This window comes from Triturus cristatus, chromosome 3_1 (genome assembly GCF_964204655.1).
Source record: "Triturus cristatus chromosome 3_1, aTriCri1.1, whole genome shotgun sequence".
NCBI classification, from domain to species: Eukaryota; Metazoa; Chordata; class Amphibia; order Caudata; family Salamandridae; genus Triturus; species Triturus cristatus.
The window spans coordinates 937,538,864-937,610,952 of record NC_140583.1 but is presented as its reverse complement, the minus strand read 5'-3'; positions in this window follow the sequence as shown (position 1 = coordinate 937,610,952).

Below are 72,089 nucleotides of genomic sequence, written 5' to 3'. Positions count from 1 at the left end.
GCCCCTATTCTCCTTCCCCCTGCCCTCCGATGTCTTTGTGCATGCCCCTGCTCCATCCTTTTTGCCCACCATGTTCCATGGACCTGCCACTCCTATCTACTCTGAGTGTTCTGTTGAGCTGCCACTCCCCTCCCACCTGCCTAGCATTGTCAGATGACTGTAACCTGTCCCTGCCACCTCCAACCTGCCTGTCCACATGCCATGCCCCTATCCTCTTCCTCCTGTCCTACATGGTCCATTGTACTGCCACACCCTTCCGCCCTCCCTGGTCTGTTGTGCTGCAACTGCTCCTCCTGCCTGCCCCGTGCGGTCTGTTGTGAGGCCCCTTCCCCTGAACTTTCTTGTCTGTGCACAGGTCCTGACCCTCCCTTCTATCCTCCATCGTCCTTTGTGCATGCCCCTGCACCCTCCTTCTTGCCCATCATAGCCATTGTGCTGCCACTAACCCTCCCACTTGCCATGCATGGTCTTCTGTGCTGCCATGGCCCCTCCCACCTTCCCTGTGTGGTCAGTTAGCTGCCCCTGACCCCCTCCCACCTTCCCTCCATGGTCTTTGTGTATGCCATCACAGTCTCAGTGTTGCTCTTCATGGTGTGTCTTGCTTCTAGTGCCCATCCTGCCTGACCTCCATGGCTATCTTGCTGCTCCTGCCCTGCCCCCTTGCCCCCAGCCCTCTGTTTACATGTGCAGAGCCCTACTCCCTCCCTCCTGGCTTGTCTGTTCCATTGTAATGCCCCTGATCCGTCCCTCCTGCCCTTTATGGTCTGTTATGCTGCAGCTTTCTCTCCTGTCTGTCCATTATGGTCAGCTAGCTACCATTGCCTCTTGCCCCTCTGTTCTCTGTTGTCCATGTGCATGGTCCTGTCCCCTCCCTCTTGCTTTCTATGGATTGTTGTGCTGCACTCCCGTCCCGCATGCACTGTGTGGTGTATTGTGCTGCAGCAAACCCTGATGCCTGCCCTGCAGGATCAGTTTGGTGTACCTCTCCATGTCCCTCCTGTCCTCTGTTATCTAAGTCCATGTCCCTACCCCATTTCCTTCCATGATCCAATGTACCATACTTGCGAACATTTTGAACTTCGTAAGAGGGAGATTTTGAAAAAAAACTGGGGTATTGATTTTCCCCTTTGAGTTACATTGAAAAAGAGGAGATTGTAGACAGGAGACAGATCAAATAAAGCCCATTTGAGCTTAAAAACATTGGACGTTTCCTGGCTGAATCGGGTCTGTTGGCATGTATGGTTGTACTACCATTGCCTCTTCCTTCTGCCCACAATGGTCTATTACATTGCCACAGCCTCTCTTGCAAGTCCTGTATTGTTGGTTTGTTGCCCCTGCCCCCCTTTCCACTGCCCTCCATAGTCTGTTGTGCTGCCACAGCCCTTCCTGCCTGCTCAGTGTGGTTAAATTGTTGCCTTTGCACCCTCCTACCTGCCTTCAATTTTCAGAGTCCGTGCCCCTGGCCTCTGCCTCTCAACAGTATCCTAATGAACAACTAGATTGCTAACATTCTATATTTATTACAAAAGTGTGGAACGCCTGACGTCATCTTGATGTAATCAAAACTGTAATACCTAGAGCATTTCCTTTAGAAATTACATATATGAGAGGGTCTTATTGGCATCAAAATTATGGTTAGTGCTCTAAAAGACTAAAATAAGGACATATTTTCTGAGTTTTCAAATAGCGACAAAGCACTTTTAAATTATTTGTTATCTTTATGTTTTTTTATCCAGTTGACCACTTGATTAAATGTTGCACTTAGGGGAGAGGATGTGGTGTTACTTCCAGAACTGCAGACTTTGCAACTGGGGAACCAGGTTGGAGTTTCTGCTTCAGCTCGACATTCTGTGATTCTGGTCAAATCACTTAGTCTCCCCATGTCTACAACCAAAATGAATTTGTTCTTGTGTGATGTAACCAATGCTCATGTAAAGCACTCCAACACCTGACAAGTCTGCACTATATAACACTGCAAAAACACAAAATAATAAGTGTTTTGCACACTTCTGTCATTGGGCTATATTTGGGCTACATCTGGGTGATTTTGGGCTACATTTGGGCTCTTTTGTCTCCGGTGGCCATCTTGGGAGATTTATTTGTTATGAAGTTTCCTAATTTCCTCATGTACTGCAGTCTCCTCAGTAGGAAATGCTTTCAGTTTTTTACTTTGATTCCATCATGAAGGTATTCAGATATGTCACACATTTGCCATAAATTCTGAATGTTAGCACTCTAGTTGCTCATTAGATCACTGTAGTAAAACTACTGTTCACCATGGAAGTCTGCTCCTGGTATTAAAAGTGCATGTTTCAGTCTGCATGTCAGAATTTTTTAATGAAATAGAAGAGGATTTGAGAAGTCACTTAAAATGTGCCCTCATTTTCTTTCTTCAGCATTAATCATAATTTCTATGGCAAAATGAACCCCCTCATTGTGTTCCTTTTTAAATTAAATGTTTTAAGTGTTACCAGTTTATTCTAATCAAGATGGCTTCAGGTGTGCCATACTTTTGTCATAATGAAGACAGTAAGCGCTCTAGTTGTTTTTAAGAACACTCTGCAACATTCTGTCATTGGGCTATACTTGGGCTATATCTGGGTGATATTTGGGCTACATTTGGGATCTTTTGTCTCTGGTGGCCATCTTGGGAGACTTATTTGTTATGAAGTTTCCTAATTTCCTCATTTACTGCAGTCTCCTGAGTAGGAAATACTTTCAGTTTTTTACTTTTATTCCATCAAGAAGGCATTCAGATGTGTCACACATTTGCCATAAATTCAGAATGTTAGCCCTCTTTTTGATCATTAGATCACTGTAGTAAAGCTACTGTTCACCAGGGAAAACTGCTGCTGGTATTGAAAGTGCATGTTTCAGTCTGCATGTAAGAAATTTTTAATGAAATAGAAGAGGATTTGAGAAGTCACTCAAAATGTGCCCTAATTTTTCTTACTGCAGCACTAATCATACTTTTTATGGAAAAATGAACCCCCTCATTTTGTTCCTTTTTAAATTAAATGTTAAAGAGTTACCACTTTAATCCAAGCAAGATGGCTTCAGGTGTGCCATATGTTTATCATAAGTAGGACTGTTAGCGCTCTAGTTGTTCTTTGGAACACTCTGGGAAGCTGCAGTAGAACACAAAGGAATCAACTGACAGTCTCTGCCCTTGTTGGATGTACATGTTTTACTGAGAATGTCAGACTTCATTCTCACATGACTGAGAAAGATAATGTGAATTTACAGAAAATAAGCTCTCAGTTTGGCTTATAGATCACCTTCCAAACCTCTGTGGGAAAAGCATGAGAAAATATTTTTCTCTCAATCATGATATCCCAGCAGAAGGCTTTTTCACATGGTGAAATCACCTTAGAACATACCACAATTCCTAAAATGAGTATGGTACCATCAACAAATGATTTATAATGTAACTAAAGTCTTAAAACCTTCTATTAACTGCAATGCTTTTTAATGAGGTGCTATCATGTATATTGGTCCCAAGATGGCTGCCAACACTTCTTGGATGAAGTGCTGACAGCCAATCAGATCTCAGGATGAGATGTGTGGTTAGGCTCCGCCCACATATATATATGATTTTACTTTTGATTTTCTGAGGAACTACTGAACAGATTGACACCAGACCTGCAAAAGGCACTTCCCTGACCTGAGGACCTCCTCTCTGCCACATTTCAAGTAATTCCGTTCGGGCTGTACCTTGGACTAAAGGTCCCTATGGAAAATAGCATGGGGAAAACGCGTTTTGGGACCCCCCTTTTTTCTCAGCCCCCGCTTGACGAATCCCCCGAGACTTTCAGGGTCGGAGCGGAGTGGAGCGCCCCACCTATTTTGAAAATTTCGCAAGGATTCGTCAACCGGCGCCAAAGTTATTCCAAATAGAATGTTGCGGATTTCCTATGGAAACACGGTCCTAACTATAACTATCTACTGGTGACCGCCAGTAGATAATATATATATATATATATATATATAATGGCTCCCACTGCACCTAAGACCAGCGCACTCGCGGACGGGTGCTTTATCGCGCCGAGGTGCAACCGCGCTAAAATGTTCGCTCACTCCTTTGTCTCCATCCAGATTAAGGAAAGCACTCGCAGGGGTTGTCTTACGTATTCTTTATTTGGACCGCTTTAAAACATGACGCGTTTCGGCTTGCGCCTTAATCTGATGTTTTTAGATTTCGCGCCGTGAAACGGCCAGCATTTTTAACAAGGTGTCAGAGGTCACATGATACATCGATGTATAGAGAGCAAAAAAGGACCACCATAGATTCATAGGCAGACGCCATATTGGAGTGGATAAACTCCCATTGAGACATCATAAAGCGACAGTTCTGCTGAATAATTAACAGCATACAGTACATATATATGTTTACCACACACGCGTGGGCCGTATTATGTATAAAATAACATCAACTGTAACTTGTTGCTAATTGACACAATCATGCCGTATATCGGCAAAAATCCTCGGTGGTATCTTATTACGCCGTGTATCGGCATTTATCCTGTTCTCTCACATATAATTCTGGACCAACCAACATTTAAAAAAGGGAAGGGAAGTTTACATAAAGGAGTACACAAATCTGAATTCAACATCATCATACAGAAACACAATAGTGCTTAAACAACTTCAAGAGTACGAAAGAATTAATCACCTAGATGCACTGCTAATTCTTCCCCTACATTCATCCCTTGGGGTATCTTTGTCCCTAGGTCTATAATGTATCTCGATTCTAATCTACGAAGCTGTTTAATCCTGTCCCCTCCCCTGATGTTCAAGGGGATTTGATCTAGCCCATAGAAACGCAGCAGTTCCTTGTTACTTTCATGTTTTTCAGTGAAGTGTCTTGCCACAGAATAGGTGGCATCATTTTTTGCTATTGCTCTCATGTGCTCCAGAATTCTTACTTTGACTGGGTGGATAGTGCTGCCAATATAACGCAGACCACATGGGCATTCTAAGCAATACACTACGTAGGAGCTGCTGCATGTCAAAAACTTGGTTATGGTTTTAGGCTTCTTAAGGCCGGTGACCCTGTATGTGAATGTTCTTCTGCTATACACACAGGCTTTGCATTTCCCACAAGGGAAGAAACCCCTAAGTTCCCTTAAGGTCCCCCCCTTTGGAAGTTTCTGACAAAATTGGCTTTGGACAAGACTGTCTTTTAGAGATCTAGCCTTTCTAAAAGTTAGCAGGGGGTTAGGTGGAATATCAGAGCCAATCACACTATCTGTTTTTAAAATGTGCCAATTCTTTCTCATGATTTTTCTTAATTTACTGGCATCACTCGAATAAGTAGTGATCATTCTGAATTTATTCAATCCCAGTCCTTCCTTGTTAACTTTCTCCTTGGTAAAGAGATCATCTCTAGATATATGTCTAACCTTGTTAAGGGTTATATCTAGAAGATCTCTGCTGTAACCTCTAATCAGGAATCTAAAGACACTAGCTTGTGCGGCTTCCTCGAAGTCCGCTTCTCTAGTGCTGTTTCGTTTTAGTCTTAAAAATTCCCCATAGGGGATACTCTTAACTAATCCTGGAGGGTGATTACTTGCTGCATGTAATAGGGAATTCCCAGCCGTGGGTTTGCGGTACAGTGACATGGTTATATTGTTATTGTCAATGCTTACTTTCAAATCCAAGAAATTTACAGTTTTAGAACTGATTTCCCCACTGAACTCCAAATTCACTGTGTTCCTGTTTAGCTCATCAATGAAATCCCTGGCTGACTGCTCTGATCCGTTCCAGATTATACAAAGATCGTCTATGTAACGGTACCAGGAGATCACCCTTTCCATGTTAGTGCCATTGGGTCCTTTGGGCACATGCTCCTCCCACCAGCCCACGAATAGATTCGCGTAGCTGGGAGCGAAGCATGTGCCCATCGCTGTACCTGAGATCTGACGGTAGAAGTCCTCGCCAAAGACAAAGATATTATTTTTTAAACAAAACTCAGCGAATTGGAGGATCATTTCATTATGTGCTGTAAATTTTAATGGCTTCTTTTTCAGAAAGTGGGCTAATGCTTCAAGGCCGTGTTCATGCTGGATCCGAGTATATAAACTAGTTATATCTAATACAATTAATTTGTACTGTGGGTCCCATTGTTGTTTTTCCATGTGCATGAGGAAGTCCCGTGAATCTTTGATATATGCAGGAAGTGTCTTAACCAAAGGAAAAAGGAAAAAATCAATAAAAGTTGACAAGTGTTCCGTGAGACCACCTTGTGAGGAGACGATGGGTCTTCCTGGTGGTTGTGTACTGTTTTTGTGTATCTTCGGAATATGATAGAAGGTAGGTACCACTGGATTTAAGCATCGAAGAAAAAGGTATTCTTCCATGTCGAGCATAGATTTATCCAACCACATCTTGATCATGTCGTGGTATCTTTGTATGCTGTCCAAGTATATTTCTTTGGAGATTTTCTGATAGCAGCTTAGATCAGATAGTTGCCTTACTGCTTCCGTTCGGTAGTTTTCTCTGGTTTGTAGGACTATATTGCCCCCTTTGTCCGAGGGTTTGCAGATGATCGTGCTGTCCTCACTCAGACTCATAATAGCTTCACGTTGTTCCTTGGTTACATTTTGGATGTTTTTCAAACCAGGTTGTTTATTGCGTAACCGTATAAGGTCTTTATTAACTGCCTCTGCGAAGACATCAATTGCATCTGGGGGTAGTTGTGGTAAAAATTGAGAGGCCGGTTTGAAGTCACTAATATCTTTTACTTGGTCAAATCCTAGTTGTAATGTTCTCTGTAATTGATCACCTTTTTCCAGAGTGTTGTCGACTTGATTGTCTTCCCTCAGTGACTCCATAACCTCTAGGGCCGCCAGGTCTTCCCCAGTCAATGCATCAGTTGTACGAATTTTGGTATGATGTCTCCTTTGTTTAAGAAAGTTCGGTTTAGTTTTGAAGTATTTGTGAAGTTTCAACTTGCGAGTTAGTTTGAATAGGTCTATGCGGGTTTGGGCATATTCCCATCTGTTGGTGGGGCAAAAGGTGAGACCCAATTTTAGTACCTGTTGTTCAATGTCCGTCAGGGTTTTGGGAGTCAAGTTGATTATCGTTAAATCCTCTACATCCATTTCTTCCCCCTCCTGTTGCGGGTTGGTCTGGTTGCAGCGTTTGAGCCTCCTGCTCCAGCCGCCCCTCCTTGTTTTTCTTTGTCGGCCTCTGGTGGTCTGCTTTTGCCCCCTCTTAGCCACGTTTGCCTCATAATTCGGAATTCCTCCTGAAAAGGAGTCTTCGCCATCGTAGGATTATTTCCTCCATCATCGGAGGACTCACCTCCAGTAACCTCGGACTCTGAGGTATCAATTCTTGCTGCTGCAGATGTATTGGCATTCGCTCTTAATTCCTTGCGTGGGCCTTCGAATTTCTTCGCAAACGTGAGTACTCTTCCCTGGGCATAATCGCGTTCGTCCCTTTCAAACTTTTCTTGCTTTCTTTGTTTGATTTTTGCTTCGTACTTCACAAGTCTCTTCTTCATCTGTTCTTTTAATTCTTCAATTTTCTTCTTGTCCTCCTCTTTCTCAATTTCGGTCTCCATCTTCTCTATTTCCAGTAGTGTTTTATCTCGATCGCTCCAGGCAAACTTAACTAGTATGAGCAGCATCCCTTTACTTGACTCCGCTGTATGAACCGCCCATTCATCTAAGAGTTTGGGGTCGGGATTTTCGTAGGCTGGGATGGTGTAAATGCGCAAACCTCTTGGTATCCTATTAACATCGATGTAACTTTGTAATGAGGTTGCTTCCCACCACTTTCTTTGTTCTCGCTCATACAGTCTTTCTAGTGCCAGAAATCTGGATGTTAAGTTCGTATTTGCCTGTGTTCCTTTGCTACCTCCTTGTTGTGGGTCAGTCAGTGTACTCCTCCTGAACATGCCTTCCGCCGCCTCGCGGCGCTCCGATACATTAAACATAGTTCAAAAGCAGATCAACATTGAATCTTCATGCAACCCCTTCGTCCTGCCGCAATTGCGTTATGAAACTGCGAGTTAAATATTTTAAACCCGCTTACCAGTCCTCGTTGCTCCGTCTCGGGCGTCCTCCGACACTCCGAATCCGCCGCTACTCCGGATCTGGCGTTTCCACGGGCGGTGTCGCTGGTGATAATGATAATGGCTCCCACTGCACCTAAGACCAGCGCACTCGCGGACGGGTGCTTTATCGCGCCGAGGTGCAACCGCGCTAAAATGTTCGCTCACTCCTTTGTCTCCATCCGGATTAAGGAAAGCACTCGCAGGGGTTGTCTTACGTATTCTTTATTTGGACCGCTTTAAAACATGACGCGTTTCGGCTTGCGCCTTAATCTGATGTTTTTAGATTTCGCGCCGTGAAACGGCCAGCATTTTTAACAAGGTGTCAGAGGTCACATGATACATCGATGTATAGAGAGCAAAAAAGGACCACCATAGATTCATAGGCAGACGCCATATTGGAGTGGATAAACTCCCATTGAGACATCATAAAGCGACAATTCTGCTGAATAATTAACAGCATACAGTACATATATATGTTTACCACACACGCGTGGGCCGTATTATGTATAAAATAACATCAACTGTAACTTGTTGCTAATTGACACAATCATGCCGTATATCGGCAAAAATCCTCGGTGGTATCTTAAAACAGTACACAACCACCAGGAAGACCCATCGTCTCCTCACAAGGTGGTCTCACGGAACACTTGTCAACTTTTATTGATTTTTTCCTTTTTCCTTTGGTTAAGACACTTCCTGCATATATCAAAGATTCACGGGACTTCCTCATGCACATGGAAAAACAACAATGGGACCCACAGTACAAATTAATTGTATTAGATATAACTAGTTTATATACTCGGATCCAGCATGAACACGGCCTTGAAGCATTAGCCCACTTTCTGAAAAAGAAGCCATTAAAATTTACAGCACATAATGAAATGATCCTCCAATTCGCTGAGTTTTGTTTAAAAAATAATATCTTTGTCTTTGGCGAGGACTTCTACCGTCAGATCTCAGGTACAGCGATGGGCACATGCTTCGCTCCCAGCTACGCGAATCTATTCGTGGGCTGGTGGGAGGAGCATGTGCCCAAAGGACCCAATGGCACTAACATGGAAAGGGTGATCTCCTGGTACCGTTACATAGACGATCTTTGTATAATCTGGAACGGATCAGAGCAGTCAGCCAGGGATTTCATTGATGAGCTAAACAGGAACACAGTGAATTTGGAGTTCAGTGGGGAAATCAGTTCTAAAACTGTAAATTTCTTGGATTTGAAAGTAAGCATTGACAATAACAATATAACCATGTCACTGTACCGCAAACCCACGGCTGGGAATTCCCTATTACATGCAGCAAGTAATCACCCTCCAGGATTAGTTAAGAGTATCCCCTATGGGGAATTTTTAAGACTAAAACGAAACAGCACTAGAGAAGCGGACTTCGAGGAAGCCGCACAAGCTAGTGTCTTTAGATTCCTGATTAGAGGTTACAGCAGAGATCTTCTAGATATAACCCTTAACAAGGTTAGACATATATCTAGAGATGATCTCTTTACCAAGGAGAAAGTTAACAAGGAAGGACTGGGATTGAATAAATTCAGAATGATCACTACTTATTCGAGTGATGCCAGTAAATTAAGAAAAATCATGAGAAAGAATTGGCACATTTTAAAAACAGATAGTGTGATTGGCTCTGATATTCCACCTAACCCCCTGCTAACTTTTAGAAAGGCTAGATCTCTAAAAGACAGTCTTGTCCAAAGCCAATTTTGTCAGAAACTTCCAAAGGGGGGGACCTTAAGGGAACTTAGGGGTTTCTTCCCTTGTGGGAAATGCAAAGCCTGTGTGTATAGCAGAAGAACATTCACATACAGGGTCACCGGCCTTAAGAAGCCTAAAACCATAACCAAGTTTTTGACATGCAGCAGCTCCTACGTAGTGTATGGCTTAGAATGCCCATGTGGTCTGCGTTATATTGGCAGCACTATCCACCCAGTCAAAGTAAGAATTCTGGAGCACATGAGAGCAATAGCAAAAAATGATGCCACCTATTCTGTGGCAAGACACTTCACTGAAAAACATGAAAGTAACAGGGAACTGCTGCGTTTCTATGGGCTAGATCAAATCCCCTTGAACATCAGGGGAGGGGACAGGATTAAACAGCTTCGTAGATTAGAATCGAGATACATTATAGACCTAGGGACAAAGATACCCCAAGGGATGAATGTAGGGGAAGAATTAGCAGTGCATCTAGGTGATTAATTCTTTCGTACTCTTGAAGTTGTTTAAGCACTATTGTGTTTCTGTATGATGATGTTGAATTCAGATTTGTGTACTCCTTTATGTAAACTTCCCTTCCCTTTTTTAAATGTTGGTTGGTCCAGAATTATATGTGAGAGAACAGGATAAATGCCGATACACGGCGTAATAAGATACCACCGAGGATTTTTGCCGATATACGGCATGATTGTGTCAATTAGCAACAAGTTACAGTTGATGTTATTTTATTCATAATACGGCCCACGCGTGTGTGGTAAACATATATATGTACTGTATGCTGTTAATTATTCAGCAGAACTGTCGCTTTATGATGTCTCAATGGGAGTTTATCCACTCCAATATGGCGTCTGCCTATGAATCTATGGTGGTCCTTTTTTGCTCTCTATACATCGATGTATCATGTGACCTCTGACACCTTGTTAAAAATGCTGGCCGTTTCACGGCGCGAAATCTAAAAACATCAGATTAAGGCGCAAGCCGAAACGCGTCATGTTTTAAAGCGGTCCAAATAAAGAATACGTAAGACAACCCCTGCGAGTGCTTTCCTTAATCCGGATGGAGACAAAGGAGTGAGCGAACATATATATATATATATATATTACCTATTGGCGGTTGCCAGTAGGTAGTTATAGTTAGGACCTATTTTCCATAGGAAAAGCGTTTTTCGTTTTCCCAATAACTTTGGCCCCGGATGACGAGGCTTCACGAAATTTTCAAAATACGTGGGGCGCTCCGGTCAGCTCCTAGGGTGATTCGGCAAGCGCGGGCTAAGAAAAAAGGGGGTCCCAAAACGTGTTTTCTCCATGTTATTTCCCGTAGGAAACTTTAGACACGACTACAGCCCGAACTGCTGAACGGAATTACACCAAATTTGGCAAAAAGGTAGCCCTTGGTTCAGAAAGAGACCTTTTTTTAAATGGTGTAAATCCATTCAGTAGTTACTGAGAAAATCCAAAAACAAAAGTTTCGATATCAATGGCTGCTGTGGAGCCGCGCATCCTCCTGACCAAGTGACATGTGTGCAAACACACCCTGTGGCGCATTTTAAATTGGGGAATTAAATCCCCTTCAATCCTGAGGGCCCCTGGGTGCCAACTAGCCCACCAGGTATCTCCAGTAAGCACCACAGGCCTGCGTTGCAGAGAGGTAGTCCAAGCCACGCCCCTTTTTACACCTCTCTGCAACGCAGCTCTGTGGCGCTTACTGGAGGTACCTAGTGGGCTAGTTGGACCTCAGGGACCCTCAGGATTCAAGGGGACTTAATCTCCCAACTTAAAACGTGCTACGGGGTGTGTTTGCACAGTGGTGAAGGGAGGGGGCGGGGCCAGAGGTGACATGTGTGCAAACACACCCTGTGGCGCATTTAAAGATGGGGAATTAATTCCCTTTCAATCCTGAGGGCCCCTGGGGACCAACTAGCCCACCAGGTGCTTCCAGTAAGCGCCACTGTGCTGGGTTGCAGAGAGGTGGTCCAGGCCATGCCAATTTTTACACCTCTCTGCAACGCAGCTCTGTGGCGCTTACTGGAGGTACCTGGTGGGGCTAGTTGGACCCCAGGGACCCTCAGGGTTCAAGGGGACTTACTCCCCCAACTTAAAATGTGCAACGGGCGCGTTTGACAGTGGTGAATAGAGGGGGCGGTGCCTGAGGTGACGTGTGCAAACACGCCCTGTGGCGCGTTTTAAGTTGAGAAATTAATTCCCCTTCAATCCTGAGGGCCCCTGGGGGCCAACTAGCCCACCAGGTACCTCCAGTAAGCACCACAGACCTGCGTTGCAGAGAGGTGGTCCAGGCAAAGCCCCTTTTTACACCTCTCTGCAACGCAGCTCTGTGGCGCTTACTGGAGGTACCTGGTGGGCTAGTTGGACCCCAGGGACCCTCAGGATTTGAGGGGACTTAATCACCCAACTTAAAATGTGACATGGGGTATGTTTACACAATGGTGAAGGGAGGAGCGGGGCCTAAGGTGACGTGTGCAAACACGCCCTGTGGCATGTTTTCCGTTGGGGTATTAATTCCCCTTCAATCCTGAGGGCCACGGGGGGCCAACTAGCCCACCAGGTGCTTCCAGTAAGCGCCACTGCGCTGTGTTACAGAGAGGTGGTCCATGCCATGCCCCTTTTTACACCTCTGTGGTGCTTACTGGAGGTACCTGGTGGCCTAGTTGGACCCCAGGGACCCTAAGGATTCAAGGGGACTTTATCACCCATCTTAAAACATGCCATAGGGCGTGTTTGCACACGTCACCTGAGGCCTCCCCCTCCCTTCACCACTGTGCAAACGCGCCCCGTGGTGCGTTTTAAGAGGTAGTTTTAATCCCCCTGCCCTATTATGTACTAGGTAAAGAGGAGGTCATGCTAATCACAGAGGTACCCCAACGCATAGTGTTCCCTAGTGTATGTAGGTGTTTTCACTGCATTCTAAGTGTCTTTTAGCATAGCACTGGCTCTAGGCCTGGTTAGTCAGAGTCAGTTAACACCAGTACCCGTCTGAAAAAGTAGTGGGCACAGGATGATTGTGCAACAAGGCTTCTTTCTGCTAATCTGTTGGTTCTTTCTGCAAGTCTTGCTTCTTCCTGCAATTTTCTACGTCTTTGTGGACTTCTGTTGCCTCTTTCTGCATTTCTTTTGCTTCTTTCTGTGCGTGTGTTCTTCTTTCTTCACATGTCCTTCCTCTGTAGGCATAGTTAGAAACTAGCATTTAAAAAGCTTTGAAATTCACTGAAAAAAACATAGGTTTCAGGCACATTATAGTTAGAAATTAGCATTTAAAAAACCTTTAATGACCATGTCATGAGTGATGTAATATGTGACGTCACCAGCAGTGCATTGCGGGGGCGCGAGTTATAGTTAGCTGAACTAACTATAACGGGGGAGTTTCTACGGTTTTGTATGAGTGAAATGTCCAACTAACTATAACTTTCCCTAAAACCTATGGTTTTTTCAGTGAATTTCTAAGGTTTTTTAAATGCTAATTTCTAACTATAACGTGCCTGAAACCTATGGTTTTTTCAGTGAATATATATATATATATATATATATATATATATATATATATATATATATATATATATATATATTTATATATATCTACTTCAAGGTACATAAATGTGGAGTTGCATATAGTAAAATTTAGCCTAACAATAAAAACTTACCTTCATAATATTTTTGCCCTCAATATTCTGGCCCACAATATTTCTGTTTCCGATATGCTGTATAAATACCATAGGTGTCTGTATGCTTACTTACACCAGAGGGTGTGCTATCCTGGCTTAAGTCTAAGATATCCTTGGTGAGTCTATCGTTCTCACTGTTCTCTGTTTTCTCTTTTCTAATTTATTGCTTCGGAGGTGTAATTTGCGCCATCTCCTTGAAATTAGTGTTTTCAAACTTTATGCATCCGGTGACATATACTCATTGATTACATCAGGTGTGTTATTAATAAGCTTGTTAGTCACTGGGATTGCTGTCTTCGAGGGTATGAGTGATTTTAATGACTTTGCTATATGCTGAAGTAGGTCTGTTAGGGGTATATTCACAAGAACGTGTGATAACTACCGCAAGAGTATCTTAACACAAGTCTCAACATCGCAGTCTATCGCAGGAAAATTACACCGTGCCAACCAAGTATCCACAACATGGTGGTAGCATGCGATAGTCAGCAGATAACGCGTAAAATGTCAGCGTTAAAATCAACGCCACGCTGCAAAAATGCGAACGCAAAAAATCATGTGATGAGGCCAATCGCGGTGCAAAAATTTGCGAAAACCAGCTGCAGGCCTGCTAATCCAACACGCCTGGCTGGAAAATGTACTATAAAAGAAAGAAAAAAAAACACCAAATCCAATTCAAACTGTGTAGCACCATGGATGCACCCGGACCGAGTGCAGAGGACAAGCTGAACTCCACAAGCCCCACAGAGGACCAGCCAAGAACCCTGTGTTCAGGGAAGGGCAAGGAGAAGAGGAAGAGGAAGAGGAAGACGGGGTTCAGTCCACAGGAAGACCGGATCATCGTCACGGAGGTGATAGAACACCATCAACAACTGATTCGCACCTCCACTGTGGCACTGGCAACCCAAACGGAAATATGGCAGGCCATCGTCACCAACGTCAATGCAGTTGGAGTGTCGAGGAGGTCAATGGAGGAGGTCAAGATGCGCTGAGCGTGATTGAAAAGGCATACCAAACAGAAACTCGCCCCCAACAAGAAGGCAGCAACGGCGACTGGAGGTGGGAATCCTGCGACACAGGAGGGGCTGGATGAGCTGGAGGAAATGGTGGCCACAGTCAGCAGTGTGGAGCCGGTGGCAGGATTATGGGGCCTGGACACAGCTCGATACAACCTGACCCAACAGGGTGAGTAACGACCAGGGACTGGGGGACGGGGGAGATGGACACAATGGCACACACGCACAATTATGTGTAGCACACTGCACACCCACAATGATAGTGGAGCATGTCCCTGATAGCCTTGGCACACTGCAGCACATATAGAAACACCAAGTAGGCCCCCGTCCACAATGTGCACAAAGGGGCCCCCCTCCCTATCACCAATATCACAACCTACCCATGCACATGTGCTGAATCCAGCAAAGCAGCTGCTCTGTGAGCCACACTGACTATGCAAGTGACACTGCATGACCGATAGCATGGCAGCAGCCAAAAAACATGACATGGCCCACGAACAGACATGTAGGTGGCCCAGTACGGATCACATCCGTAAAGGAGCAGGTCACACTCTGACATATCCACGTGCACCCACAACCCATGCCGTACAATACACGAAGCAGAAGAACCATGCACCAGGCCACAAAAACCGGTCCGAGAGCACATATGACCCAATTCAAAAACAATTCAGCCCCTGAAAAGCACACAATTCAAAGGCACCCCGCCTCAATGGGAGAAGGGTACACGAAATCAGAGCTGCAGGGGCAACTCTCCTGCAATGCAGCACACACATACCAAACACAGAACATCAGCAATGATGGCAATGTGGTACAAAGTGCAACACCAACATCACAAGACAGGGCTCACAATAGGTTCCGCTCGTGCGTAGTAACTGTCCACTCACATCTGGCATTGCCTGATACTGTGTGATGATAATGTACGGGTGCAACCACACATCCACCATGTAGTCGAAAAACACACTGACTGCCATCAAATAGCCAGCTCCACCAAAACAGTCACAATGTACATTGGCATGCAGTCTGAATGTAAACATCTGCAAATCTTCAGCATACATGTGAAACTCTGTTAACCTGCATCTACCCTTTACATTGCAGAGGGACAAGCAACACCTCCTGCAGAGCACACTGCACTTCTCATCATTGATGATGAAGAGGACAACCTGCACATATTTCAAGACACTCTCCAACGGATAATGGACAGCCTCCACACCCCATCCCCAGGAGCAGGGCAGGCCAGGCCAGCTGCCTCTTGGTGACCCCGCCACCTGCACAGACCACACAGCAGGAAACACACACCACAACAGCTGTCTCCCAGGACCCCCCTGACCAATACATGGAATTCCAACAGCGTGTGTGGGGTTGCCAGGTGGAGTTGGCTGAACAGCTGCGTGTGGGTTTCGAGCTCGTGGCTTCCAAACTCATTGCCATACGTGGGCGTCTGAGTCCCATCAGGGACCACATACAGTCTCTATTGGACACCCCCTCTATGCACCATGCTCCACCACAGACATTGGCTGACCTCTCTGGGGCCATTAATCGGATTCAAGAACTGTCTGGTCAGACAGGCACCAGCGATGACAGCACAGAGTTGGCACAGATGCGGAGACCATGGAGCAGATGCAGGCTGGAAGTATGGCTGCCATGGCTGGACACCAGCGAGGAGTAGCTGGGAACTTCAATGCCCTGCAGTTCATCATCTTGCCATTACTGCCACTGAGCCTGTCCCAGATGACTGCAGCGGGAACATCGACACACACAGCTCCGACCCCTGATGTGTCAGTGGCACACAGTGATGCAGCCATTACCCCGCCACACACACCGGACACAGCGGACACAGAACCCGTATCAGGGGAGTAAGATGGGGCTGGTAATTACTGTGTGAGGAAGGAGACAGTAGCATCCATCACCACCATATAGCCTGTCCCTGCCTGGTTCTGACCTATGCATCATGCCCTGGGACAATACCTCCCACTGACCCCCCGAACACTGCGACATTCCCCCGGACCCCGATACGGACTGCCATATCTTCACTGCTGAACAATTACACAGCAATCCTGCTGTGGACTGCACTCCCCCTCTTCCAAATCACTTTTTAATCCCCAAAGGACTCTGGTTGGCCCACCACTGGGCTTCCATGAAATGTGGGCTTGGATGGCCATGTACCGCTCCAGCTCCATCAATCACCTGAATGTGAATAAAACATTTTAAATCACACAGATGTGTCATGACTATGTTCACTCACGAATGGAAGTATGGCTGGATGTAGGGACAATGATTGCACATGAAGATACACACAGGCAACTGACATCTATGCGCATGTGTATCCCTGAGACACATGGCCAATTGGATGGCTGTGAAGGTGAGTACTAGCTGTGTCCTCATTGCACATCAACAACAATCTCACAATCCCCCAACGTATGCACATGTCCATGAATTGAATAGGGCTGTGTGTAGGAATGACCAAACCGGTAGCAGGCCAGAAGTGGTGTCCTACATCACATGTGGCAACCGAACTTCATGTCGCATACCTACCCACACACATCTGTGTGGACACGTCCTGTTACAATTCATAACATTGCTCCACAAGGTCTGAGTTTGGACACCATACTCACATTGCTGAAGTCATGTAAGTGCACAGGTCGGCCAGCAACTATCCCAAAACAATGTCTGGCTCACAGAGGTGGAGCTTGCAAAAGGGAGCTACCCCCATTGTACATGCATCAGTCAGTTCCTCCCTGTGTAGGGACGATGCTCATTGTGGCACATGAGTGGACAATCTAATCAACACTCATCACAGTTAGACACCAGTGGAGTTGCATAGACTTTATTGGCATGTGCGTGTCAGTACGGACGAGGCAACGGCCACAATAGGCAGGGACATGCTTAAGACACTTACATGCAACATGGGAACATGTCGAGGTTCAGAAAATGGTGAGGCAAAAATGGACAACAATCATCACGGATGGCAACGGTTTCAGCCCACCTTGCCATGCTGGACGAGTCATGTGTTGTTTGGTGTCTACCCATTGCCCTGTGTGAGGGGCATGACTCACTGCTCATGGGATCTGCATAGTGCTCTGCCACCGGAGTGCGCCGATTGTCTGCTCTGCTGACAGTGATCAGGTGAAAGGGTCCGACAGGTTCACATCTCATGCCACATTGCCATGTGTGTACTCTCCCCCTAGCAATGTGTCCGAATTGATAACGTTGTCAAACATCGCTGTGTTGCTCCGACCATGGACCTGCATCACCTTGCACAGGTGTGTGTACACACGCATAGTTCCACGCACACGCATCCAGAGTCCTGATGAAGGGAGACATGTCCTCTGTTGTGGTGGGATATGTGAGTATTCCCCATGATGCAACAAGTTGTTGGGACTCATGCTGTGGGTGACAATCCGATGTGGCTGCAGTCCATGAATGCCCATGCAGCTTCATGTGCAATGTGTTCCAATAGTACGTCGTTGTCGTGTTCAAGGAACACCAGGGTGAGCTAATCCATTAACTGGTCCAGGCAGATGTGCTCAGCCCACGCCGTTTCACCAATCCGCAACACAGCCCAATAGGGAAGCGCCTCAATGTGGTCACTGCACACGAGGAATTGTGCAATCTCCCATGCACAACTGCCAATACATATGCAGTATGTCAAGGCATCCCATGCACGGCTATCTCGGTTACACTCATGTACGTGATCCAACAGGGGGCGCAGACACAAGTCATAGTCCAATTCATCTACGGTTGTGTTGGATAGGCAGACATCCATGGGACACTCAAATGTGCATGTTCGGCAGTGGACCCAGGGCTCGAAGCAGGTGACGTAGGCAAGGTGGAAGCTCAGCCGGTAACTGATCCGCAGCACTACCAGTGGCAGTGCACCTAGTAAATGCAGCATACATGCATGGTACTGTTTCACGTGATGGGGGTTTTGCATGTGCCCCTGATGGCCTGCCATTGCGTTGGTGCGTCTCGTGGAACTGGCACTCTTTTGATCTGCGGCAGTTGTGTGGAGGATATGCCACAGCTCTGAGCAATGATTCAAATGTGTGTGCAATGTTGGGGAGAATGTGTTGCTGTTTCTGTGAGTGTCAAGGGCATCCCATGCGGGGGTACCTCAGGCAGGGGCTTCTGTGTTTGGGGTGTGAATAAGTTGAATAGTTCATTTGTGCAATGTGTGGTGTGGGAGTCGTCCCCATCTGCCATGGCATCTCTCTCAGGGTGTTCCAGCCATGTTCTGGACCAATATCAGAGGTGCAGGTGTCCTCCCACCTTCTGCATTGGAACAAAGGAGCTTTCATCCCTGATGTTTGTCTGACTACTACTTGCGTTTTCGGAATGTGATGTGGCTTTGGCACTGAGATTGGGACAAGGCCTTGGGCTCATGGTGTATGGATGCCGATGCACACACACATGTTGGCATGTGGAGCCAGGTGCCCGAGAGGCCTTGCGCTGCTTGTGCAATCTCACTCCGTCCCTCTTCCTCTCTCTCTCCCTCTCTTTCCTTTGTGGGGTGCATGGCACACCTTCTTCTCTTGGATTTTGTCTTCTAGGCTGTGTACCTGAGGACCCACTAGGACTCATCCGAATGGTTGTTTTGGCTTTTGTTTGAATGGTGTTTTGTGTTGGTGATTGCATTGCTGTATGACTGATTCTCCATTTTCTGCTCACGCATGTATGTTTATTTTCCTGCTTGCGCGACATCAGGCAAAATGTTTAGTTTTCGGATTTGCAGTGTTGGTGTGCAGTTTCTTTGTTTGGGATTGGGGGGTAGCCCAGGGGGGGGTTGCAGGCCTGGGTGTGGTGTCGGTTGGTGTTGTGGCCCTCTTGGGTGTCTGTGCTGCATATACAGTTGCTCGAGGGCATCTGTTGTTCTTCATGTGTGGCTATGGGCTGTTCTCCCTTGTCTGGTGCAGGTTGTGGTCCGACTTTGCACCAGGTCAGAGCAGGTGTTCATTTCCTGGTGCTAACGTGCCTTATCACCTGTTTTGTGTTCTTATCGCAGATCTGGCTGGTCGTTGAGAATGTTGCGGAGTGATGTTGTCGCTACTTTTTGCTCGGGAACGCCTACTCTGCATCTCATTAGCGATAGTTGCCAGGGTTATTCGTGGCGATGTTTGTTGCGTATGCTAACGCCAGAAAAGTGGTGCTGTTGGCTGTTTGCACCGGCTTGTGAATGGGGCGGTAAATTTATCACGACTTTGGCTGTGCTAAAGTGCCGTTAAATCAGAGATAACTCCTTGAAAATATGGCCCTTAGTGTTTTGAGTTTGTCCACAATTGGCTAGCAAGTGCGTTCTCGATTCAAACCTGTAAATGACTGTGAGTTACCATTGTTTTTTTTTTCTACATTAAGAAAGCAGGGACTCACAATTGAAATCCCTTGGTCCAGAGGATTCTGATCAGGTTCCAAGTGAGTTAATAAGTTTAATTTGCTAACAATCATGTTTAGTTTGGTTTCAAGGCCAATATACGCATTGCCATTGATTGCAACAAGTCCACTTGAAATTCCAGCTTAAGTGATTTCCATGTAACAGCTTTGGTGGCTGCCATGCATGTATTTTTACTGAGGATAATACCTTGTCTATAGACATGGTCTATAGAGAGACATTGTCTATAGAGATGGTCATAATTGACCATGGGTTGAACTGTATTGATGTGTTTGGCATGTTTCCAGCATAATTAGTTTGGACAACTTCTTTGACTGCTTCAATCTGTTGCTTTCTGAAGAGGTCCAAATGGAAACTCTCTATCTCTGTTGGTCTGTATTCTCCTCTGAAATTCTGCTCCATATGAAGTCTTCGGGGCCTGCTAAGTGGTGGCTAGTCATCAGAGAGATCAATAATGGAGTGTTGTGACAGACTTTTGCTATAGTGTTGAATTTGAGCTACAGTCTCAAAAGCATGCTGATGTGCTGAATCAAACACGCGCTAACTCAGCTGTTGGTTTCAGTATGGTTGACTGTATCATACTTAATTTACCTTTGGTGATCCCATGTGATTTAGATACGAATATGTGCCGCTTATGCAGCCTGTTCCAGGAATCACTAACTTATATGCCCTGCATATGCCCCATCTTATTAGATGAGCACAGAAGACTGCTTCACCATTTCCTGATTAAACAAGGAACAAAGACAATACCTGCAGCTGTTAACTTTCTCTTGAATGAAGCTCACCCACAAGTATTTGCTAATGTCATAAAATTCCTGGACTGAGCATATAAAACACTCTTAGCCCAGTTACTGCTCCAAGCCTAGAGGGAGCTTCTGCCTCATTTGTAAAAGGCCCGGGCATTAACAATGCAGCCATGCAGCAAGCAGTGGATCGTCAACTCTAGCTAGCTATCACATGGGATTACCAACTGACCAGCTATCACATTCAAAACATCAGTATAAACTATTTGATAGCTTAAAGGGACACACTTGTTAAAGATTCCTTATTGCTTGATTTTTAACCCCAGATCCTTTAAGTAGTGTCAGCAGAGAATGCGGTTGAGGTCTGAGGCCTCTAGAGAGATGAATAGATTCTGTGTAGGTTACCTCCTCTGCCCATGTATAGCTGTTGGCTACAAAACTCCAATAATTTGCGGGAATAAAAGGGAGGCTGCTAGGCAAACGTAGTCACTTTAATATGATTCAAAGGTTGGTCGCACTCTGCTCGTCACACCAGCAAGTTGCCCCAAGGAACTGTGGTAGATGTAGTGTAATATGGTTTACATGTGTTTAGTATTGGATTCGGACGAATCTTCACCTATCCTCCCAAATTAGAAATTCATAGTCTAGAGTCAGCGTGTGACATCATCTTCACAGTATCTCTAGTGAACATTCAGTATCTCAATGTTTGTAGCATCTGGCACTTTAAACGTTTTGCAACTTAGCCACCAACCTTCACTTCAGAAGTTATGCATTTTTGTAAATTGTTGCCTAGATAAAAATGCAAACAGACTAGACCATTTTAGGACATACAAATCTCATGTATCTGTCAAAATTACAGCCTTGTGCATTTGTAGTAAGGACTAAAGCTTGCCCTTAACACTTGTCGTAACCTTTCTGTTAAAGGTCTCTGGCACTAGCTTGTTGCATTTTAAAGATGATATGCTATGAGTTCTTTTGTTTTCTGATGTATATGAATTGACTGTATTGCATAATGAGTTCCAGCTTATTTGCACACATTATCATTTTTTTAAACTATTTATGCTTGCACAATTCTTTGGATCTTGTACTTGGCACTTTAATGGACTTGAGTGTCTAAATAAAGTATTTTAAAAGTCAAAACGTCAGAGTGGGACTCATGCATAGCTGTTTGGAGGCTCAGGTGTTTGCACCTCAATAGAGTCGTTCAAAGTATTCTGTATTATGAAGGCCTGCTTGGGCCTGCTGTGATTTGCCAAATATAGGTGTTAAATCTGAGACTCCAAGTTCTTTGGTTGTTTTGGGTTAGAGAGTGACTGGAGTCGATTTGAGTCCTTTACTTTCGTGGTTCTTGTGTGTAGTTTAACTCGTTAAGCCTCTTTACTAAGTAATGTTGATGGTGTTTTTTGTCATACAAATTAGTTTCTGAGGAATTTTGGGGAGATTGTAGCATCTATATAAAGCTGGAAAAAACACGTTTGTGTTAAGTCTCTACCTCTGTAACATACTGTGTGAAGGACTATATGCTGACCTTTTTTGCTGAACCATGGGTAACACTAAAGTGAGGTGGCAGCAAATTTTGACAAAAACAAATAAAGAGGTCCACTCTTTTACAGCAGTGACTTATGCTGTGCTCACTCCTGAAGAATTGAGCAAGTAGTACTTAACCACTAAAAGAACTTTTATGAGTGATCTTTAACTTCGGTAGTTTGTGGCGCAGTAAAGGATAGCAAAGAGCTGTTAATGCAAGTTTTTAGATATTTATGCTTTGCTTCTAAAGCAACCTTCAACTTGCGGGGTGGGAAGCTTGAGAGATGCACTTGTTAGGCCCCTTCTGTCTAATAGGCTGTTCTACTCTACCTCTGGCTGACTGCAAGACACATTGAAGCTGCCTGCCAAGGCTTGCCAACCACTCCATTCTTGGTGCCCCACCTCAAGCCCCATCAAGTTCTCCAGCTAGACACCAGCTCCCACTCCGCAAGCCGACCTATGCCAAATTCAAAGCCAACTTCATCAGCTGTTTCGAGTGGGTTGTGTGATGAAACAATGCATTCATCAACAACGCATGCCAGAACCATGCGGTCTCAACCAAGAAAGCGTCTTTACTACGCATGCCTTTACCACGCATGCCTTTACCGCACAATTTCAGAGCAAAGACATGATGAGTAAATGGACATGTTTGTAAAGATTACTCCCCTGCCCCTCTGCCCTAAACGTTGGCACTCTTGCTGTGTATTGTCCCCGCCCTAGCCCTATAAGCTACCCCGACCCCCTATTCTAAGCCTTAAAACCGAACCCCCTAGCTCCCAAAAACTTTCTTTGATCCCCAGCCCCCTGCCTTGAGCCCTCAAAACCTCCCCCTAGCCCTGACAACTGCCCCATTTCCACCACCCTGATCCCGAAAAGCAGCCCTCAGGCCTGAAAAACTTCCTTTTTCCTTCACCCTACCCTTAGCCCCTCCCTGAACCCTAGAACGACCCCCACCGCTAAAACCTCCCTTCACCTCCCCCTGCCACAGCCCAACTTACCCAGCCCCATACCGGTCCGTCCTTCCTGCTGCATGCCTTCAGGTTTCTCTCCCACCTGCTGAGACAGCTAGAACGCTGGCTTATGCGTGGTTAAGGCAAGCTTTGTTCAGTTGCGGTGCTGTGGCAGGCATGCCTAAGGCCATTTCCCATTTCAAGTGACATTTGCACAATGCATCTGCACTCACTGCAAATCGAGTAATAGAGTTGTCTGTCCCAAATTCACTCCCCCTCACCCCCCACCAGAGAGATTGTATCTTCAGCCAGGCAAACTAAAGAGTTGCCCCGGTCGACTAGCTCAAGTAGCAAGGGAGAGATTGGGGAGGCCTGGATTACTCCAGTGCCGGCCTGGGGGTAAGGCCCAATGATCTCCAGCAAGCTCGGACCTTGGTGCAGGGTTTGAGCCCCCCCTCCCCTGTTGCTCATTCAGCTCTGTAGCATTGTCAGATTTGCCATTTTTTTGGGCAGTTTGCGGTAATCTGGACATGGGATGCTGGTAGACACTGGTGAGCACTAGTGGGTATTGGCAGGTACTTGAGGATGAGCAGAGAGTTGCACTGGACCATGGGAAGCACGAGTCTTGGCGGGTATGAGCGTTACACTTGCGTTGAGGAGCATCAACCAAACAAAAATACAAATGTTATAATATCTATACATTTAGTTAACGAATTTACATTATTTAATTATTTAGTACACATTTATTGTAAGCCGTCTATGTGCTGTAAAATGTTATTTTTTATTATTTTCAGGTTAATAATAAATATTTTAGATTCATTTTCATTTATATTACACATAAAAATATATTTATTATTTAAATGAACAACATTGAGTTCATTTCTATGAATTTCACACAGGCAGTACTCCAATGGCGGGGTCTCTACCCACCTGGAAGAAATGTGCGCCAACTAGACGGAAGATAAACTATGGTGGTAAATTTCCTTGTATTCACTTTAGGGTCGTAAATGGCAAACTATGCATTGCACATGAATTTTTATGTATCTATAGGTTTAAACAGGGGCCAAAGCCTCCTGTGATTCAAGCATTCTTTTGCAGCTGTATAGGTGGGAACATCCATTTTTGATATTGGGGATACTGGATAACATAGAGTATATATTTTATTTATTACATAAACCACAATAAAGTGTAACACGACATTGTGTCCCACCTGTTGTTCAATAACATGTCATTGAGAGAATTGTGAGTACACACGTTCTGTTTGAATGCAGAAGACCAAGTGTAAAAATTCGTGTTCCCTCCATATGCAAATGCCCTCATTTATTTCTGAGCGCTCCAGCTTGGTTTTGCTGCCACATACATACCTATGATGAAAAGCTGAGGCAGCGGAAGTGGTCTGATGCTTAATGACACTTATTTGAAGGACGTTCACATCTATAAAGTGCGCGGGTCACTTGGCGTGGGATTGAGGAGGCGGGGCGTTTTAAACATGGCAAATAGGGCGGGCAGCATAACAGAAAAGGGTCCTTATTGTCTTTTTTAGCTATCAATCATCAATACCTTAGTTTCAAAGGGCAAGAAGCAAAATTCTGAAAAGCCAAGTGAATCTTAACAGGGTGAATCGTGGCATCAGCAGTGATTTGTATGAAAAAAAAAATGTATGTACCTGGAAACTGAATAACAACATTTTCCATAAATATATTTCTTCTAAGTAACGTGTATTTTAAATGGGAAGTGTTGGAATCGAGGAACGCGGTTATCTCTCGTGTTCACCTTTCCAGATTTACGCTTTAAAATCTAAGGTAAACATAAAACGCTGCAGTTGATAAAGTCTGATTCTGAATTTTGATCGAATTTTTTCAATGTTCTAGCACCTTAATCACATTTTAAAATAAAACACAGTGGTGTTGAGCTCACTTGTAAACTGAAAATTATATAACACACATGTTTTTATGCTTTGTCAATTACATTTGAAATGGGGACTGTTTGTTTCAGCCCTTCTAAAATTGAGACTAGGATGAGAAAACAACCTATTTCCTTATTAGGTTCAGGAGTCAAAGGACTCCGCCAGGAGCCGCAGGCTTCAAGAGCATAGAAGATTAAGACATATATTGGATTCATGATGGAGGGCACAAAGTTCATTTTCAAAATAAAACAGAATATTATTCATATTCCTTTTAAAATTCAGATTGCCAGCTGACCTGTGACATGGCAGCAGTGTATTACATTTCCAATGAGCAGTCTGTCTGCAGCTGCTAGATGAGGAAACTGCTTCCTGTTTTTTTGCGGAGCGGGGGCGGGGAGGGTCTGACAGCAAGATATTGTTGTCAGAATTTTAGATGCTTCATACAGGGCCAGTGCAACATATGTACAGAGAGGTTGTACGAAATATGCATGGGAACAGGAGTACACAAACACAGTCTAAATTAAATTATTTTAAATAACCTACCTAGACGAAAATGTGTGATTTAAGAAAAACACGCAGTCCGCAATGTGTCTGGTTCTTTTGCAAAGAAACATAAAGAAAATGCACATTTTAAACATGCTTTGTTGGAATGTAAGTCATACAAAGGTTTATAATGTCAGGAGTGAGATTCTGCAGGTTCACCAGCTATCAAAATATTATTATGGGAGGTGCATATGCATGGATAAAAGGCTACTGATTTTCATATATATTAAAACTCACACCTACTGAAGGATATTGATCCCTGCAAACTATGAAGGCTGGGGTTCATATTTAAACTGTTCCACCACAGCTATAAATGTGTGCGCCTTTCCACCAATCCTTTAAACAAATTACAATGTGAAACATCAAGTCATTTAAAAATGCAAAGAGTATTCTAAGCATAATAAATAAAAAATAATGCATATTTGTTCAAAGGAATTAGTTTATTTATTTGTATTTGTTTACAGTATTTCTTTGTGTTTCGCAGATAAATGATCTATGAACATTACAAAGCCACGTTACAGCAGAGAAGCATTCTCAAAAGGGGGGCAGCAGCAATGACCAATCTTGGAGCTAGACAAGAGAAGTACTGCTTAGATGTTTAGACTTTTCAGGTTTTAGTAATTTCCAGAACTCGTTGGCTTTTGTCTCTGGTGTTTTGTTGCCCTTTTGTGAACAGGAGTTTGCTTGTATGAATTTTGAAATAAACTCACTCCTTTCAAAGATAGGTATTCTTGCATTTACGAAGCTTAACAAAGTGCAAACCTATCTGTAAAGCACTAGGGTGCTGTCTAGGCGAGAGATAGAAAACAACAGCAACAAGGGCACCAGTGCATTTGCTTCCAAGAGAGTCCTGTTTCTCAGTTGTTTTCGGGGGCGGGGGGGTGGGGGAATGGCAGGACCTGGTGTTATCAATATTGTGCACATTTTTCATGATATACTTTTGTGTAATCATGTAAAATTTTAGAAAAATTAAGTGAAATTACACAGAATTGCGCAACATGGTAATCCATGGATTAATGTCAATTTTTGAAGCAAGGACATATTTTGTGCAAAACAATACCATGATAAACACAGTTGCCATGAACAACAGCTACTCGTGTTCTGGGTGTATACATTGTTCCTGCACAGTCATTTTGCCAGAAATAGCAGCAGAATTATGCAACATGGGGTATTGGTATAATTTCAGGAATTTGGTATAACAAGTGTAACATGAAATTCCGAAAACTATGTGAATTACACTGGCGTATTTTAAATTTTGCCAAGGCCTACTTGTTACACGTGGACAAATCGACTATTAAGAAGTTAAGAGAAAGGAGAGCTCTCTCATGCTTTTCTCAATGTAAAAACATCTAAGATTGTGCTGTTCTGTGAAACCAGCAACAAATAATTAACTGACTGCTTCCATTTATAGTTGGAATACACAATCTGCATTTGCTTGATGGAGAGAAACAAGTCTCCTAATAACCGTGAGGTGTCTTCAATATGGATTTACTTTACTACACAAATACAACCCCTTGTGTTCTGGTTTTTGTTGAATACCATTTATTGAAACAAGTACACATCACAAAATGTTATTGCAGTAGCGGCTCGTGGAGGGAGTTTGGTGGGCAATGAGGCGGGGCGGGGGAGGGGCAGTGAGGCGGGGCGGGGGAGGGGCAGGGTGGGGAAATGTAAACACCGGAATATGGATGAACGGAGGTAAGTACACATTTAAATAAATAAAATGAATTTCGTTGCGTGCGCTGCATCGCAAAATGCGATGCAGCGCGCGGAAAGGAATTCGTTTTATTTATTTAAATGTGTACTGACCTCCGTTCATCCATATTTCGGTGTTTACATTTCCCCACACTGCCCCTCCCCCGCCCCGCCTCACTGCCCTACCAAACTCCCCCCACGAGCCGCTACTCTATCATTGCATAGAACAAATATGCAGATGTGGAAGGGCAGAGAGGGGCCCGTGACTGTTTTGAGCCTTTACCTAAACTCAATAATGGTAATAAGTAGCATATTACACTCTGCATATCTGCATATATACGATAGATAGATATATAAATAGATAGATATTTGTTCAAGAAAGTGAAATTATTAAACCAATATTCACAATTTTCCAAGAACTTCTTACTAGTGTATGCAAACTATTGAAAAGTTTTGCGCATGGAAGAGTTATTTTTCTTTAATTCACAGAGCATTATAAGATCACTAATGAAAACAAATAAGGGAAGAGAACATATTATATAAAAAAACTTAAGACTTTATTTTAAAACCAAACATTTATGAATTCGATTTTGCCTCTGGCTATGCCACAGGAATTTTAAGAAAATGCGTCAAGGCTAAAACTATTCATACTCAAAGCACATTTTCCATGTACATGGTCAAGGCAGCCTGTAGATATTGTTTGATGCTGTTTGAGTAAGGAAGTGAGGGATTCATGCAGCAAAATCCAGGGGGATAGACTTTTGTGCTTTTAAAAGGCTAAGAATCCGTAAAATAGAGATTCTCATTCGTTCTGGTCTAAGCAGGAGATGGTGTTATCTCAAAAAACCTACATTAATCTCCAACCATACTGGCTCGCAATGCAATTACTCAGGGTATATAATAGGCCAAGGTACTCATCCACAGTAAATCATCTTAGATAGTACATTTTACAAGGTATCACGCATTTGAAAAAGTCTTGCCTCAAAAGTGCTCCCAGATATCAAAGAGATAGGTGTACCTTATGCACAGAGGACACTCGTTTTAGCTTGCATAGTAAGGTTTATGGGACTTAAAGCTCGACTCTATATATATTCCACTTGTCTAATGTGTGTGCCTTAATTTTAATGGTCCGAGAACTATTGTGATAAGTGATGACATGGCAGTAAAGAAAATGGCATTGCTGTGTGGTATCAGGTTCCATTTGAGTCCTCTGCGTGGAATGTAAGAGTCACAGGTTGAGCTGACTCAGTATTTCATCCCTTCAGAGTCGATGACATATGCATCATTTAGCTGGGTGTTGATAACACCAATTATTAAAAGTGAGAAGAAACATTTCAATTTCTCTTGTGTGCTATGTATTATAATTGATCAATGTTATTTTTACTAGAGGTACATACTGCAAGCACTTGCATGGATATGATTGATATTTACAAATAAATGTGGACTGCAAATTTGAAAAAAAAAAACAATTTGATGACATTTAGTCAGGTTTGCAAGAGTCCTCAGAAACTGTATTTTTTTTAATTTTGAAAGGTTTACCCCGACAACGTGGTTTTCAAATGAAACTATCCAGAAAAATGCATGATAGTGATGAATATGCAGACGTGAATATAAAGAACAGATATACATATTCTGTTATTTTCTTTTCTTGTAGATGTGCCCTGGCAATGCTACGTGATTTGGGTGCACATTGCATGAGCTAGTGCAAGTGTTGCCTCAGGAAACCTCATTCGAGGTGAGAAATGGTCTAAAAATAGAAATCTAGTTTGTCAGACAGCCAAGGATTGGGACATCAGACGAAATAGTAAAGCAGGCGGTTAATTAAATGAGAGCTGCAGCTTTTTGAAATGTGCATTCCTAAATGGTTGAATATCCACAAATAAAAATCTAAAACAAGAAACAAATAAAAAAAAAAGAAGAAACGCAGAAATACAAAAGAATTCCGTTCACTTCTTCACCAGACTGCTGCCTTCAAAAGACACTGCTCAGTGCATCACTCCATATAAAATACAGAATCCTTAATTGGTCTGTTCTGCTCCAACATGTTTTTAATGAAAATGCAGCACATAACTCTTAGTTTGTTGGCTGGCAGAGCCCAATTTACAAAAGTGGGAGTGCAAGATAAGAAAAGAGTACATCTGCAAGGCAGGCGGTGCAATGAATCACACAGTGCCAGAGTTGAGCAGAATATAATTGAGTCCAACATCTCTGGCACTTTCACCATAATTAATGATAATCTGTAACAGAGGAATCTGAGATTCCAGTTCAGAGAACTGTTTAATTAGGCCAAGTAATGAAAGCAGAAGCAGTACAAGAATATGGCCAGTCTCATGATTAATGATTCATGCTACTGAACACAAACGTGCCGCACCGTTAACTCTGGGGTTGCTGCAACTCTCTGGCATTTGCAAAATAGTGAAATGCATGCATTTTTATATTTTAAAGATCTCACAGACAGTATCTTTTTTTCTATGCTATTTACCCGATACATATAGTTCCTAAGGTAACAGTCTTTTTCACAAACTCATTACTTTCTTTTTTTTTAAAGAAAGGCTTTGCACCTATTCGAAGGAAAGTGGCTTAAAGAGTGAGGCATTATAACATTTTCATTCTTTAATGATGCTCAAGTGTTCAGTGTCTCTGGTATTGACGTGCTTTTTTGCATGTCAGAAATCAAAAACATCATAACTTTTTGACTAAAGCCATGTCCACGGATGTGTGACGATTTCACTAATCTGAAACATCAGACGACTAGACACAAATTGCAAATAAAAAACGGAAGCTTTTGGGTAAAGAACACCACATTAGCAAAGACTCCCCTCCTCCCCCACCGAATACTTTCCACATTGCATTTCTGCCACACAAAAAAACAAAAAACTTTCCATTATTTTGCAAAGACCTGAAAAAATCCTCTTCTGGGAAGTGTTGGCTTCCTAATTCTATAATTACCTGTATTTCTTACCATTCTTCCTTGTACAAATCGTGATGTGTATTTTCTTCTAGTTACATGAGCGCATCACAAAAAAATAACATAAAAATAAATGAATTAGAATGATCGAAAAACATTAGTATAAATATGACGCGAAGAGGAAGTGTGCACCCTAAAGTGTAAGTGCACTAAAGAAATTGTCTTATGTTAAATAAAACTTTTTTTAAAAAAAAGTTTTAAACAGAAGATCTGTGCACACGTTTCCAGAGTCAGCAGTACAAATTACTGTACTAGTACTACCAGTCATTAGACAGAGTAAGTCATGGTGGCATAAATTTCAAACATTAGTTCATTATTGTTTTTCGGTCCACCTTAGTGTAGATAGTTTTTTAACTTTAGGTCCTGACGAATCGCCTCTAGACTTGTAGAATTGCGAAGAAACATGTTGACCAACCACACGGAAGAGCGCCACACCTAAGACATTAACTTAGTATTGCGCCTTTCCTCTTTATTTTAATCAGGGCAAGAGACCCCACAATTAAAATTATTTTTGCTGGTACTCCCAACCCTGTTTTAACTCACATAAACATCACACACCACACATTCATCTACACTCACTAAATCTCCTACCCCCACGGCACCAAACGGCTATTTGGAAAAAGATCTCCGTCAAAGTGCCCCTCATTGGGAGCCCGTCAGGCATTGCAGCGCCAGCCAGACGAAGAGCAGCCCGATGATGAAGCATGACACCCAACTGGGTGAGGGCATTATATTCCAAAGAAATGGATTTCCATCTCTTTGACTCTGTAGCCTACTGTCTTTGGTATATTGCTACATTCTCGATCATTCAGGAACAGCACATCTCTAATTTTCATATAGTTATGGTTAGGACCACGTTTCCATTAGAAAAGCATGTATTGGTTTGCATACAACTTTGGCACCGTTTGACAAATCTTCACAAAACTTTCCTAAAATAAGTTAGGGCTTGATTGCAGCAAAGCAAATAGGAACTACTGATAAACTAGGTAGGCCAGGGCCTGGAAAAATGTAATCCATTGGATAGACCATGGCTAGGAGAGTCTTAGAAAGTCGCTAACTCTCAGGTTGGTGTACCCTACAAAAGCTTGACCCTTAACCAGCATTCCTAAGAACACTGTCTAAACCTGTGTAAGAACAGAAGAGAACTGAATATGCTATCCATAACCTGGGAAAAGCTCTGAAGAACTGAACCTGCTTCTTGTTGTACCCAGGATAAATAAGTGGACTCCAGTGGTCAGAGGGCTCACCTCCTCTGTGGCTTCAGGGACACAACACGTTCAAGAGTTCTTTTTCCCTAAGTGCCCAGCTGACCAGTGGCAACAGACTTGTACACTACTTTTCTGCTGGCCTCTGCCTGATTCCCTGACAGTCTCTAAGTGTCCTTGAGTTCTTAGGGGTATCAGAACTGTATTCCTCTATTGTTTTGGAGCACCAGAACACAGCTTGGAAACTTTGGCAAATGTTTGCTCTAGAGTTTAAGCGTAATTCAGTGCGAAAAATATCAGACTGGCAATTCCCTTGCAGGTGAATAAAGTTTAGCTTTGTCCCTCACGTAGATCTCTTTACTGCCAAAAAAATGACAAAGTCCCTTTTTTGCATTGAAACTTAGAAGATTTTCCAAAGAAAACATGAAAGCTCCATTGTGTCAGCAGGACCAACTTGCTTCCATAGCCGATGTGCAATTTCATGACGGCAATAGAGTTTCATCTTCAATACACACTGAGAACATTTTCAACCCAAAAAAGGTGCAAAGCCCCTTTTTGAATTGGGGCTTGAAAATATTTTGAGTTTTTCTACTTTCAGGCTTCAGCAGGGCCAATCTAATTTGTGTATCCAACCACGGCTCCATCGCGGTCCCCCAGGAATGATGCCTAGCTCCCTGTCTACTATGGCCATCGACTACCATTGGCGCGTTGCACTTTTTCCCACATTTTCCTCTAAAAATCCCATTCTTTTTTGTTGTTTTGGTTATTAATTTTTTCTCTAAGACTTGGTGTGGGATTTTTATTATAATGTGTCCACTACTATGGTACTTCTAAATACACACACACACACACACATACATAAATATATATATATCTATATATATATATATATATATCTATATATATATAGATATATATATATATATATATAGATATATATATATGTGTGTATGTATGTATGTATGTATGTATGTGTATATATATATATATATATATATATATATATATATATATATATATATATATATATATATATATATATATTCACTGAAAAAACCATAGGTTTCACACATGTTATAGTTAGCTGGACATTTTACTGATACAAAACCAATGAAATTCCCCCGTTATAGTTACTGTAGGCAACTATAACTCACGCGACCGTAATCCTCTGCTGATGCTAATACTGTATTTAGACACTTATTTGCCCATGTCTTCTTCCATTAAATTTTAGCTATACATATATTACAAATATTTTTTTTTCATAAAGACACATATGTCATCAGCAGAGGATTACGGTCGCGTGAGTTATAGTTGCGTACAGTAACTATAACGGGGGAATTTCATTGGTTTTTTATCAGTAAAATGTCCAGCTAACTATAACATGTGTGAAACCTATGGTTTTTTCAGTGAATTTGCAAGGTTTTTTAAATGCTAATTCCTAACTATAACGTGTGTGAAACCTATGTTTTTTTCAGTGAATTTGTACGGTTTTTTAAATGCTAAGTTACTTTACACCATTTGTGGCGTGCGCGCCCACTTAACGCAGTTCGTTCCGTGCGCGCGGTGCGCTTCGCGCACCGCGTGCCCACGTTACGCTAGATGGGCCATGAACGCACGATGCGCTTCGCGCACCGTGCGCACATGGAGGACATATGATGAGCATCGTTGTGACAGGTAAAATATATGTTTTGCATTTAATGTACTAAGCCATGCACAAATGGTGCCCTGCGGGTACCATTTGCACACGGGGTGGGGAGAATGTGGATATTTTTTTTTTTTTTTTATATTTATTACCGTACGCGTACGGTAAGCGCAATCGGCGAAATTTTCGAAAAAATTAAAATTGCCTTTTTTCACTTGGGGGATCGTTGGGGACACCCTCGACATGGCTAGGTGCTTGGGAGCTGTCTAAACAGCCCCTTTATATGTTTTTGCACTTTGAATTTCATCCCCCTGTCAGATTGCGAGTGAGAAAATGGCGGCCGCCGCTTCCTGGTTTCGACCGATTCGAATGTTTACTAAGATCTAAGAGCCAATCAGAATGGCGCTCGCGCACGTCACCGTACGCGTACGGTAAGCGCACCGTAAGCTGGCTCAGATATATATATTGATTTAAAGGCTATTTTCTCAGAATCTACTGAACAGATTTACACCAAACCTACAAAAGGCACTTCCTTGACCTGAGGACTACCTCTCTGCCAAATTTTAAGTAATTCTGTTCAGCCGTTCGGGCTGTAGCTGTGTCTAAAGGTCCTATGGAAAAATGCATGGGAAAAACGTGTTTTGGGACCCCCCTTTTATCTCAGCCCCCGCTTGACGAATCCCCCCGAGACTTTCAGGGTAGGAGCGGAGCGTAGCGCCCCACCTATTTTGAAAAATTCGCGAGGATTCGTCAACCGGCGCCAAAGTTATTCAAAATAGAATGTTGCGGATTTCCTATGGAAACGTGGTCCTAACTATAACTACCTACTGGCGACCGCCAGTAGGTAATATATATATATAAGGGAAAGGTGGAAATACACAGCTGCGTGCTAAATACAAATTTATTTCTCCTCCAATTAATGATGTGATAGAGGTCTTCTCAAACCTAATGTCCACAGAACTAAGGAAGATACACTTGAGGTTGAATGCAAAGATGAGAAATACGTATGAACAGAATAACAAATTCAGACAGGTGGTGAAAAAATGGAGCAATGATGAGGAGTGTGTGGTAAGGTCATCAGACAAGAGAGGAAATTTAGCTCTTTAGGACAAAGCCATGTACATGAGAGAAGCATACTCACAACTAAATGACACAGAGTGTTACATAGGAATCACTAAGTGAGAGTATGAAAGAGGGAAAAAGGAGTTTTACAATCAGTTGACAGAGTGGAGAAATGCAGAATTGATTAATTGGAGTGAGTGGAAGTTCTTGACTAAAACAGAACCAAAGTTATCAGTGTTTTACCTTATTCCCAAAATACACAAAAACAAAACAAAATCACCAGGGAGTTTCATAGTAGCAACCATAGACAGTTTATTTGAAAACATGTCAATTTACATAGACGATTTCCTGCAACCTCTTCTGGAAAACCTCCCGTCCTACTTGAAAGATACAAGAGAATTTTTTTAACTCATATTTGATGTTGTGTGGGAGGAAGATATGCTTATGATTTTATTAGATGTGATATCACTCTACATGAGTATAAGACACAGAGATGGTCTTAAAACTACACAGCACTTTCTAAGAGCTAGGGTTGTGAAACTTTACAAACATAATGAAATGATTATACTAATGATAGAATGGTGTCTAAGTCACAATATTTTCCTGTTACCTGAGCTAACGATAACAAATGCCCCTCACATATGACATCACTGATGACATGGTCAGTGACATCACTGATGATATCTCAAATGACCTCTGATGACATCACAGATGACATCATCCAGTGAGTGTAAGTGTTTTCTAAGAGTTTAACATTGTTAAACATATATACTAAGCTACTAAAAAGTACAGTTAGTATGCTCAGTTGACTACTAATGAGTGATACAACTTTTAACATATATTAGGTGAGTGGCTGTGTGTATCCATGTGTGAGTGGGTGTCTGAGTGGTTGTATGGGTGTGTGAGTGACTCTATGGGTGTATAAGTGGGTGTGTGAGTAGGTATGTGGGTGAGGGAGTGGCTGTGTGAGAGGCTGTATTGTTGAATAAGTGGGTGTGTTTGTGGCTGTAGGGGTAAATAAGTGGCTGTGGGAGTGGCTGTATGGGTGGGTGAGTGGGTGTGTAAGTTACTGTATAGGTGAGTGAGTCAGTGTCGGAATGGCTGTATGAGTGAGTGACTGGGTGTGAAAGTGGCTGTATGAGTGAGTGAGTGGCTGTTTGAGTGAGTAATTGGCTAAATGAGTTGGTGTGTGAGTGGCTGTATTGGAGATTATGTGTCTGTGTGAATGGCTGTATGGTTGAGTGAGCGGATGCATGAATGCTTGTATGGATGTGTGAATGGGCATTTAAGTGGTTGTGTGGGTGTGTCAGTGGTTGTATGTGTGAGGGAGTGGCTGTGTTGAGAGGCTGTATGGGTAAGGGAATGAGTGTGTGAGAGGCTGTATAGGTGAATAAGTGGTTGCGTAGTAGTTGTATGGGTGAGTGTGTTGCTGTGTGACAGACTGTATGGGTTTGTGAGTGAGTGGCTCTATGAATGACTGAGTGGGTATGTGAGTGGTTCTATGGGTTTGTGAATGGATGTGTGACTGGTTGCGTGGCTGTATGAGACTTTCTAAAATGGCATGAGCGGGTGTGTGAGTGGTTCTGTGGATGATCTCATCAGTGATATTGGTGATGTAATATGTGGGGTCATAAACAGTGCATTGCAGGACGCAAGTTATAGTTAGCTCAGGTAAGTATAACTGCTAAATTTCTATGGTTTTGCATGAGTGAAATCTAAGCCTGCTATAACTTCATTACTTCCCTGTAACCTTTCTTTTTTCATCGAATTTCTAAGGTTTTTTTTAAAATTCTATTTCCTAACTATAATATCTCTGTAACCTTTGTGTTTTTTCCAGTGAACGTCTATGGGTTTTTAATGTTATTTCCTAACTGTAACCTTTAACCTGTGAGTGGGTCTGTGAGTGGGTGTGTGAATCTCTGAGTAGGTGCTTAAGTCTCTGAGTGGGTCTGTGAGTGGGTGGGTGAGTGTATGTGCGATTTTGTAAGCAGGTGCATGAGTGTCTGACTGGGTCTGTGAGTGGGTGTACATGGCTGCGTTCATCTGTGAGTGAGTGGGTTCATGAGTGGCTGTGAGTTCTCTGAGTGGGTGCATGAGTGCCCAAGTTGGTTCTGCTCATTCTCTACTCTTTTTTGCTTTTGTTTGCTCACTTATTACCTTTATTTTCCTCTTTCTGCTCATTGATGACCTTTCTTTAGCCTCTTCTGCTCATTTCTGATCTCTATTTTGCCCGTTTCTGCTTGTTGCTTGCTTTTATTTGGCCTCTTTCTGCTCAATTCTGACCTTTATTTCGCCTTGTTCTGCTCATTTCTGACCTCTATCTAACTTTCCTCTTTCTGCTAGTTTCTGACCATCATTTTGCCTCTTTCTCCTAATTTCTGACCTCTATATTTACTCTTTCTGCTCATTTATGACTTTTATCTTGCCTCTTTCTGCATATGGCTGACCTCTATTTTGCCTCTTTCCCCTCATTTCGGACCTTAACTTTGCCTCTTTCTGCTCATTTATGATATCTACTTTGCCTCTGTCTTCTCATTGTTCCTTTATTTGTTGTCTTTCTGCTAGTTTCTGACCTTTATTTTCCCTCTTTCTCCTCATTACTGACCTCTATTTTCCTCTTTCTGCTAATTTCTGACCATTATCTTGCCCCTTTCTGCTTGTTGCTGATCTCTACATTGCCTGTGTCCCCTTGTTTTTGACCTTTATTTTTCCTTTTTCTGCTAGTTTCTGACCCTATTTTGCATCTTTCTTCTCACAGCTGGCCTTTATTTTATCTTTCAGCTCGATGCTGACCTAAATTATGCCTCTTTCTGCTCGTTTCTGACCTCTATTTTGCCTCTTTCTGCTTGTTTCTCACCATTATTTTGCCTCTTTCTGCTAATTTCTGACTTTTATTCTGCCTCTTTCTGCTGATTTCAGACCTTTATTTGGCCTTTTTATGCTCTTCCCTCCAAAGATATTGCGTACTCACTGGAAATTCTTCCAATGTATTTTAATCAACCACTTTGCAACAATAACTCAGACACATGCGTTTCGGCTTCAAAGGCTTGCAGATGATTCTGCACTTTTGCATATTTGTAGCCATTGAAAGGGAGAAGAATGGACTCTGCTCTCACCAGGAGAGACCGAGAATGAACACATTCATCATAGTCACTACACATTGGGCTCTGATAGATCAATGAAACATTTGCCACTACCAAAGTTTTCTGATTGTTTTTCAATATTGAATTGTTGAGAAAACACACTTGATTGGCCTTCATGAGGACCATAAAGTTAGGATCATTTGTCTTTTACAGAAGTGCAGCTTTGACTGGGTCACCTGCTATGTTTATATTTGTAAGTGCTTCCCATTGAAATTTAATTTCTGTGAAATGAGCATCAGGGCCAAAAAGGAACATCACCTGCCCGTTTATCCAACAAGAGTCCACAGTTTTGCACAAAATGGTTACCCAGCTGGAGTAGTTTATACTATATACTGGTTAGTGAGTGCTACCTCTTTTAGTAAATGCCAGGTGCGTATTCTACACTATAGCTGAATAATGGATCACAAGCAAATATCTCCAGTGACCTTGTCTGCATTTTTTCAATGTTATATTACCATCTGTGTTTTCATCCAAAAACCTGTGATAATGTGAATACTGTTATAGAGAAGACAACACGACTACAAAGAGGTGATTCTCCACGAAACAAGGGTTCCTTCTCCTAACTATGTGAAGCAGGAGCTTCTTTGTTTGGATAGAGATGTCCTCTTTGTCCTGGGCATCAAGAATGCAGCATCATTTTCTTGGGCATCAAGAAACAGATGTACTCAGAAGGCTTTAATTTTTTTCTTTAATTAATTTTTATATTCGCAAATTAGTCATCAAAAGTTGTGATATGTATATTCTACTACCATGGCTATTCATAAAATTGGCATGATTTTAGGAAGTTATTTTAATTAATGTTTGTGATCAGTAGTTTACTAATATAACATTTAAAGTGAGATTTTTCCAAGTAATTTTATGGGTGAACCCTTTTTTACTCTTTCATGTAATTGCGAATATGTTGGTGGTCATGAATATCACATGACTATGGAAGAAAGGATTTCATTGGACAAGACACATTTGATTTTTCTAGAAAGAAGATCCCCACCCAGTTTTCTTAAATTGAGACATCCAGTGCTGAGATTGGATGTTCACATTTCAGCTCCTCCTCTTTTCATTTTGAATATTGATTTGGCTTATTTTTTTACAATTATTTCCAAACAAAATGGCATCTGGAGGCAGTGAATATCAGCAGCTACATCTTGATGAAGACAGTTCTCTAGAGGAAATCCCCCAGCAAAGCGGCAATCAATGGCTGGGAATTTTTACCATCCACTCTGGGGAGAAGAAATTGGTGGCTAAGCATGTGAAGATCTCAATATGTGAGAACACCCTATTCAGGGGTAACCCCAAGAAGTGTTTGTGCGTCACAACAAGTATGTTGTATCATATGAAGGCGTGCTACTCTAAGGAGTCGACAAGAGCACAGAAGCTGTGGACTACAGGGGATCTGTCTGCCTCAACCGCAACACCAATTCTCCAGTTGACTGTCTATCATCTGAGTTCTAGCAATGGCGCCTGGAGAAATCACCAGAACTCAAAAAAATTGCCACTTGTTGTTTGGACTGCAAGAAAGTTCTAACTGTAGGACAACAATCTGCTGCAGCAAAACTCCAAAACTCCACAAGTGTTATTTTTTATGACACAATACCAAAAAAGTAGAACATGTTTAAAAAACTCAAAAATAGAAAAGTTCTGAAAAATCCTAAAAAAGATTATTGCTAGAACCTCTGCTCTTTGTTCAAAAAAAGATAAACGATATGTGTCTGTATGTATATGAAAGAGTATGAGTAAGTGAGCTCCTGTATTAGTGGGTGAGTGAGTTCATGAGTGAGTAAGTGGATGTTTAAGTAGTTGAGTATGTGGCGCTATGAGTGAGTAACTGAGTGTATGTGGCTATATGGGTAGGCAAGTGCATGTGTTACTAGCTGTATAAGTGGGTGAGTGGGTATGTGAGTAGCTGTCTGAGAGAGTGAGTTGATGTGTGAATTTCTGCTGTATGGGTGAGTGAGTTGCTATGCAAGTGGCTGCATGAGTGAGTTTGTGAGTGGGTGCATGGCTGGATGAGTGGGTGTGTGAATGCCAGTGGGCTCGATTCACAGAACTAACTTAAGGCAAAATCCTAAACTTACTACCATTTTGGTATTCACAGAAGGCACTTACTCATTTTGGCATTCACAGAAGGCACTGACTCATTTCGGTATTCACAGAAGTTAGGAGTCCTAACTTTAGGACTCCTAAATGCCTTCTGTGAATACCGAAAGTCTTAAAGTTAGGATTTTAGTTATGTGAGTGGTTGTATAGATGAATGGCTAGCTGCGTGTGTGGCTCTGTCAGTAGCTGTATGGGTATCAGTGACTCTGTTCATGGTAATATGGCTAAGTGATTGGGTGTGTGAGGGGCTGTATGGCTGAGTGAATGGGTGGAGGGGTGGCTATATGTGGGAGTGACTTGTATTAATGGTTGTATGGTGAGTGAATGTGTATGTGAGTGCCTGTATGGGTGAGTTAGAGGCTGTGTCAGTGACTGTATGGGTGAGTAAGTGACTGTGAGTGCTTGTATGGGTGAGTGAGTGTTTTTGTGTGAGTGGTGGTATGGGTGTGTGACTACCTGTATGAGTGAGTGAGTGACTGTGTCAGTGACTATATGAGAGACTGATTGGGTGTGTGTCAGTAGCTGTATGGGTGCCTGACTGGCTGTGTTATTAGTTGTATTGGTGACTAACTGGGTATATGAGTGACTGTTTGGGTGAGTAAGTGGATGTGTGTGTACCTGCACGGGTGACTGATTAGGTGATTAGGTGTGTCAGTGGTCACATAAGAGAATGACTTGGTGTGTTAGTAATTATATAGGTGTATGTCTGGATGTTTCATTTGTTGTATCAGGCTCTCTATTTGGCATGTACCTTTACAAAGTTAGTTTGATGAATTAAACAGAAAGAAGTAATTAGGAAATTACTTTACTCCAATAGATAGAGTTTTTTATGCAGTAGTGGTATTTCCCATTATAGTAAAGCATTTCCTTTTGCCCTTTTTTTACTGATCTCAGCTTTTGTGATTATACATCATAAATAATGTAATATATAAAGATTCCTCCTTGAACAGTAGGCCAAAACAATCATAACATTTATAGAAAACTCCCTGTTCTCAATTCAGAAACTGCCGTTTCCTTCTTCTAATTTCAAATGTGGTGTTTTTTAAAAATAATTTTGAAATCAAATGGATTCTTGTGGCAGAAAGGATCAACAGCTATACCCTGTTCAAAATAGTTATTTGGAGGAGGAATCCCAACCAAAGCAGCAAACCATTGCATGGGAGGTTTTTTGCCTTCCCCTCGGGGCAAAATAAAGTGGTAACAAAGCATGTGAAGTGCCCGTATGCATCAATATTTGTCTAGCACTATGAATATGTTGGCACATCTAAAGACATTTAACTCCAACCACTGTTGAGAAACAATATAAACATAAATATGTCAGTATTATATTTACAAAATTCCAGAAAAAACAGTACACATTGCTTAAGCTGTACTAGTATATCAAATTTTAATAAAACATTTCATTTTCCCTTTATTCCTGTTCTCAGCTTTCATACATGTACACTATAAATGATATACTGTATAAAGATTCATCCATGATCAGTGGGGAAAACCAATAGCGTTGATTGCAGAAAATAAAAAATAAAACTGCACAGCATATCACTATAAATATGTAACACTATGCATTGCACCTGCTACAATAATTTAATCAATTGTTTTACAAATAGTTACTAAACAAACATATAGTATAAATAACTGTTGTCTTATTATAACGGGTACAATACTACTAATAGAGATAAAGCACTCTTGAATTTTGAAGACCCTTTTGAAAACATCACCTATGATATGCTAGGTGATGTCTTAAACACTGTTGATCCATGTAGAAGAAATACCATATACCACTTTTTGTAAATCAGTAATCCTCCTTAGAACTTTGGTTGAAGAAATAAGAGATAAGAATTTAGAAGTTTGAAGGCAGTTTTTATTTGAATGTAAGTTTGGTGCCATTGCATTCCCTCCATCCAGTTTCACTCTTTCAATAGACAGCAAAGTGTCCAAATGTTACATCAAGTCCTCAGTGAAAGATGATAGCCATAGTAGTGTAGCTTCTTCTAAAGATTTATATTTGTCTTGCTATGAAGTTTGTAAACTTTGTTTCCAATTTAGATCCATCTGCTTTGCATTGTTGTAGCATTAATATAAGGTATTTTCCACTTCTTCGTATATGCAATGTAGACATAACATCGGTTCTACAGTTAGGGTAGGTCATATTTTGGTCAGCCATTTAGATCACTCTGTCAAAAGACACAGTTTTGGAATCCAGTAGTGTTAAGTATAGAAATTGCTTAGAATGTATTTGAGTGGTTGGCATAAAAGACCAATCTTCACACTTATGGTTCCTTGTGTAACTCAGTCCAAAGAAGTCATCATTACTGATTTATTCCTTTTATTAAACTCCAAGGATGATCATTTTAAACTCATGTGCATCTTGTTGAGTGTTCTGAGTAAATAGTACTAATCCACTGCATATATCTACTAGATCTCGAAAGCCTAAAGCACAATGTATTACAATACTACCACTATGTAAACATTGCAGCAAACTACAAAGTGCAGAACATAATCTTTTCTGTGGTTTCTCCTCTGTTGCATTTCTAAGATGTGGTAAATAAAAGAGTACATTGAGAACATTAGCATAGCAGTTGACACCAGAAAGGTTTGATAATTGATAACCTATAATATGTCCTTCATTCTCCAGTTTTTTTTCCTCATAACACCTTCCTGGTTCACCTTTTTTTCCTTCTTTTCCGCAACATCCGTGGATTTTTTTTGTAAGTTTCCACTTTGGACAGAATATATGTTTTTCATAAATGGGATAGTATCCTACATGAGGAGCAGTTACACTTCGTAACCGATTGCCCTCTCTCATATAACTTGCATTGGGACTAACTTTCCTGTCATCAAAGTCAAACAAAAACAAACCGGACAATGTTCTAACTCAAGACGATGCTACATATGACATACCTTCTTTAAATACAGTACTACCAATATCAATAAAAGCTGTGTCTACACTTAAACCATAGTGATTTATGCTAATTGATTGGGATCTGCTTCCGCTGGACATATGTCCTTTACAAACAAAAAATGTATAACACATTGGCCAATCTGCTTCATGCCATCAATCTGTATGGCTAAGTATTCAAACTGAACCCTGTTTGTAAAATAATGAAATCAATAACTTTATCCATTGCTCTATTCACTGATCCTTCCTCAACTTTTAAATTATGCCGCAAACTTACTCTACAGTTTTTGCATATGCAGGAACACTTTTTTAATCCTACAGTCCTTCATACATATTTCTCCAATGATTCTAATTTTGCTTGTAGATTTGCACTTAGCAGTACTATCACCCCTTCTTGTTCCATTTTGTAGATTGCTGTAATTTTTAAAAATTTGCTGTTTCTCCAGTTTAAGTAATTCTTCGGTAAAATTGCAGCACTTCTGAAGTGTAGGCATTAAACAAACTGTGGATCTCCTTCTTCAAGGAAACTGAATATTAGCTGTACTGCTGTGTTGTTTAATCAAAATAGTTTCTTGGTAAGGCAATTTTCTGAAGAACGTTTCCGCTCCGATGTGAGAACTCCTACTCTAATGTCTTCCATTATTCCACGTTAGATGCTTGATGCTTATTTTTAAATAGTTCCTTGTATTGGAAGTTTTGCCAAATGTTTACATTGCCAATACTCCCCAAAGAATGCAGAGCTTCATCATGGAGAATTGTCTTGAAAAGAGGCTGTCCTTTAATGAGGTGATTTTTAGTAGGTCATTGAAGACAATTAAATGCTTTCCTCCAAACAGCACATCATACTCTGTTTTTAAAATCTCAAGTGTACAAAGGCAAGCATGAAGTTTGAGACCATGCTCACCTAATAATTGATTAAAAGCTTAATATTGTTCAGTACTCTGCAGAATTCATAACAAGCTTCACCGAATAACCTCTGGTATTCCAGTTTATTGTCATAGTCAACAGGTAGCAAAGGTAGTCAAAGGTAAAGTAATTCCTTTAATGTTGTGTGCAGCTAATCCAGTTGGTGCTGTTACTACGCATGACAAATTTGATTCTCTAGTCCTCTGTAAGTAAGAAGTGGGAATTTTAATCAAAAAGCTTTTCCCGGTGCCAGCTTGACCACTGAGCATTTGCATTCCTTCTTCACGTGGCAGACTCCATGCTCTATTCTCTCTTTTACCTCCATATACATTTCTTTCAGTCAATCAGTTGTGCAACTAACTGTTGGAAATCAACACTTTCCTGTTTTGCTTGTTCCATTGCACTTTTCACCTCAATTGCGGCTTCATTTGGAATAATTGTTTGTCCAAGAGGATTTTGACTCAGTGGTCCAGAACTTTGGCTGCTTTGAGAATTCTCCTTAGCTAAATCAACAGCTATCATTCTGTCCTGTTGTATCTCATCATTTAACATTTGCAAGTAGTCTGGAACCACTGAATGCTGTCTTCCACAGCATTGAAAGAATCTTTATAGCAGTCATATTCTCTTAGTAAATCCAATTAAGCACATCAAGGCTTGCGAGTTGTAAAAATACCAAAGAAAGATTCTATGCTGTCTTGAGGTTAGCAGCTAAGTTTCCTGTGGTCAATTTGATTTCTTTCTGTATATGTCACAAAATAAATCACATCCAACTACTGCATATTTCTCTTCCTCTATGCTTTCTGTCACATTACTCCTATATCTGTAGTGTTTGTAGTGTTGCAGTACTTCATAAAGGCACATGCTTTCTATATATGGAATCCTTCTTGGATAGTATGTGTCCAACATATTTGATTTCATAATGTCTGTAAATTCCGAATTGAACTCTTCTAAGTACAGCATTTCTGGGAAAGACTTCAAGACTCTGTTTTGCATGCTTGCAAGGCCTAAATGTACCCAAACAATTCCCCTTGACTTTGAGAATAAACTGGCCGAGGACAACCAATCACAGCACTCATAGGAGCCTATCTCTCAATGGGAAACTATTTTCAATCTGAAGCTTTGCAAGTTTTTGGTTACAGTCTTTTCTGCAGAAATCTCCTCCTACATCTCCTTCCTCTCTGTCTACTCTGATTTTGTACCATATGAAGTGATGTAATGAGCAACAGCGATTTTCAAGTCATTGTATGATTGATTGCAGATAAAAAGCTGTTTACTTTTTCTTGGGAAATAACAGGTCGTAAAAAACCAAAACAATATCTTCTGTAAAATGTTTCTTTGAATCTGTATTTTTTATTACAGTACTTCCAAAATCTATGTGTTTGAAAGCACAGGACTTTGTGTCTCGGGTCTTTTTCACCACCATCTTTCAGGATAGTGCGTGTTAAATACTGTTCTATGAAAGGGAGTGCAGACTCATCACTGTCTGTTACAAATTTTGGTGGATCTGTTATCCATAACAGCATATGAATATTAGGAGCACCACCGGCATGGTACTCTTTACGCCAAAGAAATATCAGTTACTTCAACAAGAAGAGGATTTGTTTTCTTGCAAATGAAAGACAGCAAACCTGTGGTCAAAATATTTACAAACATTAGCAGGATCCAAAGAGCAAAGTTCTCATGCTGTCTTCACATTGATGTCCTTAATGTTTGCGTTGGTTTGTCTCAGAAATTCAAGCAGGTCATCCAACACCTAGGTTTCTCAAGATACATTTCAGTTCTCTATGACAACAACACCAATACTCATTGGTGCCAAGTTGGCATGCCATCAAAATAATCAAGTTGTATTCTAACTTTTCATGTACTTTGGCATCAAATTCCTTTGCAGAGAGATTTTGGAGATTAACTCCTTTCTTTAGTATGTGGTTTAAGGCAAAGGATGGTACAGAAAAGTCACTTTCAAATAGACGATGGAAAATGTATTGAATACACTGGCAAAATTTAGGATCCTCTGAATATAATCTTGTTGACCGGTATTCAGCTGCTGGTATTTGTATGGGATGGTCATCATATCGGCCATGTACTCCAGTGGGAAATAGGTGTAGAAAACAGCACGCCTCTAAACTTTTCTGCCACACATTCATGGGAGATATTTTTGCTTGTTTTATTTGAAACAGATCAATAGCATCACCAATAACCTCTTCAGAATGCAGGGGATAGATACTGTAGTGTTCATAAATTTCTTCTAATCTGAATCAATCCACTTTTTTAATCTGTCCACTTGATGGTAAAATTACATTCTCCATACATGATACATCTCAAACAACGTCAACGTGTTTATAATAAATATTATTTCATACCAGGTATAATGTTGATTTCCTTTTACTTTACTAATATCCACTAACTCTTGCCACAATTTTTTGTTCTTGGTAGGCACACCATTTACTAAAAAGCTGTGTTGTTCATCAATATTTCTCTCTACCCTTACAGTTTTAATATTCCATTTAAAATGTAAAGGTAAGTTGACATCTGTTCCTGCAAGGCCTTTATGAAGCTCAGTTTGTGACAGCTTCCCTGTCATTGGCTCTATACAAACTATATCCTGAAATGGGTATGTATATTGTATGAGAATTGATTCATAAACATTTAATTCTTGAATTTCTTCTGGAATTAACACTAATTTTAATTACACTTAGCCATAATTTGCTCTGTGGACAAACCAAAGCATTCCTCTGCAAATAAATATACAGCGAATTCTTGCAACTTATCTCAGTTTCTGAGTAGAAAACAACATTGAGAGTTTGGCTTATGTAGTGAGTGTGTCTACAACAAATACAAACACAGTTTGGTCTCTCTGAAGAAACTGTGTTAAACTTTGCAATCTCGTGAGTAAAGTTATCAATACTAATGCTAGTTAATGTCCCTGTAAATTAGTATACTTCCTTACTTTCCATGGATCTAATCCTTGCAAATCCCCAATTTTCTGTTTCATACTTTTGCATGGGAAGAGACATATGTAAGCTCTAAATACATACATTAAATTCTGCCAAACACTGCAAATACTGCAACAGTTCACGTTGTATACAGGGGCCTATTTACACCTCTCCTGTACCTATTCATATATCACTTCTTCAACATTCCTAGGAACAATCCCCTCTTTTGGAGTGGGAGTACCATCCTTCACCTCTTAACATCAACAAGTTGTTTCAACTTCATGCACTAATGTGTTCTCTTGAAAGTAGCTTTCTTCATTAAAGAAAGGCTCAGTACTAGATGTATGCTTCCATTCTACTCTGAAGATTTTACAAAAATGTGTTCAAGTATCAAGTCTTTTTTCTGGCTTTTCCTCTTCAGAGAAAACACTGTTTTATCCATTGTTCTCAGTCTGTTTACTTTGAAGATAAAAAGTCTATGCTGAAAGGGAAATACTTTATCTACAACACTTTCCATATTTACTTTTTGATTGTAATCTGCTGTTCTTCTCTTACACTGCTGTATCTATTTAACAAAATGTTGTATGACCCAACTTCCAAACATCCTTCTTCTTATGACTTTCTAGCATGTTTGCCTTACTGTCAGAGGAGTTGTGTTTTTAGAACTTTTTCCACTTTGAACATGAGTTACTGGTTTTTGTTTTTGAGTTGGTGGTAAAGTGTTTTTTTTATTGACATCATTTTCCTGATTTTTCATTTTTCTTCATAAAGTTTTAGGAAACTCCTTAGTTCTCTCACAGCAGATGTTTTTTTCCTCATTACACTCGGTCCATCATGTACTCCTTTTTCTTTTATTTTTTCCTCTTCTGTTCCTTATTGCCATTGCAAATTGTTTTCTTTGAACACAAGTAGATATCTGAAAACAAAACACAGTATACATTTTATATTACATACCTCAAGCAAATACATGTCTACACAATTCGTTATATCAGTATTTTGTTCCATTCCACATATATTAAACATAACATCTCTACTTCCTTTCAATCTGCATGTCTTACATTTTAAGCATATAAACCCTGCCATATGGATGCCTACGGCATACGTTAGGGATGACTTATATGTAGGACAAGGGTAGTGTAAAGTTTGGCAAGAGGTTTTGAATGGCAAGTCAACCTGGTAGTAAAACTGCACACGCAGACGCTGCTGTAGCAGGTCTGATACATTTTTAAAGGGCCACTTGTCTGGGTTGGTGACTTTGATGTGTCAGTACTTGAGTAGATATCTCAGTGAGTGTCTGTGAGTGTGGACCTGGATATCCGAGTAACTATATTGCTATTAAACTGGCTCTCTTAGTAACTGTATGGGTCTGTATAACTGAATGAAAGTGACTGTATGAGTAGCTTACTGGTTGTGTTAGTGAGTGTTGGGGTATGTAACTATGTGCACAACTGGCTTAGTTACTGCTAGATACATAACTAGTTTGTCAGTGTTGTAGTGAATTTCTATTAGTGCCTGTGTCACTGTCTGACTGTGTGTTTGTGTGGTTCTATACATTTGTAAATAGGTAAGTGAGTCTCAGTATGGGTGGAAGGCTAGATGTATGACTGAGTGTATGGATGTGTAAGTGCATCTCCTACTCACTGACACTTCAAAGTACATGTTTTACCTTTCAAGCACATGCCACCCTCGCCATGACCTATGTACAGCCTACTTTACAGGTGACCTATATGTCAGTCCAGTGAAAATTTGCGACTTGCAAAGGGGTTCTAAATGTCAAGATGACCTGGCAGTAAAACTGCATTTGCAGATGCTGCAGTAGCAGGGCCAAGACATGTTTAAAGGCCTACTTGTCTGGAATGGTGACTTGGTTGTGTCAGTACTTGAGTACATATCTGAGTGAGTGTATCAGCCTGTCTGTGCGTATCTGACTGGATCTCTAAGTAACTATATCGCTATTTCACTGGCTCTCTTAGTAACTCTATGGGTTTGTAAAACGGTATGCATGGCTGTATGTATAGCTGACTGGCTGTGTTAATGAGTGTTGGAGTATGTAAATGTGTGTGCAACTGCCTTTATTATTGCTGGATACCTAAGTTGTATGTCAGTGTGTGAGTGAATATCTAAGTATCTCTGGCACTATCTGCCTGGGTGTATGAGTGGCTTAAAGCCTTTGTAAATAGGTATGGGAATCACAATATGGGTGGGAGACTGGATGTATAACTAAGCGTATGGATGTGTAAGTGTGCGTCTAACTCACTGAAACTTAAAAGTACATTTCTTACCTTGTAAGCACATAGCACCCTGCCCTATGCCCTACTTATGGCTTCCTTAGAAATGACTTATATATAGAAAAAGGGGAGTTTAAGGTTTGGAAAATGGTTTTCAATGCCAAGTCGTCCTGGCAGTAAAACTGCACACATAGGCTCTGCAGTAGCAGGCCCAACACATGTGTAAAGGACTTGTCTGGATGGGTGACTAGGAGTGTCAGTCCTTGACTACATATCTGCATGACTATTTCAGTCCATCTTTGGGTGAGTAACTGGGCATGTATAAGTGTAAGTGTACGTGTAACTCAGTGACATTTAAAAGCACGTTTCACTTTTTGAGCACTTGGCATCCTACCATATGAGCTACTCATGGCCTACCTTAGCGATGCCATATATGTAGTAGAAGGGAAGTTTAAGGCTTAGCAGTTTGTTTTAACTGCCAATTTGACCTGCCATTAAAACTGCACACTCAGACTCTGTAGTAGCAGCCCCAACACATGTTTGAAGTTCTTCTTTTCTGGATGGGTAACCAGGAGTGTCGAAATGTGGGTACATATATCAATACGTGTTTTAGTCCCCCTTTGGGTGTGTCACTGGATGTGTAACTAACTATCTCGGTATATGACTACATGTATTACTACCTCTTTAGGTCTCTATATGTATAAGCAAGTGACTGTATATATTAGTACTGACTCTATTACTAAGTGTTGGTGTTTATAATTTTGTGTGCAACTGGCTGTTATTGCTGAATGCATAAGTGCTATATGGGCATGTGACTGAATGTGTAAGTGCTTCTGTCTCTGTCTGACAGGGTGACTGAGTGGCTCCGTACTTTTGTTAATAGGCATGTGAGTCACAGTTTGGGTGGAAGACTGAGTGTATAACTGGTAATATGGATCTGGGAGTACACATGCAACTCACTGGGACTTCAAAATACATGTCTTACCTTCTAAGCATATATTACCCTGACACATGACCTATATACACCCTACATTAGGGGTGACTTATATGTAGTAGAGGGGATGATTAAACCTTGGCAAGGTGTTTTAAATGCCAACTTGATCTGGCAGTAAAGCTGCATACACGGCATCTACAGTAGCAAGCAAACCACATGTTTAGAGGACCACTAGTCTGGATGAGTGACTAGGAATATCACTACTTCAGTACACATCTGAATAAGTGTATTAGTTCCTGTCTGGCTCTGTCACTCGATGTGAAAGTAACTAAGTCACTAAATGACTAGGTGTCTTGGTAGCTCAAACAACTACAGACCAATTTCAAGACTCCCACTTCTGGCCAAGATCCTTGAAAAGGCGATAAACACACAACTCAGCTCATATCTTTTAAACAACAATCTGCTCGACCCCTCGCAATATGGTTTTAGAGCAGATCATAGCACAGAGTTGGCTCTAATTAAATCCACTGAGGAGGTGAGGGAGGCGCTGGACAGAGGAGGAAAGGCTATTCTGATTTTATTAGATCTGTCAGCAGCCTTTGACATGATCTATCACGAGGTCCTGATGGGCTGGTTGTCTGAAATAGGGGTTCAAGGAGCTGCAAGGAACCTTCGGCAGGCATTCCTGTCGGAACATTCACAAACAGTGGACCTGGATAACCAGAGGTCAAAGCCATTTACTCTCCCTTGTGGGGTACCACAGGGATCATCATTAAGCCCTACACTGTTTAATATATATGTGATCTCCTTGGCAGCCCTGAACAAGTCCTATGGCTTTCAAATAACTTCATATGCAGAAGATACCCAAATAGTGTTATCAATCACACACGGACAGGAGAAGGAAACCGGGGCTCGCTTTCATAACTGCATAAAGGCCATCTCTGCATGGATGTCAGCCAACTGCTTCAAAATTAAACTTTGGCAAAACAGAGGTCCTTATATTTGGAAATAGCCCCAATATCTGGACGCCAGAGTGGTGTATGCCCATAACACACAAGGAAAGCAAAAAACCTTGGGGTGATTATGGACAATAAACTCTCTTATGGCGACCAGGTAAGCATGGTGGTCTCGACCTGCTTCCTAATCCTTAGGATAATAAGGAAAATAAAGATCTTTCTCCCCGAGAGCAGTCTCAGGACAGTGATCACAGCCCTAATTATGGCAAGGATCGACTATTGCAATAGTCTTCTGCTAAATACTCAAAAAAAGCAGATCAATAGACTGCAAATCGCTCAAAATGCTGCAGCACGATTATTCACAGGCCCTCCCAAATTTGTCTCTGTAAAGAAAGAGCTGGCACAACTTCAATGGCTCTCCGTGAGGCTAGGAGTACGTTTTAAGGCCCTATGTATGGCCTTCAAAGCCCTCAATAAAATTGGCCCCAACCACCTGAGGCAGAAATTTAAGTGGTATATGCCCACTAGAAATCTTCGGTCTACTGAAGCCAAACTAGTTGTAACTCCCCTGATCAAAAAGGCCTGCTCCGGTGGCAGAAGCTTCATTACATGTGCCTCCAAAGCTTGGAATGAGCTCCCATTCCACCTGAGGAACTCTCCAGATCTCCTTTCATTGAGAAGGGGGCTGAAAACCTGGCTCTTCACTCAGTAATTTCTCTTCACAGTCAACCAGCAGGCATGCACAGCGCCAGGACACTCAAGGGTAACCCTGTGCTATACAAGTTCCATTAACATAACATAACATAACATAACCTAACAAATAGTTGTCTTTATATGGATGTAATTGACTGAATATATTACTTACTGTATCTATTACTGAGTGTTGGGTTTCATAACTGTGTGTGCAACTCGCTCTTTTACTGCTAAATACATAAGTGCTGCATGGGCATGTCACTGAATATCTACATGCCTCTGTCTCTCTCTATCACTGACTAGGTGAGTGAATCTACTTTTCTAAATATGTATATAGGTTGCAGTATGGGTGAGAGACTGGAAATGTATCTGTGCCTAGGGGTCTCAAAGTAAACATGTGACTTGCTGATACTTCAAACTGCATTCGTAGGGGAGAGAATGTGGCCTAACGGCTAGGGCGGTCGACCTTGGAGCTGGGGAACTGGGTTCGAGTCTCGGCAGAGACGCTCAACATTCTGTGATTCTGGGCAAATCACTTAATCTCCCTGTGCCTAACAAAAATGAATGAATCCCTATGTAACATAACTGCTTCTCATGTAAAGCGCTCTGATACCTCCGGGTCTAATTAGCGCTATATAAATCTCCACGAAAAGAAAAAAAAGAAAACAAAAATATATATCTTATCTACTAACTACATAGCATCCTGTCCTATGACTTACCTACACTCTACCTAAGGGGTAACTATTACATAGTATAAGATAAGTTTAAACCTGTGCAAGGAGTTTTTAATGCTAACTTTTACTTGTAGTAAAACTACACACGCACTTTGTACACTTACAGGGCAAAACATGATTAATTTACTAATTACACACCTACTCTAAGACCCACACAGACAGTCACATACTCATTCATACACCCACAGAGACACTCACCCATTCATAAACCCACTAAAACACTCAAACACCCACTCACAAATACCCTCATATGCTCATAATACTTTAGTAACTATATTATACACACTTTCATCAACCTCATGTACACACATACCTTTTCAATCACATTTTTGTAAACTGCACTCTAATTCAAATACCTGTGAATTGAGTTAGCAGGTTTCTTTACATTGTCAGATTGTGATCCCAGAGAAAAATGAACACTAAGCATAAAAATGGTACTCCACTTTCATGCAAATCAACCATTAATTAAGCTTGGGTGGAGCTTGCGGAGTTTGACTCCAAAGAATTCCACAGAGTTATGGAAAAACTCTGCAAATTTCCATGGAGCTCTACGAGCTGGCAGAGTAAAGGGGATCGAATTGGCATTTAAAACTCCTTGCTAAGGTTTCATTATAGGACCCTGGTGAGGTCTGGACTGCTGCCTTCATGAGAGCAACACAAGCCAAAGAGACACAATTTGTGTGCCAGACATTTGCATTAAAAATCACCTTCACACAGGGCTGAGGGATAGAGCTCTACGTTACACTACACACAGACAGGATTCTTTGAGGAGCAGATTATCAGTAATAACCACACGAGGCTGAATCATTTCTGAGCGCAATAACAGAACAGCCACATGATGATGATAACTCAGTGCCCTACCAGAGGACCACGGTCACTGAAATGTAAAGTGTTACGGATTGAAGTGCCATATATGGTATGTTGATATTAGGTATGCTTACTATGCACAAACAAATAGCAAATCTAAAATGGCTGCTTCCAAAAGTTTAGCTTTTCATCCCTTTAAGGTCATTAAATTATGACAACGTTGTTGTCACATGTCATTACTCTGTGAAACTGAAGGTGATTGATCAATATACAATTTCAGCAATTAGTGGAAGATTTAGGAACATGAGCATCACCCTACTGCTGCATTTAAAGTCCAGCTTTCACCAGCCTAGAATGTACATCATAGGGACTTGGGGCGTGTTCCAACACTGCAAGAGATGTGGCATTTCAGGTGAGCACTAGGGTACTGGAAGAATTGGATGTGTCATCATCATCAGGCAGTTCCATGAAGGTGAATCAATGGTCCTCAGTCAAGTAGGAAAAGGAGAGTGTTTTGGCGCTACGGGGACTGGTTAGGTGTGAGAATTGTTTTCTTTTCCAGTCCGTATGGTTTGCGGCAAAGGAAAGAGAGGCAATGTGTTCTGGCACTACCTGTTGTGCATCAGCATGAAAGAAAAGTGAGGGTGTGATTTGTGCCTGTACACACTGGGGTGAGGAGAGAACGCAGGGCATATCTTCCAGCTCTGTAGGCTCCTGGTTTGAAAGGAGAGCCCAAGAGGATTGTCTCATGATACCTAAGGTACTGTGGTGCCAGGAGGATGATATGACAGATAATAGGGGTGGGCAAAATGTGCGTAGTCACGCTACGCAAAGCTCTGCGAAATGGTAAAAAATCTCCGCGAGCACTCAGAAATTCCACGAACACGCGGAATTGCTTGTTCCGCCTGTTCGCGTTGCTTTTTTCCTGTTTGCGAACGCTGTTTGCGTGCTCGGGGGAAATATCTTGCGAACACTCATTTTGAAAGCGTGAATAAGCAAAAAATTCCACGAAGCCGCGGATTGTGGAAATGTTGGCAATACCGTGTTCTCCACGGAACGCGAAATTACCCAATTTGCAAATTCCGCGAGCGGAACAGAATTTACCTCCCAGGCCTAGTGTTCAGACAGGTACTGAAATAAAGGGGCGGGGCAAATCTTGATCGTGAAAGGCCTTTTAAACAGGGTGTAAAGGATACTTTTCCTGGTGTTCATTAAGGTATCATGTTTTAACATTTATCATTGGAGTTGCATGCACAGTGCTGCAACCCTCACATCCCACGCCTTTTTAGTTCACCTGTACTCTGTAGAATACCTTGCTAGGAAAAACTCTCCTCTCTGCCCCTATTAGTCTTTAGAAAGAAGCAGCACCCAAAAATTACACTCACTCTGCTTCTGTCATTTTTTCTTTCTCGCTCGAAGGAGCCGCCGTCACACCACAGCTGTGTAGCACCGAGCGCAATCTTACTGCTACAGTTGGAATCAACATGTGACATTGACTGATCAATAAACAATGAAAAAGGACAACAACTAGTGGCCTACTGGGCAGGCGTCCTTAGAAAGAAGCCATATTGGAATGGCACTACTTTTGTTCTGGAACTTAGTGGGCGGTAAACTCCACCACGGGGCAGAGTTAACTGCCCACCCCTACCATTAATGGCAACCTTTTAAACTTTGCTCTCAGTGATACTGTCAAAGTTAGCAAATCAAAATGTCCTTTTCATATTTTACTTTTAAAAGGCCAGTATTTCTTAACCCTTTCTTGCTCTTCATTAAAGAAGCCCAATCTAGTAGTGGTTTTGGGTGCATGTGTGAATTTTTCACAACCCTTTGGATGGGCCACCGTGAAACTTTGCGACACATTCCATAATTAGTTCAGGAGTCCAAACACAAATTTAGCTTTGTACTCTTAATACTGTACAACTGCTTTAATCTTAATATAATTACTCAAAACAACTTGAATTTTAACAAACTACAGTCTGTTTAATACCTTCCCCCACACTCTCTTAGCAGAGTTTCCATAACAACCACTTTAAGAACAACCTCTTGAACCAGTAGGTCACAAGTTGACAACACATTCTAGAAGCAGCATAGTACTCTCCAATTCAAATGGAGCAGGTTTAGTTGACTGTTTGCAAATAAAAGCATTTCCAAGATTGCATTACATTTATTTTTACCATAGCCAATCACTGACCTAATTACTTTTACTTAAACATCACTACCTAATTTTAGCTACCTGCATTTACACCATTCAATCAAATATGTTCTTTAAAAACAAAAACGACCTGACCTCCATTTAACTGCATTTCATTTTGAAAACTATCTCGTTCAGCTCCAGCCTTCTCTTGTGCACTACTCTTCCTTGCATTCAAAATGGTTAGAGTGGGGTTTGTGGGCCACAGCTTTGTGTTTCGGGCTAGAGAGTGTGCTAGAGAGAGTGGCAGACAGGGACTTTGGTTTGCCTAATGTGAATTTTACTTGTATTGGCCAGAGAGGCTTACAGTGGCATACATTGCTGCTGTTGATTGAAAGCATTGCAAATTGCAAATACCCTGAACTCATGATTGTGCCCAGTTGGGGCAGTGACCTAGACACACTTACTGAGATAGGAATGGAAATCCTAATGAAACATACCTTCGCTCGCTTACTGCTACCTTTTCCTTTTACTGCCTTGATATTCTCCAACATATGCCAAAGGCAAAAATAGAAGTGGTCAAGCGAGTTATGTCCACATTGGGACAGAGCCAGGAAATATGGCAATAGAAATGCTTCTGCATTCTTGAGAGACCATAACATGGCCTCTATCTACAACAACAACATGCGCTTTGACATGGATGGTATCTGCAGAAGTGATGGAGTTCACTTCACTGAAAAAGGTAATATGGTGTTCCTGAACAACTTGAAACACTGCATCCTGTTTTATGTGTAGTTCTCATCTAAACACAATAAACGCATAAGGCTCTTTTCAGAGCTACCCCGTTTTCCGTGCACTGGTTAATCATCCTTCAAAAAGCTCATATTTTAAGTTCTTTTTCAAATTAACAAATATATTGTGACTTCACAAAGCTGAAAGCAGACATTCAATAGACACCAGTATATTTAAAATTCACAACTATATAAGTGACTCTGTGCATCAGACTCAGTTAGTTAGTGTCTGAATGGGTCTGTGAGTACATGTAAGAGTGTCTGAGTGGGTCAGTGAGTGGCTTTGTGAGTGTCTGAGTGGGTCTATCAGTGAGTATGTGAGTTTCTCTGTGGGTCTGTGAGTGGGTGCATAAGTCTCTGAGTCGGTCTGTGAGTGGGTTTGTGAGTGTTTTAGTGGGTTTGTGAGTGAGTGCATGAGTCTCTGAGGGGGTCTGTGACTGGGAGTGCGTCTTTGAGTGGGATTGTGAGTGGGTGCATGAGTTTCTCAGTGGGTCTGTGAGTGATGCACCAGTCTCTGAGTGTGTATGTCACTGAGTGCATGAATGTCTGAGTGGGTCTGTGAATGGATATGTGAGTCTCTTAGTGGGTCTGTCAGTAGATGCATGATACATTTAGCAAGCACTACCCCTAAGGTATGACATATGATGTGGACCGCTCATTTGAAAATCCACTATCTTGAGATGGTGAGAAAACAACCTATAAGGGCTATTGTATTGCCCCGTTCCTCAAGAAGTGGTCACTTAGAGGGTGTAGACACCCTAAAGGTAGATAGCTTATTTGCCACTACCTGTCTCCCCCTTTAACACCCTAAAAATCATATTTAGGTGGCATACCTGGACCTTGAACCTTAAATTCAATGAACAAGAAGAAGAGATGGACAAGGAAATCCTGCTGCCCGGCAACTGAAGCCCTGCTGCAGAGACATTGGCAGCAAACCATGCCTTTTGCCTCAAGGACTCAGTAATCGTGGTTGTGCAGTTTCATACAACAATTGCAGAACTACTTCAGCCTTCAAAAACTCATCAAGAACCTCCCTTTGAGTGAAGATATCACTTCCCTGCACACCGCAGGCACTGAACACGCTAAGTCTGGTTTGTTGACTTGCTGCTCCCTGGCAACTCAAAAGCAGCACCCAAACCAGATGCAATACATCAGCTCTGGAGAATCAGATCTGTCTATGCACCAAGTTTGGTGATGCCAGGACCTACCAGACCCACACCGTACCAATACCCATGGTACCGGACCCCCTTCAGCAACCAGTAAGATGAAAAGTCTATCCCGGACTCCAAATACACTAGAAGCAAGCGCCCACTAAGGGACTTTGAGAATCCTGAGACTGACATCATGAGTGGCCCTGCTGTCTCAAAATCACCTCTCCAAGTTGCCTGCTCTTAACTGCGAGGACATCTCGACACGCAGCACACAGCTGACCTATCTGCTCTGTACCCAGCTTGACCATCTTCAGCAATGACAATCCAGCTGTGCTCCTGTTGTCCTGAGACCCTTGGGACCTCCTCCCTCGAGTGGGACCCTGTGGAGCTACCTTTAAGTCCTCCCATGCAGTGTCTTTTCAAGTGGCCCCCTTCATCGCAGTGCAACAGCTACCAAGACCCTCAGCACCCTGCTCCCGGTTGAACCCAGGATGCTCCTGTTTTTCTGCTACTGGAACATTGAACCCAGTCCTGCTAGCAACCTGAAATGAGAAGACAAAGTTTGTGAAAGCATTGCCTGATTTTATTTGCATTTTTCTTCTTTTCACAATTGACTTCTATGTTGCTTAATTGCGCACAAAATTAGTATATTCTGGGAACTCTTAAAAACATGACTCTAAAAGTACTTACTGTAAATCGAAGTTCTTGGTCTTAAAATTACATAAATATTGATCCTATTTTTATAAATTGTTCTCTGATTTATTCTTGAGTGTGTGTTTCATTTATTGCCTCAGTGAGTACAACAACTGCTTAGCACTGCCCTCTGGTAAGCCTAACTGCTTACCCACACTACCATGAATATAACATTAGTATTTTCTACTTTTACACTATATACTTCATTTTAGAACACTATATAGAGAGCCAGCTTCCTACAGTGCATACATCTCTCACTGGGTCTGTGAGCGAATATGTGAGTCTCTGAGTGGGTCTATGAGTGGGTGCATGAGTTTCTGAGTATGCCTGTGAGTGGGTGCCTGAGTCTGTGAGTGGGTGTGTGAGTAGGTGTACGAGTCTCTGAGAGGGTCTATGAGTGGGTGCATGAGTGTCTAGGTAGGTCTGTAAGTGGATACACGAGTCTGAGTGGATGTGTGAGTTTCCAAGAGGTTCTGTGAGTGGGTGCATGAGTGTCTAAATGGGTTTGTAAGTGGGTGCATGAGTCTCTCTGTGGCTCTGTGAGTAGATGCATGAGGGTCTGAGTGGGTCTATGAAGGGGGATACGAGTTTCTGAGTGGGTCTGTCAGTGGGTGCATGAGTGTCTGAGTGGATCTGGGAGTGAGTGCCTGAATCTCTGAGTTGGTCTTGAGTGGGTTTGTGAGTGTCTGAGTGAGTGTGTATGTCTGTCTCTGAGTGGATCAGTGAATTAGTGCATGAGTCTCTGAGTGGGTATGTGAGTGGGTTTGTGAGTGCCTGAGTGGGTAAATGAGTGGGTACAGCAGTCTCTGAGTTTCTGTCATTGGTGAGTGAGTGTCTGAGTGGGTCTCTGACTGGGTGTATAAGTCTCTCAGTGGGTCTGTGAGTGGATGCTTAAGTGTCTGAGTGGGTCAGTGAGTTGGTTTGTGAGTCTCTCAGTGGGCCATTAAGTGGGTGCATGAGTGTATGAGTGGGTGCATGATTCTCCGATTGTTTCTGAGTGGGTAGGTGATGTGTGTGGTTTGTGAGTAAGTGCATAAGTCTCTGAGAGGGTCTGTGAGTGGGTACCTGATTCTTGGAATAGTCTGTGAGTGGTTACTTGAGACTGACTGGGTTTGTGCGTGAGTGTATGAGTCTCTCAGTGGGTCTCTGAATGGGTGTCTGAGTTATTTAGTGTGAGTGGGTATGTGAGTCACAAGAGTGGGTCTCTAAGTAGATGCACCAGTCTCTGAGTGGGTGTGTGAGTGGGTGTATCAGTATCTGCCTGGGTATGTGAGTGGGTCCATGAGTCTCTGTGTGGCTCTGTGAGTGAGTGCATGAGTCTTTTAGTGGGTCTGTGAGTAAGTGTGTGAATCTCAGTTGGTCTGTGAGTGGGTGCATGAGTGACTGAGTGCGAGTCTGTGCAAGAGTCTCTGAATGGGTCTGTGAGTGGGTGCATGGATCTTTTAGTGGGTCTGTGAGTGAGTACATAAGTGTCAGAGTGCATCTGTGAGTGGATGCATCAGTCTCTGAGTGGGTCTGTGAGTGGGTGTGTGAATCTCAGCATAGATCTGTGAGTGGGTTGATGAATCTCTGAGGTGTTTAATGATTGGGTACATGAATGTCTGACTGAGTCTGTGAGTAAGCACATGAGTCTCTGAGTGGGTCTATGAGTGGATGGATGAGTCTTTGACTGGGTCTGTCAGAAGACGTGTCCATCTCTGAGTGGGCAGCTGAGTGGGTGTTTGAGTGCCTAAGTGAAACTGAGGGTGGGTATATAAACACATATTTTGCTTACATTTTTCAGTGATTTTCATGAATTGGTCACAGAATATATTAGCGAATTTGCTGCAACATTAAACGGGGGGTTTACTGATGGTCGTGTCACAATAGAAAACATTATTTCGACATCATACTCATAAGTAGTTCCTCAACAACCGCTATATTCCTCGCATGTGTTCAGAACACATTCACCCTGACCCCCTTATGCCACTTTCTACCATTTGGATTGAGTGATGGGGACTATTCTGATGAGGAAATATGGTGTCTGCAACTCTCTGCATAGGTTGCAGCCAACCAATCTTAGCATTCCTGTTTCTCACCATAGTCCTAACAATAACTACGTACTGGCATCCCCCAGTAGGTAATATATTTTTTAATTGCTGCAAATTTACAGCAATAATGAAAAAACATTTACTTGTTTGTACTAATGCCCCCAGGTGGACCAGGTCCTGGAGGCATGTGCACACATTTTATATAATAAAGGAGGGGGTGCCCAGATCCCCCCTTCAAGGGCATTTTTGTGCCCCGGGGACGACCACCTCCCCAGGGTTTTAATTATAAAAATGGTGCAGGATGAGTGGACCCCCCAGCACCCCGGGGACCACCAACCTCCATAGGGCAGCCCATGCTAAGAGAAGGAGGGGGCATCACGGCCCACCTCCAGGAGCCACACATGTCTCCTGACAAGTAAAAGCAAACACTTCGGTTCCACTGGGAGGAAGATGTCAAAGTGTTCCAGCCTGTTGGACGCTGAAGTTTCATCTCTTTCTCTGCTTGCAGACATACAGGCAGGGAAAGAGATGAAACACAACGCTCTTGCATGCAGGGAGCTGCATTTCTATCAGGTACCTTCGTTCGTGAGCAATGCTGGCACTTACAGGAGGTGGGAAGATAGCCGGAACCACAGAGACCTTGAGACTGCCCCCTCAGTCTGGGGGAAAAGGAATGGAAAGAGGCAAAATAAAGGTCAGAAGTGGACAGAAAACATCAAAATAAAGGTCAGAAACAAGCAGAAAGAGGCAGAATAAAGGTCAGAAATGAGCAGAAAAAGTCAGAAGAAGGTCATCAAGGAGGCAAGAATAACGACAAAGAGTTACATTCACATCTATGAATCAGAAGAGTCCCCTCCTGACCCTCAATTGATGAGTTGTTTTTAATAGAATTTATAGTTTGTTTTTAGCTCCAGAAGAGACTGTTCTAACGATCACTAGTTGATTCACGAACTTATGACAATTGAACGGTACGTCATGTTCGTTAATATGATGGAACTTGAACTGAACAATTTTAAGTTGATGTCTGACTGGTCATGTTGCTTATATATCTCTTTTTTATTAGAGGACCATAAAGACAAGATTGACACAAACTCCAAAATAGGCACCTATAGTGAGTTAAAGAGCACAGGAGGATGGGGATGTTTTGTGCAGCAATCACCTCTCCTTATTAAGAATAGTCAACATTGGTAGAAAAATGTTGCCCTCACTGTCTGACGTCTGTTTTAGCTATTACAAAATTCGATATAGCTACTACAGCAGTTTGTTTGACGGTGTACTATTGAAGATTCTGGAAAACTTGTAACTTGTTACACAATGTTGGGTGACGTGCAATCTTGAGGTGCTATACTTATTGTGTCTGATCCTATACTCTATCAAACTGCTCTAATACCATTGGATACTAACAGCTAGTATGACATCAAAGTAAAAAACATAATAAACGTTACGATGATTAATTTATTATTTTGTATATGAGTATAGCAGTGATGAGACGGCATTACACAAGACTGGTTCCACAATTTACTAGTTTGTCAGTAGGACAGAGAATTTTCATGTATGATTTTTTTACTACTTATGTATTGAATTCTGTGAAGTGTTTAACATAATGAATACAATTGCCAAACAGAACTACAAATGTTAAAGACTTTTCTTGATGTTTTTCACTGTTGCGTCCAGTGATATGCATCTTGTTTTTGCTGCTGATTAAACACTTCATACACCTGAATCCTGAGTGGCTCATTATTTCACTGGACCAGTGAAAATTCTGATTCTAAAGGTCCATATGAATGCTTTCAATCCATCTGGCCAACCTATCATCTCTGCAATTGGCAGACATTTTGAAAATACCTTAAGGTATATAGATTATTTCCTACAAAAGCATGTTCGTACCTTGCCTCCTTTGTAACGGATACAGGTGATTTCTTGCGCAGGATATATGATATTGCGTGGGATGACTCATATGTCTTTATGATGATGGATGTTATGGCACTGTACACCAGTATCTGACATTCAGATGGTATTAGAGACCTAACACATTATCTAGGTACTAGGGCCATATATCTTCTCCAACATACACATATGCTCGTAGCTATGGCCGAGTGGTGTCTTGAAAACAATCTCTTTCTTTTTGAAAAGAAGACATACATACAGATCCAGGGGATGGCCAAGGGTACCTGCTTTGCCCCCAGCAATGCAAATTTGCACATGGGCTGGTGTAAGAAGCAAGTATTTGAGGTGGACTATGCGGGAGAGTGGTCATGAAGTATTTTTCTATGGATCAGGTATATTGACGATCTAGTTATCTTATGGAAGTGGTCATCAGAGTCTGCCAGATCTTTTGCAGAGAAACTCAATACCAGTAACTTAAACCTTTCATTTACACATGCCATCAGTAAGGAGAAAGTACATGTATTGGTTCTCATTGTATATGTGAAAGAAAATAGAATACATACCAAAACATTTAGAAAACCTACATCTGGCAACTCTAAACTTCATGCCAGTAACTTTCACCCGACTAAACTGAAAAACAGTATTCCATATGCAGAAAATCTGCACATGAAACGCAACTGCAGTAGCGCAGAAACATTAGAGGGGGTACAGAATGATCTACTCAAGAGACTCTGTGGGTTTGAATATCAGGAGTAAGTCTTGAAGTCAGCCAAAGAGATGGTGAAAATAAAAAAGAGAGAGGAGCTCTTATTTAATACATGCAAAGATAAGCCACAAGCACAAGAGATCGGACATATGTGTTTGATCACAAGCTACTCAGCCTATCATAAGAGACTACGGAACATTCTGTACCCACACTGGATGTTTATTAAAAGGGATCCGGTAATTGGACAAGACTTACCCCGCACTCCTTTATTATCATTTAGAAGGGATAAATATATGAATAGTGCAGAATTGCCCTCAAAATAAGAAGGGAGTAGATTGGCTTAGAAGCTGTTGGGATTTCCCAATTTTTTTAATGCTAAACTTGTTGCTATGGATGCAACACAAAGATCATTCAGACACCCCTGTGCAGAACGCCTATTATTATTCGAGGGGTGTTTAACTGTAGGAGTGACTAACTAGTCTATGTGCTACAGTGCACATGTCCAAAAATGAATGTTGGGAGCACCATTTATTTGGTCCATTTGAGGATATTATACCACCTCAGGGCTATAACTAAGAATGACAATACCTATCCTGTAGCAAGACATATCACGAGCATCGCCAAGGTAATGCTAATGAATTAGTCTACTATGTGATAGATGCGATCCTTAAAAACCCCAGGGGTGGAAATAGGGAGTTAAAAATTAGGAGACTGGAATAGCGTTACATACTTATGTTAAATAGCAAAATTTGGCATTGATTGAACACAGACTAAGATCTATTTGTACATTTAAACGTATTCCACTGCTCATTAGCAACCATATTTGCTGTGCTGTTGTGTAATTCGAAGTAGATCATTTTCATTGTGGCAAAATACAATCGATTTTGTTTCAGTTTACTCAACTAAATTTGAGGTAGAACTTACATTAGGATGAGTGTGAATCTTAGATTAGACACCGTGTTTAGATATTATGTCTCACCCACACCTTGCTGTAACAGAGTAATGTACAATACCATATAAGTGATGTGGTTAACAAATATGTAAATGAGATGAAATGTCTACACTAGTGAGTGAAAACTCTTGAATATAGCCCTCTGGGGCAGTACTCTTAGATGGGGTCCTTTACTGGGACAATAAGTTATCACGATATTCACAGCAAGGATTTGTAGTAAGGGTGGGCGTAGTGGGCGTAGTGGGGCTACGTGAAGCAGCACGTAGTGTGCCCAAATCTACGCACACTACGTGCTTCGCGTAGCCCCACTACGCACCACCCGCCTCCCGTCCTTTTAAATCAAACCCCCGCATTTACAATAAATACATAAGTAAAGAAACTTACCTGAAGCACGGCGTCTCCGGGGCTCCCTCTTCTATTTTCAACTTCTTCTGACAAATGCGCATGCGCGGACGCCCGCGCATGTGCATTTCTCGCACAGTGAAGTGCGAGCTTCACTGTGATTGGCTGTTAGTAGTCCAAACCAGGAAGTGTTGGCAGCCATCTTGTGGCTCGATAGAAGCGAGTCACCCGAAAATGGAGAAACAAAGGTATAAAACAGGAGAAGGGATCAGGGTAGAAAAACCCTAACCCCATAGGCCTGCTCAGGGGGTCACAGAAGGACCACCAGGGCCCAAAAAATAATTAAAAAAAAAATAACAAATCAGCGCAATTCGTGCTGGGGTCGCGGGTTCCCACGTTTTATTTTAATGAGGCCCTTGGGTTGGCTAGGTTCCGGGGGCATTTCTTAAAAAATAATAGCAGGGGCTCGCAGGGATTGCAGGGGCCCGCTGGGGTCTGTGCAGCCCCGGGGCTTCACTCATGTTGGGAGGGGGGTTGTGCAGCCCCCCTCCTGGAGCCCTCTATGTGCTTATAACTTTGGCGTCATTTGACAAATCTTTATGAAACTATCCCAAACGTTTCTCTTTTTTTGATTAGCTCCTATATTGAAAGTGTGGGGGTGAATGGTGTAGGAGGGGCTGAGAAAAAAGGGGATCCCAAAACGTGTTTTCTCCATGCAATTTCCATACAAAACTTTACAGAAGACTACAGGTGAAACTGCTGAATGGAATTACGCCAAATTTGGCAGGGAGAAAGGTGATGGTCCAGAAAGCACGCTTTTGTTTAAATGGTGTAAATCCGCTCAGTAGTTTTTGAGAAATATCAAATTTTACCATATCGATATTTGAGAATTCTGACATCTGATTGGCTGAGGGGTTACGAGCATTAGCTTGCGGCTCATTGGCTGTGAACGGTTGAAACCAGGAAGTGTTGGCAGCCATTTTGTGATTTACTCCGTTAGCTCGCATCTCTCCGTTTAGAAGCCATCGGGTTCGTAGTTTTACCCCTGCGAGGCAACACTGGCATCTGTGTCTGTGTGAGATATGCCTTTCACGGTGCCACTCCTCATATCACAAGGTCCCGGCTATGCCTTTAGACACTACCCCAGCACGATCTCCTATACTACCCAAAAACCACTGCACTGTCGTAAACTCTAGTGGGCAAAAGAACGATGGATTTAACCCAGATCTCTTGACTGGGGGAGAATGCCTGCATTGTCAGCATTCCGTCCATCATTTGTTTGTTGTAACGCTTTTCGCCCTAAGTGGGATGGGTATTCCCAGACGTGGGACCCGTGCTCACTACGCCACTGGAGTCAAGCTATCCTGGCTGATGACGGCTGATAGCCAGAAACCGGTCCTAGGATGCTTGATTCCGGTCCAGGGAAGACATGGCTTGGCAGTTCGGGCTGGACTGTTCCCATGAGGCACAGGGTCAAGACTGATTTGCATATGGCCATGTCTGAACTGGGGTGGCGTAGTGGGCAAAAGAACGATGGATTTAACCCAGATCTCTTGACTGGGGGAGAATGCCTGCATTGTCAGCATTCCGTCCATCATTTGTTTGTTGTAACGCTTTTCGCCCCAAGTGGGATGGGTATTCCCAGACGTGGGACCCGTGCTCACTACGCCACTGGAGTCAAGCTATCCTGGCTGATGACGGCTGATAGCCAGAAACCGGTCCTAGGATGCTTGATTCCGGTCCAGGGAAGACATGGCTTGGCAGTTCGGGCTGGACTGTTCCCATGAGGCACAGGGTCAAGACTGATTTGCATATGGCCATGTCTGAACTGGGGTGGCGTAGTGGGCAAAAGAACGATGGATTTAACCCAGATCTCTTGACTGGGGGAGAATGCCTGCATTGTCAGCATTCCGTCCATCATTTGTTTGTTGTAACGCTTTTCGCCCTAAGTGGGATGGGTATTCCCAGACGTGGGACCCGTGCTCACTACGCCACTGGAGTCAAGCTATCCTGGCTGATGACGGCTGATAGCCAGAAACCGGTCCTAGGATGCTTGATTCCGGTCCAGGGAAGACATGGCTTGGCAGTTCGGGCTGGACTGTTCCCATGAGGCACAGGGTCAAGACTGATTTGCATATGGCCATGTCTGAACTGGGGTGGCGTAGTGGGCAAAAGAACGATGGATTTAACCCAGATCTCTTGACTGGGGGAGAATGCCTGCATTGTCAGCATTCCGTCCATCATTTGTTTGTTGTAACGCTTTTCGCCCTAAGTGGGATGGGTATTCCCAGACGTGGGACCCGTGCTCACTACGCCACTGGAGTCAAGCTATCCTGGCTGATGACGGCTGATAGCCTGAAACCGGTCCTAGGATGCTTGATTCCGGTCCAGGGAAGACATGGCTTGGCAGTTCGGGCTGGACTGTTCCCATGAGGCACAGGGTCAAGACTGATTTGCATATGGCCATGTCTGAACTGGGGTGGCGTAGTGGGCAAAAGAACGATGGATTTAACCCAGATCTCTTGACTGGGGGAGAATGCCTGCATTGTCAGCATTCCGTCCATCATTTGTTTGTTGTAACGCTTTTCGCCCTAAGTGGGATGGGTATTCCCAGACGTGGGACCCGTGCTCACTACGCCACTGGAGTCAAGCTATCCTGGCTGATGACGGCTGATAGCCAGAAACCGGTCCTAGGATGCTTGATTCCGGTCCAGGGAAGACATGGCTTGGCAGTTCGGGCTGGACTGTTCCCATGAGGCACAGGGTCAAGACTGATTTGCATATGGCCATGTCTGAACTGGGGTGGCGGAGTGGGCAAAAGAACGATGGATTTAACCCAGATCTCTTGACTGGGGAAGAATGCCTGCATTGTCAGCATTCCGTCCATCATTTGTTTGTTGTAACGCTTTTCGCCCTAAGTGGGATGGGTATTCCCAGACGTGGGACCCGTGCTCACTACGCCACTGGAGTCAAGCTATCCTGGCTGATGACGGCTAATAGCCAGAAACCGGTCCTAGGATGCTTGATTCCGGTCCAGGGAAGACATGGCTTGGCAGTTCGGGCTGGACTGTTCCCATGAGGCACAGGGTCAAGACTTATTTGCATATGGCCATGTCTGAACTGGGGTGGCGTAGTGGGCAAAAGAACGATGGATTTAACCCAGATCTCTTGACTGGGGGAGAATGCCTGCATTGTCAGCATTCCGTCCATCATTTGTTTGTTGTAACGCTTTTCGCCCTAAGTGGGATGGGTATTCCCAGACGTGGGACCCGTGCTCACTACGCCACTGGAGTCAAGCTATCCTGGCTGATGACGGCTGATAGCCAGAAACCGGTCCTAGGATGCTTGATTCCGGTCCAGGGAAGACATGGCTTGGCAGTTCGGGCTGGACTGTTCCCATGAGGCACAGGGTCAAGACTGATTTGCATATGGCCATGTCTGAACTGGGGTGGCGTAGTGGGCAAAAGAACGATGGATTTAACCCAGATCTCTTGACTGGGGGAGAATGCCTGCATTGTCAGCATTCCGTCCATCATTTGTTTGTTGTAACGCTTTTCGCCCTAAGTGGGATGGGTATTCCCAGACGTGGGACCCGTGCTCACTACGCCACTGGAGTCAAGCTATCCTGGCTGATGACGGCTGATAGCCAGAAACCGGTCCTAGGATGCTTGATTCCGGTCCAGGGAAGACATGGCTTGGCAGTTCGGGCTGGACTGTTCCCATGAGGCACAGGGTCAAGACTGATTTGCATATGGCCATGTCTGAACTGGGGTGGCGTAGTGGGCAAAAGAACGATGGATTTAACCCAGATCTCTTGACTGGGGGAGAATGCCTGCATTGTCAGCATTCCGTCCATCATTTGTTTGTTGTAACGCTTTTCGCCCTAAGTGGGATGGGTATTCCCAGACGTGGGACCCGTGCTCACTACGCCACTGGAGTCAAGCTATCCTGGCTGATGACGGCTGATAGCCAGAAACCGGTCCTAGGATGCTTGATTCCGGTCCAGGGAAGACATGGCTTGGCAGTTCGGGCTGGACTGTTCCCATGAGGCACAGGGTCAAGACTGATTTGCATATGGCCATGTCTGAACTGGGGTGGCGTAGTGGGCAAAAGAACGATGGATTTAACCCAGATCTCTTGACTGGGGGAGAATGCCTGCATTGTCAGCATTCCGTCCATCATTTGTTTGTTGTAACGCTTTTCGCCCTAAGTGGGATGGGTATTCCCAGACGTGGGACCCGTGCTCACTACGCCACTGGAGTCAAGCTATCCTGGCTGATGATGGCTGATAGCCAGAAACCGGTCCTAGGATGCTTGATTCCGGTCCAGGGAAGACATGGCTTGGCAGTTCGGGCTGGACTGTTCCCATGAGGCACAGGGTCAAGACTGATTTGCATATGGCCATGTCTGAACTGGGGTGGCGTAGTGGGCAAAAGAACGATGGATTTAACCCAGATCTCTTGACTGGGGGAGAATGCCTGCATTGTCAGCATTCCGTCCATCATTTGTTTGTTGTAACGCTTTTCGCCCTAAGTGGGATGGGTATTCCCAGACGTGGGACCCGTGCTCACTACGCCACTGGAGTCAAGCTATCCTGGCTGATGACGGCTGATAGCCAGAAACCGGTCCTAGGATGCTTGATTCCGGTCCAGGGAAGACATGGCTTGGCAGTTCGGGCTGGACTGTTCCCATGAGGCACAGGGTCAAGACTGATTTGCATATGGCCATGTCTGAACTGGGGTGGCGTAGTGGGCAAAAGAACGATGGATTTAACCCAGATCTCTTGACTGGGGGAGAATGCCTGCATTGTCAGCATTCCGTCCATCATTTGTTTGTTGTAACGCTTTTCGCCCTAAGTGGGATGGGTATTCCCAGACGTGGGACCCGTGCTCACTACGCCACTGGAGTCAAGCTATCCTGGCTGATGACGGCTGATAGCCAGAAACCGGTCCTAGGATGCTTGATTCCGGTCCAGGGAAGACATGGCTTGGCAGTTCGGGCTGGACTGTTCCCATGAGGCACAGGGTCAAGACTGATTTGCATATGGCCATGTCTGAACTGGGGTGGCGTAGTGGGCAAAAGAACGATGGATTTAACCCAGATCTCTTGACTGGGGGAGAATGCCTGCATTGTCAGCATTCCGTCCATCATTTGTTTGTTGTAACGCTTTAGACACTACCCCAGCACGATCTCCTACACTACCCAAAAACCACTGCACTGTCGTAAACTCTAAAACACTACCCCCAGCACGATCTCCTATACTACCCAAACACCACTGTATTGTCGTAAACCCTGAAACACTACCCCTACCAGGACCCTCTACACTACGCAAACACCACTGCAGTACCCTAAACCATAAAACACTATCCCCAACATGACCCGTACAGTACTGAAACACCACTGCACTAACCTAAACCTTAAAACACTATTCGCAGCACGACCCCGTACACTACACAAACACCACTGCAGTACCCTAAACCCTGAAACCCTACTCCCCGCACAACCCCCTACACTATCCAAACACCACTGATCTACCCTAAACCCTAAAAGACTACCCCCAGCACGACCCCTTACACTACACAAACACCACTACAGTACCGTAAACACTAAAACACTACTCTGAGGACGACCCCCTACACTACACAAGCACCACTGCACTAGCCTTAACCCCAAAACACTACTCCCAGCATTACCCCTTACACTGCCCAAACACCATTGCATTTTCGTAAACTCTAAAACACTACCTCCAGCACGGATCTTACACTACCCAAACACCACTGCACTACCTTAAACCCTAAAACGAGAACCCAGCACAAACCCCAAAACACTATACAAACACCACTGCACTACTCTAAATCCTAAAACAGTACTCCCTGCATGACTTCCTACACTACACAAACACCACTGTGCTACCCTAAATCTTAAAACACTACTCTCAGCATGACCCCCTACACTACGCAAATACCACTGCATTGCTGTAAACCCTAAAACACTACTCCCAGCATGACCTCCTACACTACCAAAACACTACTGCATTGTCGTAAACTCTAAAACACTACCCCAGCAGGACCCCTATACTACAAAAACACCACTGCACTACCTTAAACCCTAAATCACTACCCCCACCATGACCCCCTACACTACCCAAACACCACTGTACTACCCTTAACCCTAAATCACTACCCCAGCATGACCCCCTACACTACACAAACACCACTGCACTACCCTAAATCCTAAAACACTACTCCCAGCATGACCTCCCTCCTACACTACACAAACACCACTGCGCTAGTCTAAACCCTAAAACACTATTCCCAGCATGAACCTCCAAACACTACACAAACAAACTGCACTACACTAAATCCTAAAACAAATACCCACAGCACAACCCTCTACAGTACACAAACACCACTGTACTACCCTAAAGCATAAAACAGTACCACTCCGTCGGCTTGCAGGTCGGCGTCTGCAAGCCGTCGTATTCCTAGCTGTACATGTGCGAGCCAGTCCGTTAGGTGATAGGTGTGTCTCTGCTAGCAGTGCCGTTGACCCGTTGGTGTCCCTTTGTGAGTTAGAACCGAGCTCTCCCTCTGCGAGCCAGCATGTTGGTGTGCGTTTGCGAGCCGCAGGCCCGTAGCTCTCCCTGTGCGAGCCAAGCCCACGGGCCGCAGCTCTCCCTCTGCAAGCCTGTAGGTCTCCCTGTGCTAGACGGATCGCAGCTGTCACTCTGCGAACTGATATTGGGACTAAAAGACGGCTCTAAAAAGAGCCCTTGTGTTTATTAGTTGGAGCTACTTATAAGTGCGGATGCACAGCTTCAGGTTATTCAGAAAAACTCGATTTCCCTGATCTGTGAAGTGTACTCCGTCACTTCTGTAGATATCAGCCATATCAAAACGTATGTTGTTGTTGTAGATCGACCCCATTCTATGGTCTTTGAGGTATACAGACACAGCTTTGTTGACATACTTCCTAGATTTTTCAATCTGAGGACAAAATTGGTTTGACCATTTCCACTTCTGTTTTTGACATATATTGGAATATACAAAGACAGTTTGAGGCAAAAGCAACATCAATTGTCGAAAGGTGTCCTTCATTAGCATTTCCAAACCTAAACCAGTCAATGTGCCTAGGTCGTTTCCACCACAGTGCACAATCATGAAGTCAGGGTGTTGGAATGCAAACAGGTTTTAACTACAGGCATCAATTGGTTCCACTTCAATCCTCTCTGTCCAAACCATTTCATATCCACATTTTGTTAACCTAGGTCTAAGTCAATACGTCTCTGTTCTGCATACCTCTTGCACCAGAAAACATAGCTATGTCCTACGATCCACACTAGCATTTTGAAGGTATGGCTGGGAAGTATGGGTAGATGTCTGTAGCTCATGCAGTCCGTTTGTAGAATAAGAGATATATTTAAAGATGGGGAACTACTTTTTTTCTCATTCAAAACTATAACTGATTGGGAGATGAAAAGCATTGTTTTTTAAAAAGTAGGGTTCCCATTAGTTTGTCGAAAAGCATCTTTGTCATTGGTTAATAAAAAGCAGTTTGAAAGTGGACTTCACATGATAGGATAACATTTTCTCAGTTTTACCACACCTGCTACTTGTATATGGAAAGCACTGTTTGAACATAAAGCAATGGTGAACTTTTAACCTGCATGTGCCGTTAAATGTTCGGAAAAATGTTGCAAAAACATATCGGTAGGTTTAAAAGAATTATGAACTTTTAACCTGTACGTGCCGTAGAATGTTCTAGAAAGTGTTGATACAATACGTTGAACTTCTCACCTGTATGTGTCCTTAGATTTAAAAAAAAATGATTATATGGGAAGTTCAAAAATAACCAATAGAGAGAAGTTTTGCAATTTGAAAAAATCAAGGAACTATTCTGATTTGTTCTTTACATGTATTTATGTGTGGAGCAACAGGAAAATTGTGCCATTACTGGTTCCATTCTTGACGAGAGCAGTGCATTATATTTACTGTGTGACATAAAGAATTGCATACGTTTGTGACATTTGGAATCTGCGTACCAACTACAAACGTATTTCTAAGTAACAGTATTAGTGAAGTGTGGTGTTTCACATTGGTTCTAAAACATGTATAAAGTGTGACTAATTGTTAAAGAATTACTTTATATATGTTTAGGAGTTTTTCAGATAAAAAATGTAACTTATCTTCTGTAAAAGACTGTATGGTTTTGAAAATTTTATGCAGCGTTTATTTGGATTTGTATATGTATTGCGATGAGATAAACAGAATGTCACACGTTTCCAATTTATTCTTAGTCTGGAAATAGTGGGGAAGGGGTTATAGTAGAAAATGTATATGTTATTAGCTTAACAGAGATGGAACAAAAACCAGAAATGTTATGTGGACAATTTGTGGTCTCAATTTTTACATAAAGAGGTAGATTTCAATATCAGTTAAGAATGGTGTTTCACTGGGAGGCTTTGGATTTTGGTGGTGTTATGAAATGCAAGTTGTTGAGCGTTTCTTCAGAAGACATTTTTTATAAATATGTGAGAGAATAAAAATAAATGAAAATGTTTTATGTATATTTTCTGCACGATTTTGTTGACAATGCTAAAGTAAATGTGATTATTAGTGAAGGTAATTGTCAGGATGTGTTTGTCTGCTGAATATACGTAGGCCTTTAAGTGGTCCAGGTTTTGTCGGTACTGAGCTCCGTCATCCATTTGAGACAGTTGCCAAATATATAATCCCAGTTAAAGCTGCTAATATAGGTATAGTAAAGGAACGATACAGAAAAAGTTTGGGAATTACACCTTTATTTACTCTGTCTAGCTCTCACCACCATTTTGTACCCCCAGCGGTACTGTTTATAAAAAATAATCTGATATAGTTCTTTGGATTATAAAAATAGCACTTCTAAGTTTATTGCTATATTGGTAGGGTTTGTACTATATAGAGAATGGTGCAATCAGTTTCATTGGTATATAAAACTGCAC